The sequence below is a fragment of the Hypanus sabinus genome (genome assembly GCF_030144855.1).
Source record: "Hypanus sabinus isolate sHypSab1 chromosome X2 unlocalized genomic scaffold, sHypSab1.hap1 SUPER_X2_unloc_22, whole genome shotgun sequence".
Classification (NCBI taxonomy): Eukaryota; Metazoa; Chordata; class Chondrichthyes; order Myliobatiformes; family Dasyatidae; genus Hypanus; species Hypanus sabinus.
Genome location: NW_026778993.1, coordinates 34,198 through 106,286, shown reverse-complemented (window position 1 = coordinate 106,286; position 72,089 = coordinate 34,198). Strand labels below are relative to the sequence as shown.

Sequence of the window (72,089 nt, the reverse complement as noted above, 5' to 3'; positions counted from 1 at the left end):
ACGTTTTGTTGGGTGGGGTATCTGCATCCCAGTCTACTTGTCAACTTACATAATATGATTAAAATATTGCAATGAAATGCGAGAACTCTGATTTATAATGGTCAAGACTTAAAGATGTTCATTTCTGATTTTCTGTTTCTTCGGATGTTATATCTGTTCAGGAAACCTGCACATTTTAAGTTTTTATTCCTGTGCGGGATTATATTGTCGTTCGGCTTGACAGGTTAGTTGGTAGAGGGGTGGTGTTGCCAGTTTTATAAGGAAAGGGGGAGGGTTGATGAAACGACACAAGGTATTGGATTCGGCCCGGTACATCCCGGGTGGATCCCTCCCAAACATCGAACACATCGACATGAAACGCTGTTGGAGTAGAGCAGCGTCCATCATCAGAGATGCTCACCACCCAGGCCAGGCTCTGCAACCAGATAGAAAGAACAACAGCCTCAGGACTCGCACCAGATTCAGGAACAGTTACGAAACCTCAGCCACCAGGCTTTTGAACAATACAAGAGAAAAACACTCGCTTGCCCATCCATTGAGATGTTCCCGCAACCAATTATTGCATTGGGCCTGTCTCAGAATTAGAGAAATAAGAGGTGTTCTGACTGGGAAAGACTCATTCTCATAGGGTATTTACAGGGTAGGGGCAGGAATGATCACTCCCCTGGCTGGACTTATCTGTACTCTGATAATAAATTTTGAGTCTCGGGAAATTCTTCGCTTCTGATAACAAACTGTGACTGACATCTCCAGCTCCCCTGATTACTGCAGATTTTCTCTTGTTTACGACAGTCACTGTCCAGTCTACTACTGACTCGAGTCCTGCAGTACAGGCCCTTCTGCTCACTGTGTTGTTCTGAACCAACTGAACTTGTCATTCAATGCCTTACTATACCAAACCCTCCTGCCTGCACAAGGTCCACATCCCTCCATTCTCCTCACACTCACGTGGTATCTAGTTGCATCTATCGCGTCTGCTGCCTCCATCACTTCCCCAGGCATTCATTCCAGGCACCCACCACTATGAGTGTGAAAAATAACTTGCATCGCACATCTCCTTTAAACATTCCAAATCAGGTTAAATATTATCGTATTACTCGGTGGTTTGTAGTCCATTATTAAGTAGGTGGTTTCGGGGTTCCCGGAGGCACATGATAGAATAGGCCGTCGTCAGCGTGGTTTTGTCAGTGGAAATGTTGGAATTCTTAGAAGAAAGAACAATCAGGGTAGACGAAAGAGCAACAGAGGATGGTCCCAGATAGGGCAGGCCAGATGGACGGTGATAAAGGCGGCTGTGATCAGGCTCACCACACAGACAGGCTCTTTTCTCGCTGCTGTAATCAGGTAGAAGGTACAAGAGCCTCAGGTACCGCACACCAGGTTCAGGAACAGTTACTACCCCTCAACAATCAGGCTCGGTAACAACACAGGAAAGCTGTACTCACTATCGTCCATTGAGATGCTTCCACAAACTATCCTAGTACTGGACCTGTATCAAAACGTGAAATCGGGAGGTGGTTTGACTGAAATTGATCGCACTGGGCCTGTCTCAGAATTAGAGAGGTAAAAGGGACAGGCTCAATCTCACAGGATACTGACAGGGTTGGGCAGGAACAGCAGGTCATTTTCAAGTATAAAATGTATATAAGAAGACAGGTGAGAGTAGATATAGGACCGATAGAAAATCATGCTGGAAAAATTGTAATGGGAGGTAAGGAGATGGCGAAGGCATTAGCAATTTCCCTCTCCCCCAGTTAAGATTTGGCACGATGATCAAATTATTTCATCGCCCTCTTGATGAACAGACACAAGGTACTGGTTTCGTCCCGGTACATCCCGGGTGGATCCCTCCCAACCACTGAGCACGTCTACATCGAAAATACTGAAGGAGTATTTTGCTTCAGTCTCCATTTGAGAAAGACATCAGCAGTACACACAAGGGTGTCAGGGAAGAGAAGTGTGCGCAGTCACAATTACGACAGAGAAAGTACTCAGGAAGCTGAATAATCTAAGGATAGATAAATCTCCATGACCAGATGGAATGCACCCTTGTGTTTTGAAGTAAGTAGCTGTGGAGATCGCGGAGGCATTAGCAATGATCTTTCAAAAGTCAATAGATTCTGGCATGGTTCCGGAGGAGTGGAAGATTGCAAATGCCACTCTGGTATTTAAGAAAGGGGCAAGGAAACGAAAAGGAAATAATAGACCTATTAGTTTGACATCGGTGGTTCGGAAGTTGTTGGAGTCGATTGTCAAGGATGAGGTTACGGAGTACCTGGAGGCATATGACAAGATAGGAAGAACATAGCATGGTTTCCTTAAAGGAAAATCCTGCCTGACAACCCTAGTGCAATTTCCTGGATATTCAGAAGGCCTTTGATAAGGTGCCGCATATGACGCTGCTAAACAAGATAAGAGACCATGGAATTAAAGGAAAGTTACAGACGTGGATAGAGCGTTGGCTGATTGGCAGGAAACAGAGAGTGGGAATAAAGGGATCCCATTCTGGTTGGCTGCCATTTACCAGTGGTGTTCCACAGGGGTCCGTGTTGGGGCTGCTTCTTTTTACGTTGTATATCAAAGATTTGGATTATGGAATAGATGGCTTTGTGGCTAAGTTTGCTGATCATACAAAGATTGGTGGAGGGGCTGATAGTGCTGACGAAACAGAGTATGCAGAGAGACTTGGATAGATTGGGAGAATGGGCAAAGAAGTGGCAAATGAATTACAATGTCGGAAAGTATACGGTCATGCACTTTGGTTGAAGAAATAAACGGGCAGACTATTATTTAATGGGGAGAGAATTCGCAGTTCTGGGATGCAACGGGATTTGGGAGTCTTCGTGCAGGATGCCCTTAAGGTTAACTTTCAGGTTGAGTCGGTGGTGAAGAAGGCGAATGCAATGTTGGCATTCATTTCTACAGGAATAGAGTATAGAAGCAGGGATGTGATGTTGAGACTCTATAAGGCACTGGTAAGACCTCACTTGGAGTAATGTGTTCAGTTTTGGGCTGACGTTGGAGAAGGTTCAGAGAAGATTCACTAGAATGATTCCGGTAATGATAGGGTTAAAATATGAGGAACGTTTTACCGCTCTTGGACTGTACTCCTTGGAGTTTAGAGGAATGAGGGGGGACCTCACGTAATAACTTCGAATGTTGAAAGGCATGGACAGAGTGGATGTGGCAAAGTTGTTTCCCATGGTGGGGGATTCTAGTACGAGAGGAAATGACTTGAGGATTGAAGGGCGCCCATTCAGAACAGAGATGCGAAGAATTTCTCTTTGTAGCCAGAGGTTGGTGAATCTGTGGAATTTGTTGTCACGGGCAGCAGTGGAGGCCAAGTCATTGGGTTTATTTAACGCAGAGATTGATGGGCATCTGAGTAGCCAGGGCATCAAAGGATATGGCGAGAGGGCTGGGGAATGGGACCAAAGGGGAGATTGGATGAGTTCATGATAAAGTGGCGGAGCAGACACGATGGGCCGAATGGCCGACTTCAGCTACTTTGTCTTATGTCTTGTCTTATGGACTGAGATGAGCAGAGATTTCCTCACCAGTGCAGCGAATATTTGGAATTTCCTCCACAGGGTTTCTAAATTTAATAGACATATTCTGGGGTTCAGATCTGATGGGGACATTGCGGTAAAGTGGTGCTGAGGTCAAAGGTCAGACATGGAGAGGGTTCAGATGAATTTCACAAGGATGATTCCAGGTATAACCACATAACCATATGAAAGGGTTATTATACGAGGAACGTTTGATGGCTCTGGGTCTGTACTCGGTTGCATTGAAAAGGGTGAAGGGAATCTGATTGAAACGTTTTGAATATTAAAAGTAGACAGATAGATGAGGAAGGGACATCTCCCATGGAATGAGAGTCTCGTATTAAAACTGTGGTGCGGAGAAACGTCTTCAGACAAAGTGTGGTGAATTTGTGGAATTTGTAACCACATGCAGCTGTGGAGGCCAGGTCGTTGGGTGTCATTAAGGCGGAGATGATAGGTTCTTGATTGGACATGACAGCAAAGGCTACGGGGAGAAGCCGGGAACTGGGGTTGAGGAGGGAAAAAGGATCATCCCTGATCGAATGGCGGAGCAGACTCGATGGCCCAGGCGGCTTAATTCTGCTCCTGTGTCTTATGGTTTTATGTTCTGAGTGAAGGGCAGAACAGGCAAAGGGGGCCGAATAGCCACGCCTCCTGTTTCTTATTTTAGAAAACACGAGATCCTCTTTGGACCTTGTTCTCACTTCAGCCTGTCAGAATGCACAGGGGAGCGGTGAGAGCTCCGGAGATCCGTCGGCAGCCGCTCCAGTTATTTCATGTTCCTGTTATTTATTACTATTTATCTATATTTCCATTTGCACATTTTGTTGTCGTCCGCACTCTGGCTGATCTTTCACTGATCCAGTTATAGTTACTATTCTGTAGATCTTCACTGTGTCCGCAGCAAAATGTTTCTCGGGGTTGTATGTGGTGACTTATAAAATTTACATTGAAGTTTGAGTTTCGGGAAATTCCTTCGATTCCGTGGACAAACTGTGACTGACATCTCCAGCTCCCGGAAGCAGCCATCCTCAGTCACACCTACAGCCAATCAGCGGCACTACTGGGAGAGTCTTGCTCCTGTTGGCTGAGGAGTGCCAGTGGGCGGGATGCTGAATGTTCGGAGTGGTCCGGGGTTTGGAGCTGAGAGCAAGTAGACCCGGGGAGAGGTCGGAGATTGGGAGCTACACTTTGGGTAAAGGTTGCAACACCAGCCAGGTGAATCCTTCCCATGGCGGAGGTGAAGAGACTGGCGGAGATTCCGTGAGATGTTTCAGCTGCACGGAGGGTGCCCGGTCTTTCCCTGCCATGGATCGGGGCCCGTTGTCGGGAGTTATCTCTCAGACCTGTCTCCTGATACTGGAAGCCATGTTTTGACCCGCAGCGGCTACTTCACCGCTCCGCTTGGGCTGAAGGCCAAGGGAGAACAAAACGCAAAGGTAAATTCGTGCTTTGGAACATATGAAACAGCAGCAGGCGTGGTCATTCAGCCCTTTGCGCCAGTTCGACATTTCACACCGATCATGGCTGATGTTTGACCTCAGCCCCACTTTCCTGCAACGTTCCCATCTGCGCTCAGCCCTTCAATATTCCTTGTGAATTTAGAAAACTTGTGGAATAAAAATCCAAAGGTTCTCCCCGCTCCTCATCTGAGTCCTGTCAGCTGACATCGGATTCTGAGTCTGTGACCCCTTATTCAACACCAAGTGAGGAAAAACGTCATTCCAGTCCCCCACCCTGTCAAAACCCTGTGAGATTGTGTCTGTCTTGGTCTCAGTCAGACCACTTGTTATTTCTCCAATTGTGAGACAGGCCCAGTCAGTGTAATCTCCCTGAGGACACCAGATCACCTTTCATTCCCTTCATTCCACAGGCTGACACTGGGAGGGAGACCAGACCTGTGCACAGTGTTCCATGTACGCTCTCACCAGGACCACATATACCTTCAGAGGAGATCTTTATTCTTCTATTCAAACCTTCCTTCCCATTCAATGCTCATCATTTAATATCGAACTCAAACAGTGAACAGACACAACACAGCCTCAGCCATGAATTTAAAGGGCAGGTGTTGCAACAGTTTGAGCTTCATACCGGGGGCCGCGGAGCAAGCAGGGTGTCACAAAGGGAGGAATGTGGGAGTGTTGTATGTCTGAGCCCAGCTGTATGTGTTTGTGTATCAGAATCAAGTTTAATAACACCCGCATATATGGTGAAATTTGTTCCTTTATGACAGCAAAACATAGTAATAAAATGTAGACGTTACAATAAGTACTTATAAAATAAAATTTGAAATGTAGTGCAAAATGAGAGCGAAAATACTGTGGAAATGTTCATGGGTTCTTTGTCCATTCAGAAATCTGACAGTGGGGAAGAAGCTGTTCCTGAACCGGTGAGTGTGTCTCCAGGGTCCTGTACATCCTCCTTGATGGTAGCAATCAGACGAAGGCATCTCCTGGGTGATGGGGGTCCTTAATGATGGATGTCACCTTTTTGTGCCATCATCTTTTGAATGTGTCCTGGATGCTGTGGAGTCCAGTGTCCATGAAGGAGCTGGCTGAGTTTACAACTTTCTGCAGCGTTTTCCGATCCTGTGCAGTGGCTTCTCCACACCAGGCAGTGATGCAACCAGTTAGAATGCTCTCCACGGTGCATCTGTAGAAATTTGCAAGTGTCTTTAGTGACAGACCGATTCCCCTCAGTCTCCGAATGAAATATAGCCGATGTTGTGCCTTCATTGTAACTGCATCAATATGTTGGGCCCAGGATTGTTCCTCAGAGATGTTGACAGGCAAGAAATGGAAACTGCTTACCCTTTTCACTTCTTATCCCACGGTGAGGTTTGATATGTGTTCCCTCGACTTCCCCTTCCTGAAACCACAATCAATTCCTTTGTCTTCATGATGTTGAGTGCACGTTTGTTGCTGTGACACCACTCAACTTGCTGTTCTATCTCACTCTGTACTCCTCATCACCATCTGAAATTCCACCAACAATAGCTGTGTCATTGGCAAGTTTATAGAAGAGCCTAGACACACAGACATGGGTGTAGAGAAAGTAGAGCAGTGAGCTGAGCACGCATCGTTGAGGTGTGCCAGTGTTGATTGTCAGCAAGGAGGAGATGTTATTTCTGATCCACACAGACTGTGGTCTCCTGGTGAGGATCCAGTTGCAGAAGGAGGTCCAGAGGCCCAGGTTTTGGAGCTTGTTGGTTACAATTGACGGTCTGATTGTGTTGAACGCTGAGCTGTAATCAGCAGCCTGATTTGTGTATTGCTATTGTCCAGGTGATCTAAGACTGAGTGGAGAGTCAGGGAGATTGCATCTGCTGTAGACATATTGTGGCGATCGGCAAATTGCAGTGGGTCCAGGTCCATGGACAGACAGGAGTTGATTCTAGTCGTGACAACCCGTCAAAGCCCTTCATCACAGCAGAGGTGAACACCACTGGGTGATAGTCATTGAGGAGGCATTTCACTGTGTTGATATTTTGGGCACTGGTATGATTGTTGCCCTTTTGAAGCGTGTGTGTGTGTGTGTGTGTGTGTGTGTGTGTGTGTGTGTGTGTGTGTGTGTGTGTGTGTGTGTGTGTGTGTGTGTGTGTTTGCTTGAAACAGGGAGCCAGAGAATCCAAGGCTCAGTTTAATTCAAGAATATTTATTTTAACTGGGTTGATTCAATCTCACATCTCCACTGATGAAGTGCTTTGAGGGGTTGGTCATGTCTGGAATTAACTCCTGCCTGTACATGGACCTGGACCAACTGCAATTTGCCGATCGCCACAATATGTCTACAACAGATGCAATCTCACTGGCTCTCCACTCAGTCTTAGATCACCAGGAGACCACAGTCTGTGTGGAACAGAAATAACATCTCCTCCTTGCTGACAATCAACACCGGCACACCTCAACGATGCGTGTTCAGCCCACTGCTCTACTTTCTCTACACCTACGTCTGTATGTCTAGGCTCATCTATAAACTTGCTGATAACACAACTATTGTTGGTGGAATTTCAGACGGTGACGAGTAGGAGCACAGGAGTGAGATAGAACAGCAAGTTGAGTGGTGTCACAGCCACAACCTTGAACTCAGCATCATGAAGACAAAGGAATTGATTGTGGATTCAGGAAAAGGGAATTCGAGGGAACACACACCAGTACTCAGGGAGCCAGAGAATCCGGGGCTCATTTCTATTCAGGAATATTTCGTTTAACTCGAAAGAGGGGTCACAGTGATGGATGACCATTCAGGTCAGAACAAAGTCATTTACTCAGCTGATGGCGAACATTTGAAGCTCACAACTCCCTCTTGTGTTTGCGAGAGAGATTTACAAATTTGAATGTAGAATTGAGAATGAACACAGTAAATTCATTATTTTTATAGTTTTAGTTTTTTTCGTGAGCATGCTCGGTAAATCCAATAATGTAAAGAACGAAGGACCAATAGAACGGACCGAAAAAAGACAACAATGTGCAAAGGACAACGAACTGTGCGAATTGAAATGAAAATATATCATAAATAAACAAGAAATAAATATCAAGAACGTGAGATGAGTCCTTGTATGTGTCCATTGGTTGTGGGAATAGTTCAGTCTTGGCGTGAGAGAATTTGTGTAAAATTATCCCCTTTGGTTCAGGACACGAATTTAATGTCATTCCAGCCTTCCAAAATCCACTCTAATAAAACGCTATATCACTTCTCTTTTCCAAAGTATAACTCAAACGCTCAATTACCTGACATTCCATCACTTTACATGAATGAAACATTAATGGTATAAGCCCACAACTGGAAGAATCAATAGACAATAGAGGCAGAAGTAGACCATTCGGCCCTTCGAGCATGCACCGCCATTTTGAGATCATGGCTGATCAATTACTATCAATACCAGTATCCTTCTTAGTCCCCATATCCCTTGATTCCCCTATCCATAAGATACCTATCTAGCTCCTTCTTGAAAGCATGCAGAGAATTGGCCTCAACTACCTTCGGAGGTAGTGCATTCCAGACCCCCACAACTCTCTGGGAGAAGACATTTTTCTTTAACTCTTGTCCTAAATGACCTACACCTTATTCTCAAACCATGCTCTCTGGTACTGGACTCTCTCAGCATCTGGAACATATTTCCTGCCCCTATCTTGTCCAATCCCTTAGTAATCTTATATGTTTCAATCAGATCCCTCTCAATCTCCTTAATTCCAGCGTGTACAAGCCCAGTCTCTGTAATCTTTCTGCGTAAGACAGTCCAGACATCCCAGGAATTAACCTTGTGATTCTACGCTGCACTTCCTCAGCAGCCACGATCTCCTAGATTTTCTAATAGACACTACTGCTGCCATTTCCCATGGGGAAGGAAGATGATCTAACCTCCAAATACGATTCAAAAATGACAATGATTTCTCAAGAGAGCTGACAGTCATACGATCATCCTTTCATGGGGGTGCCTTAGCTGCATTAATAATATTCTTAAATATACACAAAAAATATTTGACATCAGTGATACAATCATTGCTACTTCTAACTTCCATCACATCAGGGTATTCACTGAAAACATATCCCTATATTGTTTAACTTCTTCACTTAAATTATCGTGTTTACGAATCGCAGCAAATGACCCAGCCAGTAACACAACCTTCCCCATTTCTGTAGTAATCATCTTCACACATTAGTCAGTACTGGATTATTATGATCCCTTCGAATTCCCCAAGTTTCTCAATCATTCTTCAAACATCTCCAAGTTTATTAACCCTTCTTGTATTATCTCAATATGATCCCAGTAAATCTCCTCCTTCCCCACCATGGTCTGTGCCGTTCTATTCTAGATGACGTCACTCGGAGACTGAGATACCATCACAGAAAACACTGGATTTCTCACAATTTGTTTTACCAAAAATTCCACCTCCTGCAGGTGGTTTCCTATCCCCGATATAAATCCAAACTCAAGCTAAAGCCTTGCAAACAGATAAAGGGAATGTTGACTCAATGTTCCCAAACTAAAAGGCAAACTAAAGACAGGAAAATGATCAATCCCCAATGTTTCATCGCCCATAACATCCCACATACAGACTTCAGCAAGTATGTTCGAAACGAATGTTAAATCATTGCCGTTTCAGGATTATTATGGGCATTAAATCTAGTGGTAACAACCAGGATACCTGTAGCCATATAACATCCGGAGGTCTGACAAATCAGAAATAAACTTCTTAAAGTATTAACCTTTTGAAATTAGGGTTCTCATACTCCATTGCAATATTTTTAATCCCATTATGTACCTTCACAAGTAGACTGGCAGCTTCACTTACAGCTTCCCATCTAACACCAATTACACCAAAATATCTTCCTGCAGCTTTCACAATAATTTTAATTCCCTCAGTATGACGAGATGTTTGATCCGGACGATTCACCACATCGGTTACAAACATCACAAAATTAATTTTATCCACAAGTGAAGTTTCTTTATTGAGTAAACGATGATGACAACGTTTAATCACCGACGTCAGTCAGTTTGCTGGTTGGGAACACTAAATTAACATTCCCTTTATCTGCTTGCAAGGCTGACTGACGTTCATCTTCAAAAATTATGTGTGAGCTCTCATTTGATCGACAGTCATCTCAGCCACTAAAAGCAGGGAACAGAAGTAAGTCTGAGCTACGATAGGCCGGGTTGAAATCTGCACCTAACCATAACCCTCCTCTTCCGCTTCGTGCCCATGGCAGAGTTTACCGAGTTGTGATGTCCGACGGGAATTGTGGTTCATATCCAAGAGCGTGTTTATGCAACATGTACAAGAATTTTGTCACACTGCATTACCCGACAATTGCACCGTAACAGTGGTGGCGAAGAGGAGAATCAGTGTAGCATCGCACTCAGATTTGGGATCAGTGCACAGTCACTATCCAATCAACACACACAAAATGCCGGAGGAACCCAGCAGGCCAGGCCAGGCAGCATCTATGGGAAATGCACTGTCGACGTTTGGGGCCGAAACCCTTAGGAAGGACTGGAGAAAAAAATAGCTGAGGAGTAGATTTAAAAAGTGAGGGGAATGGAGAGCGAAACACTAGGTGATAGGTAAAAGTGGGAGGGGGAGGTTCATCAAGAAGTTGGTTTGTGAAAGAGAGAGAAGGCCACGAAAGAAAGAAAAAGAGGCAGATAGAGGCGATGGAGACGTGCGTGAAGTGGAAGAGATGCGTTTGAGGGCAGCGTTTATGGTAGAAAGGTAGCCCCTTTCTTTGTAAAACGAGGATACATCCTTAATTACTGCAGATTTTCTCTTGTTTGCGACAGTCACTGTCCAGTCTCTTTCTGACTCGAGTCCTGCAGTCCCGGCGACAAAAGCCGTGAATCCCTACTCCGCCGTTCCAGGTTAATCACGTCCTTCCAGAGGTGACCAACCAGAGGTGCACACGGTCCTCCAGCTGTGGTCTCACCAACATGGAGCAGTACGGGCCATTCTGCTCACTGTGTTGTTCTGAACCAATTGAACTGGTCATTCAATGCCTTACTATACCAAACCCTCCAGCCCGCACAAGGTCCACATCCCTCCATTCGCTTCACACTCACGTGGTACCTAATAGCCTCTATCGCGTCTGCTGCCTCCTCCACCTCCCCCGGCATTCATTCCAGGCACCCACCACTATGAGTGTGGAAAATAACTTGTACGCACATCTCCTTTCTATATTCCGAGTCAGGTTAAATATTATCGCATTACTCGGTGGTTTGTAGTCGATTATTAAGTAGGTGGTTTCGGGGTTCCTGGAGGCACATGATAGAATAGGCCGTCGTCAGCGTGGTTTTGTCAGTGGAAATGTTGGAATTCTTAGAAGAAATAACAATCAGGGTAGACGAAAGAGAAACAGAGGATGTTGTCTGCTTGGATTTTCAAAAGGCCTTTGACAAGGTGCCACACATGACGCTGCAAAACAAATGAAGAGCCCATGGTATTACACCGAAGCTGCTGGTATGTAAAAAGTATTGGCTGTTTGGCGGGTTGCGAAGCGTAGGAATAAAGGGAACCTTTTCTGGTTGGCTACCGGTAACTAGTGGTGTTCCACAGCGGGCTGTGTTGGGGCCTCGTCTTGTTACATTATATGTCAATGGCTTGGATGGCAGAATTGAGTGATTTGTGGCCAAGTTTGCGGATGACACAAAGACAGGTGAAAGCGCAGATAGATTTGAGGAAGTAGAGAGTCTACAGATGTTGTTCGGCAGATTAGGAGAAAGGGCAGACTGTAGCAGATGGAATACATTGTCAAGAAGTGTATGGTCATGTACTTTGGTAGAATAAAAAAAGTTAGACTTTTTATTAGGTGATAGTTTTTTTTATATAAATGAGGCGCAAAGGGTCTTGGGAGTTTGTGCAGGATGACATGAAGGCTAATTTGCAGATTGAGTCGGTGGTGAGGAAGACAAGTGCGGTGTTGGCATTCACCTCGAGAAGACGAGAATATAAAAGCGAGGAGGGAATGTTGAGACTTTGTAAACAACTGGTGAAGCCTCACTTGGAGTATTGTGAGCTGTTTTGTGCCCCTTATCTTAGGCAGGATAGGCTGACGTTGGAGAGGGTTCACAGGCTATTCACATGAATGATTCCTGGATCGATCCCCTTGTAGTATTAAGAGCCAATGTGGATCTTCATTTGGTTTTATCGCGTGTAGAATCATCTGCTGTTATGATGGTCAATGTGACAGAAGCACAATTTATGACCCAATCTATGACCTGCCTAGGAAATATGGACCTGTATTCCCAGTTTCCTCCATTCTCCCGCACTCCTCAATTGCCTACCATTCACTGCGCATGTCCTCTCTGCTTGGTCTTCCCAAAGTTCAACACCTCACACTAATCCGCATTAAATTGCATCTGTTATTTTTAGAAATTCTTTCCAGCTGCTTAATTCAGGCTGAAAGTTTTGATCACCTACTTCGCTGCCCACTCACGCTCTGAATTTAGGTGTCATCTGCAAAACCAGTTTACCAGAATACTATTGATATTCAGAAGTTTCTATATCCTGTCCCTTAAAACGTCTTCCAATAAGTTACCCACGACTGATGTCAGACGCAACTGTCTCTAATTTCCAGGCTTATTCTTCCAACTTTCCTTGATCATCGGAAGCTCATCTCCAGCACCTCACCCGTGGCTGAGGACATTTTAAATCCCTCTGCCAAGGTCCCTGCAGTTTCCGCATTAGCCACCGACATGAGCCGGGGAGGACACTCTATCTGGACCTGGGCAGTCATCCATCATAATTTGTCGCGTCGGCAAACACCCCTTTCCCCATAATCCGTATATGGTCCATGACCTCAGTGCTGTTCTGCCCCATTTCCTTTGTCCATGTGCCTGTTGCTGAAGCACATAAAGATACAAAAAAACATTTAAAATACATTCACCATCTCTTGGAAGACTATTCTGATTGCCAATGGACACCATGTTTGTCCCTTGCAATCCTCGTGCTCTGCGTACATCTCCAGAGACCCTTTGGATTCTCCTTCAGCTTGCCTGCTCGAGAAAACTCATGCCTTTTTTGATTCCTGCTGAACTCTCTGTGAAGTATTTCATGTATTCTTATACTTCACGAGTGACTCATTTCATCCGAGCTGTCTATGCCTCTTCCGTCGTCTTAATCAGACTCTCAGTATGCCTCTAAAATCAAGATCCCTGAAGCTTTGGCATTTGTTCCAACAGGAACATATAAACTCTGCACTACTGAATGTTTTCAACTTAGGAAGTATTGTAACCCAGTCCACACCGGCCTGAACTCTGCTGATGACATCGAAATTGTAGTGTTTCCAAACTACAATCAGATTCCGAGGACCAGTTATATCAATCTTCACAATTATCTTGAAACTGATAGAATTATGGTCACTAGATACAGAGTTTTCCCGGGCACACATTTCTGTCACTTGTAAACTACGACCTCCAGCATCTCATCCACTTACTGAGGAACACTACTTCCTCGATAAGAGGTGTTTCTCACCCTGGCATGTGAGATTCAACATACCTTTCCGGAGTCTCATTCTCCCCAACAGAACACACAGTCTGTCCCCCTAACTGGAGAATCCCCGCTTAGTACTGCTGAAAGGATGTGTAACCATTTGTAATGATTTTGAAACGTGTGGCCTAATTAGGGATAAAAAGTAGAATTAGAATCACAGAACAGTACAGCAAAGAATCAGGTCATTTGCAAAGTGCAGGCCACCACGTTAAATAGACATTAAATAGTTAAGTAGTTAAAATAGTTAAAAACCATTAAATAGTCCTCTAAACCCCTGCGATTTTTGTCCCTGTCCACACTTCGCTTAAACCTTGTAATCGAGCTCACAATGACCCGCTGCTGGCAACTATTTCAACTATTGAGCGAAGAGGCTCCCTGCCATGTTCCGCATAGGCTTTTCACCTTTCACCATTAGCCCATGACGTTTGGTTGTAGTCCCACACAACATCAGCAGAAAAATCTTGCCTATCTATATCCCCATAATTCTGTACACTTCTATCAAATTTACTCTCAATCTTACACTTTGCAAGGATAAAGTTTTAAGCTATTCAGTCTTTAACTCAGATAATCCAGACCTGGCAACATCCTTGTAAATTTCCCCTGTACCCCGTCAACCTTATTTACAGCTTTACTGTAGCTCGGTGACGATAACTGAACACACATCTCGTAGCAAGGCCTCATCACTATCTCTCACGTTACATCCCAGCTCCGATAATCGATACATTGATTTATGAAGACCAATGTACCAAACAATCTGCATCCTTTTCAAGCCACTTTGACTGAATTATAGACCTGTACTGCCAGATCCGTTTTATCTTCTACACGCCTCAGTGCCCTTCCGTTCACTTGGAAAGACCGGCCCTGTTTGGTTCTATGCAGAGCAACACCTCTCTCTCGTCTGCATTGAATTCGATCTGATATTTTTCAGCCCATTTTTCCAGCTGGATCAGATCATGCTGAAAAATCATGAAAACCTTCTTCACTGTCCACTACACCCCCAATCCTGGTGGCATTCAGAAATTTTCTGATGTACTGTATCATATTATCGTCCAGATCGTTGATATAGATGGTAAACAACAACGGACCCAGCACCGATCGCTGCGGCACTCCACTGGTCACAGGCCTTTATTCAGAGAGGAGACCATCTAATACCGCACTCTGGCTTCTCACACAAAGCAAATTTGGCAGCGTCGGCGGATCAGGAGGCGTGAGGAATCTCAGGTTGTTTCATTTATAGATACCTAAATAATGAATACTCTTCGAAGTTTGAACTTTGTTCTTGCTATTTTTAAGGGTGGGGCAGCTACTTGTGAACTGTTTGAAATCATTCTTGCTCTGGGATAATCTAATGAGCATGTGGAGAGTGTCAGCGGGTTTGGGGTGCGCACGGATTTGGCAGTGCACATAGATTTGGAGGTGCACACTGATATGTGGGTGCACACGGATTTGTCGTGTCTGCGGAATTGGTACTTTGACAAAACACAAGATTGTTCCATTTTTGAATAATTTAATGATAAATGCACCTTGAACTTTGTTCTTGCTGTTAGTTTAAGGTGGAGGCCTCTATTAACTGAACAGTTTGACATGATTATTGCTCTTAGATAATATTCCATGTATGAGGGGTGTTACTGGGTTGAGGAGTGCGCTCAGATTTGGGGATAAGCGCAGATTCGGGGTGTGTCAGCAAATATGGGGAGGTAGGGGTGTAGGTCGATTCGGGGTGTGACGAATCTCAAGGTTGTTTCATTCAAAGTTACTTTACTGATAAATACAGTCTGAATTCTGAACTTTGTTCTTGCTGTTTTTGTAAGGTGGAGGCAGGTATTTTGTAAACGGTTTGTAATTGTTCTTGCTGGGGGTGTAATCTAATGTGCAGGTGGGGTGTCAGCGTGTTGGGGCTGCACACTGATTTGGGGATGCAGTTATCTTTTGTGCACACAGGTTTAGGGGTGTCCCTAAACAGGGGCTGCACACTGTTTTGGGGGTGTCGGTGGATTTCGCTCTGCACAGTGACGTGTGGGGTGCATATGGATTTTTGGATGCACACAGATCTAGGAGTGTTTCGGCCGGTTTGTGGGCACACACTGATATGGGGTTTGTTCTCAAATATGAGGTAGGACACGAATGTGGGAGAGCGCACAGTTCTGTGTGCCTCGTTATATTTGCAGTGTACACACGGATTTGAGGGTGTAGGTCGATTTCGGATGTGATGACTCTCAAGGTACTTTATGAATAAATAAATCTTGAAGTTGGACTTTGTTCTTTTTTTTGATATTTTTGTGAGGCGGAGGCAACTATTTTGTGAACTGTGTGAAATGATACCTGCTCTGGGATAATCTGATGTGCATTCGGGGCGTCACACTTCGCTATCAGGTGCGGGGAGAGAACCCGACGAGGTCACCTGTTGAAAGACAAACCGACGGACGGCAAGCCGCAACAGCAAAGAGTTTTATTTAGTGCCAGAGGGAAAAGTACAAAAGCTGCCGGAAACGTGTGTAGAGAAAAAAATATTTATAAAGAAACAAATGAAAACAAATGCTCATGCACAAGAAGTACAAATATACAGACGCTTTCTCAACGACAAACTTCGTCTTTCAACTTTCCCTTATAAATATTTACCAACCGTCAAATCCAACCTCGCCACCTCCCAGCAACGAAAGACTGGGGGTTTAAATCTGCTTCCGCCTGGCTGAGATTCTAACATGCTCGAGTTTTATTTCACAATATATGCGACAATTAAATCCATAGATTAGTGTACATATGCACAGATGAATATAAAGTAATAATGCCCTCCCCACCAGTGGAGTTAACAGTGCAGGGTGTGGGGCACGTGACACCACAAACCCAGGTGTTATTTCAGGACCCCGCAAACGGTTCTTCTGGTCTTTTGGAGTCGTTCTGCTGTCTACAAACCCCTGTAACGGTATGAGTGAAAATAAATGAAAGTGTTTGGAATTACTGTTTCTAGAATTCTTATTTTTATGAGTTTTAGACCAGCAGTGCAAGTTAAATGAAAGGATCGTTTTGATTGGCCAAGCCAGCCATTGTTTCACTGCGGGGTGTGCAAACGGTGAACTCTTAAGAGCTGTGGAACTTGAGAGGAAAGGGGCTGAAACACTGTGGAAAGTAGAACATGGACAGAACGAGGGGAAGATACTAACCGGGCAAAGGGTCAAAGTTAGTGGAGAATTAGCATTATCAACCTGTTCAGTCACAGTCTGTTTCGTTGCTGTACTGTGTCTGTGACTGACTCTACCGTGAAAGGAACAACAGGAAGATGGGCCGGAGAGTTTGTTTCCATGCCGTAGTGTCCGTGACTGACTCGAATGGGGAAAGATGCGGCAGGAGGAAGGGCCGAAATGGTTCTCTCTCTGCTATACTGTCTACTGATAATGGGATAGGATGGGTATCTTGATGGGCTGAAGCGTCTATGCCAGTGCTGAAGTATTTGTGGACAATGGGATAGAGCGAACAGGAAGATGGGCTGAAAGAGTGTTTCTGTGCTGTCGTGTCTGTGATTCACTGTAATGGGACAGAATCAGCAGGATGATGGGCCGAATGGCCTTTCACCCTCTCTCTCTCTCTCTCTCTCTCTCTCTCTCTCTCTCTCTCTCTCTCTCTCTCTCTCTCTCTCTCTCTCTCTCTCTCTCTCTCTCCCCCTCCCCCTCCCTCCCTCCCTCCCATGTCTATATGGGCCTAACGGTCTATGTGGTGTTGCGTCTGTAATTCACTCTCACAGCCAGGATGATGTACGAAGGGTCTGTTTCTGAGTACAGAGTCCGTAGCTGTTAAAAATATTCCTTATCACACACACACTCTGATAAGGGACACTGTGCAGTTTCTCATGTAACAAACACTTCTTTGTTCATACTTTATTCTCACAGCACGACTTGTCAGTTAGGTTTTAACCCTTTTAATTGTGCATATAATTTCCCAACGTTACGGTCAGTCACAAACACGACAGCACAAGACTACTCTTCGGCCCGTCACACTGTTGTTCCTCTCACGCGAGAGACAGTCAAAGAAACCGCAGTGCAGAAAATAACGCTTTGACCCATCAGCGTGTCGATCTTGTCCTGTGAGAATAAGGTTGTTACATTTATAGATACTTTAATAATAAATGCATTTTGAAGTTTGAACTTTGTTCTTGACACTTTTTTAAAGTCGGGAAGGTATTTGGGAAATGTTTGAAATGATTCTTGCTCTGGTATAATCTAATGTGCATTTGGAAGGTGTCGGTGGATTTGGGGTGCGCACGGATTTGGGAATGTACACCGATTTGGGGGATGCGCATAGTTAAGTAGGTGCACACTGATTTGGGGGTGCTCACAGATTTGGGGTCGTGATTAAAAAGAACGCTTTTCATTTTTCATTCCTTAATAACAAATGAACTTTGAACTTTGTTCTTGATGTTAGTTTAAGGCGGAGGCAGCTATTCACTGAGCAGTTTGAAATGATTCTTGCTGTGGGATAATCTAATGTGTATGTGTGGTGTCAGTGGGTTTAGGAGTGCGCACAGGTTTGGGGAAGTCTACAGACTTAGGGGTGTGGCAGCGCATGTGGGGGATTACGGGGAGCAGGTCGATTTGAGGTGTGATGAATCTCAGCGTTGTTTCATTCATAGATTCTTTACTGATAAATACATTTTGAACATTGAACTTTGTTCTTGCTACTTTTGTAAGGTGGAGCCAGTTATTTTGTGAACTGTTTGATACTGTTCTTGCTCTGCATAATCTAATTTTCACGTGGGGGTGTCAGCGGGGTTGGGCTGCACACGGATTTGAGGGTGCAGGTAGATTTGTGTTTGCACACAGATTTAGGGATGTCGGTGGATTTGACGGTGCGCACTGATTTATGGGATGCATTGGGATTTCAAGCTGCACATGGATTTTGTGATGGGCATAGATCTAGGGATGTGTCGGCTGATATGGGGATATACACTGATATGGGGATGTGTGTAAATTTATGAGTGTATTATCGAATAAGCGCGTACACTCGAATTTAATTGTCCGGACAGATATGGTGTGTGGGTAGATTTGGTGGTGTGCCTGTAGATTTGGGTGAGTGGGTAGATTTGGGTTGTGTCTGTAGATTTGGGGTACACACGGATTGGAGTGTGATGAATCTCACGGTACTTTTCTAATAAATACAGTTTGAATTTTGAACTTTGGTTTTGCTATTCTGTAAGGTGGAGACAGCTAATTGTCAAACTGTTTGAAATGGTTTTTGCTCTAGGAAAATCTAATGTGTATTTGGGGGTGTCACACGTCGCTATCAGGTGTGGGGAAGTGTACACGACGAGGGTCACCAGTTGAAAATCAAACGGATATCAGTTCGCAACAGCACGTTAGTGCAAGGGGTTTTATTTAATGCAAGATGGAAAAAGTACAAAAGCTGCCAAAAGGTTGTACTGAAGAAAAGTATTTACAAAGTAACAAATGAAAACATTCTTATGTGGGAAAAAATACAGATATACAGTGGCTTGACCACAACAAAAACTTTGTTTTTAACTTTCCGATATAACTTCTGTCGGCTCCAAAGGTGGTCACAGCCGCAGGGTGGTAGTGGGGACGAGATCCCACTTAGTGTGCGTTTCAATCAGCTTCTGACAACCAAATCCGACTGCTGGCCTTCACGTGGCGGAGCTGTTCTCACCGACAGGAGAAGAGGCAAAGGAGGGCCACTGGCGCCTTGAAACCAGTTGCCCCGGGGGGATGGTTGCTCATCTGGGAGAGGGAAAACTCCGATTTCAAACCTCCGCTTCCACTAGCGGTGTTACCTGTGCAAAGTGTGGGTAACCTGACCCCACTAACCCAGGTATAATTTCAGGACCCCAAAACGGTCCCTCTGATCTTTGGGGGCCATTCTGCTGTCTACAAACTGCGGTAACCGTGTGAGTGAAAATAAATGAAAGCATTAGAAATGGCAGTGTATGGAATCATATTTTTATCATTTATAGACCAGTAGAGCAGATTAACTGAAGGTCTGTGTCTCTCATGTCTCTGCTGCGGTGTTAATACCGGGTCATGCCGCCTTCGGACCAGCCTTGGCCTTCTCAGCCGATTCAGCCTGAGAAGTATCGGAGGACAGTGTTGAAGTCACTTCCTGATGACTCTGGCCATTTGATGGCTGAAAAGGCCAATCGGTTGCTCAGAGATTGGTTCTACTGGCCGCTAATGAAGCTGGGGGTCGAAGAACACAGCAAGTCATGCATTCGATGCATACGGCGGAAGAGACTGTCTACGCGAGCAGCTCCCTTGTCACATTTGTAGAGTGCAGGACCTCTGGACCTGGTGTGTATGTATTTCCTGTTGATAGACCCCGATGCAGCAACGTGGCCAATGTATTAGTCATCACGGACCACTACACCAGATATGCACAGGCTTTCGCTACCAAGGATCAGAGGGCGTCCACGGTGGCCAGATTTTCACGGGAGCTGTATTTCATTTATTTTGGCCTCCACAGGCTGATCCACAGTGATCAGGTTGGAAGTTTGAGAGTAGGCTAATGGGCATACACTGCTACAACTGTACATTAAAGAAGCTACCGGGACACGCCATGTTATCTGATATCGGGCATGATCAGGAACAGTCAACTTGGATTTGTGCGTGGAAGGTCATGTTTGACAAACCTTATTGAACTTTTTGAAGAGTGTACGAGGAAACTTGACGATGGTAAAGCAGTGGATGTTGGCTCTCTGGACTTCAGTAGGGTCTTTGACAAAGTTCCACATGGAAAGCTAGTTAGGAAGATTCAATCTTTAGGTGTTAATATTGAAGTAGTAAAATGGATTCAGCAGTGGCTGGATAGGAGGTGCCAGAGAGTAGTGGTGGATAACTGTTTGTCAGGTTGGAGGCCGGTGACTAGTGGTGTGTCTTAGGGATCTGTACTGGGTCCAATGTTGTTTGTCAGATACGTTAATGATCTGGATGATGGGGTGGTAAATTGGATTAGTAAGCATGCAGATGATACCAAGATAGGCGGCGTTGTGGATAATGAAGTAGGTTTTCAAAGCTTGCAGAGAGATTTAGGCCAGTTGGCACTGTGATCTGAAAGATGGCTGGTCATCTTTCTGAAATCTGCAATGTCATCTGAAAGATGTCATTGGAGAGAGTCCAGAGGAGGTTCACAAGGATGATTTTGGGAATGAAGGGGTTAAAATATGAGGAGCACTTGGCAGCTTTGACCCTGTGCTCACTGGAACTCAGGAAAATGCGGGGGAATCTCATTGAAACCTACCGAATGTTAAAAGGACTGGATAAGGTGGATGTGGAGAAGGTATTTCCTGTGGTGGGGCACAGCCACAAAGTTGAGGGGCCACCATTTCAAACAGATGTAAGCAGGGTATATATTGTTTTATTATTAGCCAGGATGTATTGAATCTGTAGAATGCTCTGCCACAGACTGTGGTGGAGGCCGAGTGCGTGGGCATATTCAAAGCGGGACTTACTCGTTTCCTGATTGTTCAGGACATCAAAGAATATGGCGAGAGGTCAGGTGTATGGGGTTGAGTGCGATCCGGGATCAGCCATCATGGAAAGGCGGCAGACTCGATGGGCTGAATGGCCTACGTCCGTTCCTATCACTGAACGTCTCTGGACACAAGCCCCCTCATTCATGATGAATCCCCTCTGCTTTGTCTTCCAGCACAAAACATCCGTCGTACAGAATGCTCAGCAGAACTGAATGCACTTTTCAAGAACGTTGGCAAGTCAGGCAACATCTGTTGAGGGGAATAGAGTCGATGTTTGGGACAGACCCCCTCCCTTACGGCTATGACTAAGGCTCTTCGACCCAACCTTTCCAACCTGTCCTGGTGTCTATTTAAACTAATCCCTCTGCATGCCCTTGATATAGAACATAGAAATCTACAGCACAATACAGGCTCTTCAGCCCACAAAGTTGTACCGACCATGTAACCTACTCCAGAAACTGCATAAGATCAAGTATAACCCTCTATGTTTCTAAGCTCCATGTACCTATCGAAGAATCTCCACCTCCACTACCATTTCCTCGGTACCGAATTCCAAGCAGCTTAAAACTAGGTCCTCTCGTGTTAGTCACTTCAAGCCTGGGAAAATGCCTCTGGCTATCCACATGGTCAAAGCCTCTCATCATCTTATACATCTCTATCAGGTCACCTCTCATCCTCCGTCGCTCCAAGAAGGAAAGGCCAAGTTCACTCAATCTATTCTCATAAGGCATGCTCTCCAATCCAATAGCAACATCCTTGTAAATCTACTCTACACTCTCTATATTATCCACATCCTTCCTGTAGTGAGGTCACCAGAACTGAACACAGGACTCCCAAATGGGGTCCAACTAAGCCCACAGCCCTGCCGTGTTGGGGTACAATTACTTTTGTACAGGTTAGGAGAAATATAGCTTCAACATCACCTCACAGCTCTTGAACTCAATCCCACGGTTGATGAAGGGCATCACACCAGACCCCTTCCTAACAACACTGCCAACCTCCACAGCAGCGTTGATGGTCGTATGGACATGGACCCCAAGATCTCTTTGACCTTCCACACTGCCTAGAGTCTTACCATTAATATTATATTCTGTGTTCAAATCTGACCTGCAGAAATGAATCTCTTCATCTGTGTTAAACTCCATCTGCCACTTCCCAGTTCTGCATCCGAGGCGAGGAGATAGATTGCTGAGCCTCTGGCTAGGATCATTATGTCCTCATTGTCCACGGGAATGGTCCCGGAGGATTGGAGGGAGGCGGATGTTCTCCCCTTGTTCAAAAAGGGTAGTAGGGATAGGCCGGATAATTTTAGACCACTGAGCCTTACATCTGTGATGGGAAAGCTGTTGGAAAAGATTCAGAAAGATAGGATCTATTGGCATTTAGAGAATCATGGTCTGATCAGTGACAGTCAGCATGGCTTTCTGAAGGGCAGATCATGTCTAACAAGGGTGATGGATTTCTTTTAGGAGGTGACTAGGAGATGAGGGTCGTGCAGTGGATGTGATCTATATGGATTTTAGTAATGCATTTGATAAGGTTCCACACGGTAGGCTTCTTCAGAAAGTCAGAAGGCATGGGATCCAGGGATGTTTGACCAGCTGGATTCAGAATTGGCTTGCCTGCAGAAAAAAGAGAGTTGTGGTGGAGGGTGAACATTCGGATTGGAGGGTTGTGTCTAGTGGTGTCCCACAAGGATCAGTTCTGGGACCCCTACTTTTCGTGATTTTTATTAACGACCTGGATGTGGGGGTAGAAGGATGGGTTGGCAAGTTTGCAGAAGACACAAAGGTTGGTGGTGTTGCGGATAGTGCAGAGGATTGTCAAAGATTGCAGAGAGACATTGATAGGATGCAGGAGTGGGCTGAGAAGTGGCAGATAGAGTTCAACCTGGAGAAGTGTGAGGTGCTACACTTTGGAAGGACAAACTCCAATGCAGTGTACAAAGTAAATGGCAGGATACTTCGCAGTGCAGCAGAGCAGAGGGATCTGGGGCTACATGTACACAGATCCCTGAAAGTTGCCTCACAGGTAGACAAAGTAGTTAAGAAATCTTATGGGGTGTTAGCTTTCATAAGTCGAGGAATAGAGTTTAAGAGTCGCGATGTAATGACACAGCTCTATAAAACTCTGGTTGGGCCAGACTTGGAGTACTCTGTCCAGTTCTGGTCACCTCACTATAAGAAGGAAGTGGAAGCATTGGAAAGGATACAGAGGAGATTTACCAGAATGCTGCCTGGTTTAGAGAGTATGGATTGTGATCTGAGATTAAGCGAGCTAGAACTTTACTCTCTGGAGAGAAGGAGAATGAGAGGAGAAATGATAGAGGTTTAGTTGATATTAAGGGGAACAGACAGAGTGGACAGCCCGCGCCTCTTCCCCAGGGCATCACTGCTCAATACAAGAGGACATAGCTTTAAGGAAAGGGGAGGGAGGTTCAAGAGGGATATTAGAGGAAGATTTTATACTCAGAGAGTGGTTGGTGCGTGGAATGCACTGCTGGAGTCACTGGTGGAGGCAGATACACTAGTGAAGTTTAAGACACTACTAGATAGGTATCTGGAGGAATGTAAGCTTAGGGAGGCAGAGTTTAAGGGTTGGCGCAACATTGTTGGCCGAAGGGCCTGTACTGCGCTGGATTGTTCTATGTTCTATCTATTTCTCGCTGGAATCTCTCTTTTAATTTATTTTTTTATTGAAGGCACGACGCAGCACATTTTGCTTTTATACCTTACCCCGAAACAACACCACAATGTCATCAGTGGGGCCTTCTGGGAGTTGTAGTCATAAGTCCTCGCTGGCTCACTGTCAAAGCATGTTTCGTCAGCCACCACAGACGTCACCGAAACAGACCCTCCGAGGCGGGAAGGGGAATCACACCCGTCCTTGTGGGCGCCGAGGCCGGCGACACCGACAGAAGCGACTCGCTGATCTCCGCCATGGCGATGGAGCGGAAGAGGAGGGGCTGATCTTGGGCCGATTTCCTCCAACCTATCGTAGGCAACCCTGCTGTCATTGGCTGTACTGCCTGTGGCTCGAATGGGAACTCAGAGGGTGATTAGTTTACATGAACGTCAGTCAGTATTCCTATCTTTATGAGTTTGGAATTGGAATTATAACGGAACAGGAAGCAAATTGGGAGAAATGTGAGTTTTTATGTGATGGTGCATCAGTCTCGAAGTGACATTATTAACAATAAAAGGGCAAAGGTGAGGAAGGAGCTGATTTACCGGAGGTAAAGCAGGGAAGGTTGTGTTATTAGCTGGGCCATTTGTTGAGATTCATAATCAGGATAATTTAAGTAAAGAAGTTAAACAATGTAGGGATATGTTTTTCAGTGCTGGAATGATGTGCTGCAAGTCAGCTGTAGCAATGATAGTATCACTGATGGAGAGATTTCTTTGTATGAATTTAAGACGTCTATTAATAATGCAGGTCAGGTGTTCCCTGGAAAGAGTGATATTTGAAATTGTAATTGTATATAATTCGCTTTTGTGAAAATATTAAATGATTGAATTGTGCATCTACTTTCCTCATGGAAAATGGAAATATTCTAAAACCTATTCTAAAACCTGGCAGATCCCCGTTTGATCCTTCTAGTTAAGGGCCTATATCGTGAAAGTCTCATTTATGTAAACTTATAGAATGTATGGTAATGAAGCGCTTGAGTTATATTTTGGAAAGGGTGGTGATAAAGTGTTTTCTTAGAGTGGATATTGGAAGGGTTAAATGACATTAGATTCAGTTTGAGGTTTGGAAGATGATATTCGAAAAGCACAATTAAATAAAGATGTTTTAATAGCAGTATTTCTTGATACTGAAAAGGGAAATGATATGGAAGAAAGGACTTTTGATTAAATTAAGAGTGAGGGGGACATTGTATAATTTTTCTGAGTTTTTTTTGGATTGTCTGTCGAAGTCCCGGTTGGCATGTTATGTTTGTGTTTCTATGAGATAGAGAATGGGATCCCACAAGGCAGTATTTGTAGCCCTTCATTATTTAATATTATGATTAATGATATTTTCTCTAAGATGGGAAAATGGGATACCCTGTGTAAATCACAATATACAGATGACGTAGCTTTATAGATTAGAGGTATTAATTGCAATTTACAAATAATAGGTCAAACAGTGGGCAGATTGATGAGGATTTTAAGGTTTCAGTCGTTAAAACACATTACGTGGTTTACAAACAGCATTAATAGACTTGCACATGATTTTAAATTATGTCATTAATATCTTGAGGAAGTGTCAGTGGTAAGATTTCTCAGTATGTGGATGGATATTAAGCTGACATGGAAGCACCTATCAGTGAAATATTTGATAAATGTAAAGGAGCTTCAAATCTCCTCAGGCATCTATGTGGGTATTCTTGGGTGCAACATGAAAATCTTTGTTCATCAATTATATTTGTTTGATTTGATCTGTTCTTGATTATGTCTGTGTGGCTTATGGATCAGTTTCAACTTCAAACTAAAAATGTTTGTATGTGATACAATTACAGGCTTTAAGATTGTTTTCTAGTGCAGTAATGTTGTCTCCTGTTTTGGCTTTACTGATTGCAATGGGTCAATTGCCCTGAAAGTAACAGAGGTTCAAGTTGATGTCAACATACTGGATTAATTTGCGGGGGCAAGGAAATGATCATGCTGTTAAAGGTGTGCTGGAGAACGGTTGGGGACATCACAAGAAGAGTGTTTTTTTTGGGTGGCTGTGTTCTTTCCACGCTGGGAAAATGGGTGTATTTGATGATCCAATATGTCCCACTGTAGATTTCTCCGTAACCCCACCATGTTTTTTCCAATGACTTCAGTTGATTTTAGGTTACCCGATCGGATTCGGTTCTGCCTGAGAGTCTGTTGATTCATCAGTATGTTAATGAAAGTTATTATCATACAGTAACCATTTTTACCGATGAATCAAAAGATAAGTGAACTGGAGATAATGGTGTGGCTGTTTTTGTGTGCCTGAATTGCAGGTAATGATAAAGAAATGACATAGCCATTTATCAGCATAGAAAGCAAAATTCTTTGCCAACAGTTTAGGCTTTTACTGAGTGGATGAAATTGGTCCTTATAATTTGCTCAGAATACATTTCGGTTTTGATGAGTCTTAAACACGTCATTCTGGCAGTAGGTCAGATTGACTGTTGGAAACTTGTCAAACGGTATTTCATATATAAAGTTTGATTTATATGTCTGCACATTATGGGCCCTGCAAATCACACTGCTGAGGGAAATGATGATGTTGACTGTTTAGCACCAAAAGCTGTTAAATGTTAAGCTGTGGATATAGTCCTTCCACTTAGTAAATTAGAAGCTAAAGGGTTGGTAGTGCTAAGAATTAGGGGCTTTTGGCACGACGTAGGATAATGGACATAAGGACAGACACCTTTACAGAATACATAAACCTGTTGTTTTTATAGAAGAAGGGCTGAAAACAAAGGAAGCAATGATATTGACATGACATAGAAATGTCCACACTATGCTTAATTATGCCTTGTAACGAATTGGAAAACTTCATTCTGTGTCGTGTACATTTTGTCATTATGAAACTGTCGAAACGCATGCCATTTTAATGTGAAGCGTACTGTCTTCAGTACAATCTTTGCGAGGGAAGATAGTTTTCAGATAAAAACTATTAAATTATGGGACTGACTTTAAATCAATTCACAGGTTGAGCTGGAAAAGGCATGTAATAATTGTGTTAAACCCAAGGAAATGACATATAGGGTAGCAAAGGTGAGTGGGATGTTGGATTATTGGGATGCTCTTGAAATCCAACTAAAGGCAACGAAAAAAAAAACATAAGAATGGTCAGGACGAAATATGAGGGCAAACTGGCCAATAATATAAATCAGGATACTAAAAGTTTAGTTTTCAGTTACATGAAGAGTGAAAGGGAGATGAGAGTTTATAGTGGACCACTTGAAAATGATGCTGGTGAAGTAGTGATGGGGGATAAAGAAATGGCAGATGAACTTAATGAACAATCACTCTCTTTTTCGGTCAGAACCTCCCCCACTTGTCCCATATCACCTGTCTCATTACGGGGGGGACTTTAGGACCCGGGGGAGCTCAGGACCCGCCGCCCATAGCTGCTGCTGAATCCCCGGTGTTTCTGTTCGGTTGACGGATGCAGTGAATGAGTTAAAATTAATCGATCAATAATTCTCATGTCGTATTTATTTCACTCCATAGAACCATAGAACACGACAGCACAGAAAACAGGCCATTTGGTGCTTCTAGTCTGTGCGGAAACTTTATTCCGCTCGTCCCATTGACCTGCACCCAGTCTGTAACCATCCAGACCTCTCCCATCCAGGTATCTATCCAATTTATTCTTAGAACTTAAAAGTGAGCCCGGATTTACCACGTCAGATGGCAGCTCGTTCCACACTCCCACCACTTTCTGAGTGAAGAAGTTCCTCCTCATGTTCCCCCTAAAATTTTCCCCTTTCACCCTAAAACCATGTCCTCTCGTATTTATCTGTCCTAATCTAAATGGAAAGAGCCTACTCGCATTTACTGTCTATATCCCCCATAATTTTCAAAACCTCTATCAAATCTCCCCTCATTCTTCTATGCTTCAAGGAATAAAGTCCTAACCTGTTCAATCTTTCCCTGTAATTGAACTCCTGAAGACCTGGCAAGATGCTAGTAAATCTCTGCACTCTTTAAATCTCTCCAACCTCTCCATGGATACCTCATGTCTGAACTTCCTGAACTAACCTCCCATGTGGGACCTTGTAAAAAGGCCTTTCTAAAGTTCATGGAGACAACATCTACAGCCTTTCCTTCACCTACTTTGCTGGTAACCTCCTCGAAAAACTCTTCAAGATTCATTTATCACGATCTACCATGCACAAAGCCATAGGGACTATCCTTAATCAGCCCTTGGCTGTCCAAATACTTGTAAATCTGATCTCTCTGAACATCTTCCGATAATTTACCTACCTCTGATGTCAGGCACACTGGCCTGTAATTACCTGATTTACTATTGGAGCCTTTTTAAAACAATGGAATAACAAGAGCCACCCTCCGGCACTGCACTCGTGGCTGAGGACATTTTAAATATTTCTGTCAGGGCCCCTGCAATTTCTACTCCAGTCTCTCTGAAGGTCCGAGGAAATATCAAGTCAGGACCGAGGGAATTATCTAACTTTATGCGCTGTAAGGCAGCAAGCAACTCCTCCTTTTTAATCTACAAATGTTCCATGACACCACTGCTTGTTTCCCTTCCTTCCATATACACTCTGCCAGTTACCTGAGTAAATACTGATGCAAAAAAGCTGTTTAAGATCTCCCCCATCTCGAAAGGCTCCACACATAGACGACCACACTGATTTTCTAGGGGACCAATTTTGGCACTTACTATCCTTTTACTCGTAATATACTTGTAGAAACCCTTCAGGTTTTCTTTCACATTATTTGCCAAAGCCACCCTCATGTCTTCTTTTTTTCCTTCGTGATTTTCTTCTTTAGTATTTTCTTACGTTTTCTATACTGTTTAAATAACTCATTTGCTCTTTGTTGCCTCTACCTGCTATACACTTCTCTCTTTTTCTTAACCAGATCGCCAATATCCCTTGAAAACCAAGGTTCTCTATGCCTGTTAACTTTGTCTTTAATCCTGGCAGGAAAATGCAAACTCTGCACCCTCAAAATTTCACATTTGGAGGCCTTCCACTTACTGAACACATCCTTGTCAGGAAAAAAAAAACTTATCCCAATCCACTCTTCCTAGATCCTTTTTAATTTAAACAAAATTAGCCCTTCCGCTATTTAGAACCTCAACTCGATGACCAGGCCTACCCTTATCCATAATTAACTTGAAACTGATGACATTATGGTCACTGGACCCAAAATGTTCGCCTACACATACTTCTGTCACCTGACCTGCCTGGTTTCCTAATAGGCGATCAAGTATTGCATCCTCTCTCGTAGGTACCTCTATATATTGATTTAGAAAACTTTCCTGAAAACATTTCACAAACTCTAAGCCATTCAGCGCTATTACATTTTGGGAGTCCCAGTCAATATGTGGAAAGTTAAAATCCCCTACTATTACAACTTCCTGTTTCTTACATCGGTCTACTATCTTTATACAGATTTGCTCCTCCAATTCTCTCTGACTATTCGGCCGTCGATAATACACCCCTATTAGTGTGGTCACACCTTTCCCGTTCCTCAGCTCCACCCATATGACCTCTGTAGACAAACCCTCCGTGCTGTCCTGTCTACGCACAGCTGTGATATTTTCCACGACTAGTAACGCCACTCCTCCCCCTTTCATCCCTCCCCCTCTATCATGTCTGAAACAACGAATATTTCTATCATGTAAAAACCTTAGGGGGGAGGTTATATTTTTGTATTAATATATTAAAACTAAATGATAAATTCTACCAATGGAACCTTTTACTAAAGGATTCAGATTCAAAATAGTATCCAACAAATCAGACTCTTGCATATATGGAAACTTAGATAATTATTTTTGTAAAAAATGTCTAACCTGAAGATATTGTAGTAAGTGTGTATGAGAGAGAGAATATTTGCTAATCAACTCTTCAAAAGTCATCAATCGACCATCACAAAATAAATGATAATAAAAATAAATAAATCTCCAAAAAAAAAAACAGATCCCCTTAATCACTAAGGATTAAACAAGTTTGGGAGAGAGAACATAATATGACCTTTGTTAATGAAGATGGTCAATTCTTTAATATGAACCAATCAGTGTTTAATTCAATTTAACATTTTTCACTGTTACTATTGAATAAAGGTGAGACTATCCAAAATTTTTCCCAACATAGACAATTATTGCGATAGGTATAAAACTGAATTAGCCAATATTTCACATATATTCTGGTCATGTTCTTCATCAAAATCTTTTTGGAAATCTTTACTTTCTACAATTTCTAAAGCTCTGAAAATTAATTTACAACTTAATGTACAAACCTTTGATTTCTGTCTATACATGCTTGACATTTATCCTCCTCCACCTCACTATCTGCTCTGACACTCTGGTTCCCCTCCCTCTCCAAGTCTTTTTACCCCCTTCCCCCCCCCCCCCCGAGCAGCACTGGCAAATCTATCCGCAGGGATGTTAGTCCCCCTCCAGTTCTGGGGCAAACCGTCCCGTCGGAACAGGCCCCACCTTCCCGGGAACAAAGCCCAATTGCCCAGAAACATGAAGCCCTCCCTTCTGCACCATCCCCTTAGCCACATATTTTGCTGCACTCTCCGCACATTTATATTTACAGGGACTTTACTCCTGACGCCGGTCCCGGGACCCGACCCGTTTACAGACCCGGAGCGGAACCGGAGCAGATTCTCAGCCACTGGTTTATATCCCAGGTCATGAAGAGAGGATAAAGTTTCCCCGTGAAGTTATTCCCAGTGAAGGTGTGGAGTTGGGACTTGGTCTCCGCGTTGTAAAATGAAACTGTCCCGGACTCGTAACCGAGATAAACTCCCACCCTCCCGGGGATGGGACCGGCAGCGAGACGGGACACGGGGGAGGGGCGAACGTCATAATCCCGATATAACACGTCACAATCCCGCCCGATGACCCACAATCCGGTCTCCGGACTCAGTCTGACCCATCCCTTCCTATCCACAGACTCTGCGACGACTCCCAGCCACCAGCTCCGAAACCCCGTCACCTCCACCTCCCAGTAATGTCTCCCCGATGTGAATCCCTCCGATCCCAGCACACAAGGCAGGTCTGTGAATCTCTTCCCGGTGTCAGGGAGATCCCTCCAGGTCCCGGTCCGTCTCACACTCTTCCGATCCTCAGACACCCAGAGACCCGGATTCGCCGTTTCCACATCCAGCGTGACAGAGTCTGTGGGGAGAAGCAGAGAATTAGAGAGTCACCGGGGATGGGGGGAGACTCGAGCAGCGCGGCCCCGGGGATCGAGGGGAGACTAGGGGCATCGTGGCCCCGGGAATCGGGGGGGGGGGGGTTTGGAGACTCGGGCGGCGCGGCCCCGGGGATCGTGGGGAGACTCGGGCGGCGAGGCCGCGGGGATCGGTGGGTGGAGACTCGGGCTGCGCGGCCCGGGGATCGGGGGGAGACTCGGACAGCGCGGCCCGGGAATCGATGGGGGGGGGGAGACACGGGCAGCGCGGCCCCGGAGATCGGGGGGGGGGACTCGGGCAGCGCGGCCCCGGGGATCGAGGGGAGACTAGGGGCATCGTGGCCCCGGGAATCGGGGGGGGGGGGGGGTTTGGAGACTCGGGCGGCGCGGCCCCGGGGATCGTGGGGAGACTCGGGCGGCGAGGCCCCGGGGATCGGTGGGTGGAGACTCGGGCTGCGCGGCCCGGGGATCGGGGGGAGACTCGGACAGCGCGGCCCGGGAATCGATGGGGGGGGGGGACTCGGGCGGCGCGGCCCCGGGGATCGGGGGGAGACTCGGGCGGCGAGGCCCCGGGGATCGGTGGGGGGAGACTCGGGCTGCGCGGCCCGGGGATCGGGGGGAGACCCGGGCGGCGCGGCCACGGGGATCGGCAGCGCGACCACGGGGATCGGGGGTGACTCAGGCAGCGCGGCCCCGGGGATCGGGGAGAGTTCCGCTGGACGGAGAGCAAAGAGACCCCTGGCCCTTGACTCCTCAGACAGGGGAAACATCCTCCCTCACTCCTGCCTGCTGACCCCTGAAAGAATTTGGTATTTCCATGAGACTTCCTCTCATTTTTCGAAACTGGGAACAGAGAACGTGGAGCAGTACAGCACAGGAACAGGCCCGTCATACAATGTTCACATTCATTTGTGAGTGGGAAGTGGGGCAGTGTGATGGTTTGAGACAGTAAAGGAGGTGATAATGGGAACCAGTAGGGGAGAGATGAATGGCAGATTGAATCAGGAGGGGGAGGGGTGGAAATCCTGTGGGTGAACTGTGTGTGTAGACGTAATGAGTAGCTGGAGGGGGCAAAGATGGCAGATGAGGATGACTTTGTCCCCTTTCCCACAACCCCATCCCCCGCAGCCCCTCATTATTACAGGGGATGAATTTGCAGGAACCCTTAAGCAACACAGGTCTTGATGAAGTGTCTCAGTCTGAACCGTGGACTGTTTACTCTTTTCATTAGAAATTTCCCGGCCTGCTGTTCCCCCAACATTTTTTTTAATTGAATTTTCAAATAGGTTACAGAAAGAAAAATCCCTTCCGCCTCTCCCCAACATCCCGATAGAAAAAAATAAAGAAAGAAAGAATATATATAACCAATACATTTATCTTCGGAGCACCTATATATTTAATCCTATTTTTTGTAATTAAGGGCGCCAAATTTTCAGAAATATTTTATATTTATCTCTTAAATTATAAGTAATTTTTTTCAAATGGAATGCAGCTAAAAATTTCATTCTTCTGACGATCTATACTTAAGTAAGAATCCGATTTCCAAGTAACTGCAATAGCCTTTTCTGCTACTGCAAATGCAATTTTTATGAATTTTTTCTGATGTTTATTCAATTTGGATTTTGATTTTATCCCTTCAATATCGCCTAGTAAAAACAATATTGGATTGTGTGGAAGTTGTATTCCAATAATTTGTTCCAGTAATACTCTTAAATTTGTCCAAAAAGGTTGAATTTTAGAACAAGTCCAAGTAGAGTATAAAAAATTACCAATCTCTTGATTACATCGAAAACATTGATCAGATAAATTTGAGTTTAATCTATTCATTTTTTGTGGTGTAATATATATTTGATATAAAAAGTTATATAGTACTAATCTTAGTCGAACATTTATTGTATTTGTCATACTGTCAAGACATAATCTTGACCAACATATTTCATCAATTTTAATGTTCAATTCAGTTTCCCATTTTTGTCTTGACTTATGAATTCCTTGTTTAATTGCCTGTTTTTGAATCAAATTATACATACCAGAAATAGTTCTTTAAATTTTTCCTTTATGAATTAAAGTTACTGTTTCATTAGGTTTCAGCAATAACATTGTTTGACCCGGTTTCCCTCTTAAATAAGTACTTAATTGGAAATGATAGAAAAGAGTGTTATTTGATATTTTATATTTGTTCTTTAATTGGACAAATGACATTAATATACCTCCTTCAAAACAGTCTCCTATATATCTAATCCCTTTGTGAAACCAGTTATATAAAAGTTGATTATCCATTGTAAAAGGGATAAGTTTATTTTGAATTAAAGATCTATTTGCTAATAAAGATTTCTTTATCTCATCATCAACATTTATCTTATTCCATCAATCAATCAACTGTTTTTGTATAGGAGATTCTTTCTTTTCCCGTATCCATTTAGATTCCCATTTATATATAAACTCTTCTGGTATATTTTCTCCTATTTTGTCACATTCTATTCTAATTCATGCTGGTTTATCTTCTTCAAGAAAAGATGCAATAAATGTAAGTTGATTTGCTTTGAAATAATTATTAAAATTTTGTAATTGTAACCCTCCTAGGTCAAATTTCCATGTCAATTTTTCCAACGATATTCTTGACACCTTACCTTTCCAATGGAATTTCCTCACACATTTATTTAACTCTTGAAAAAATTTCTGTGGTAATTGTATTGGTAATGTTTGGAATAAATATTGTAATCTAGGGAATATATTCATTTTTACAGCATTGACTCTACATATTAATGTTATTGGTAACATCATCCATTTATCAAGATCCTCTTGAATTTTTTTCAATAATGGCAAATAATTTAATTTATATAAATTCTTTTTATCATTATCAACACTTATACCTAAATATTTTATACCATTTATTGGCCATCTAAATAGTTATTAATCGACATTGACTATAATCTCCTTTAGTAAGTGGTAGAATTTCACTTTTATCCCAATTTATTTTGTACCCTGATATTTTCCCATATTCTTCCAATCTGGAATATAATTTACGCAATGAATGTAATGGGTTACTTAGATAAATCAGAATATCATCAACAAAAAAGCTAATCTTATATTCCTCCAGATTAACTGTGAAACCCATAATATCTGAGTCAGTTCTAATTAATTCAGCTAATGGTTCTATCGCCAACACATGGAAAGCAGGTGATAATGGACAACCTTGTCTAGTTGACCTTGTTAACTGAAATTATGTTGAAATTTGGCCATTTGTCGCCAATTTAACTTTGGGGTTAGCATTTAAGGTCTTAATCCATTTTATAAAAGATACTCCTAATCCATATTTTTCATATACCTTAGATAAAAAATCCCATTCCAATCTATCAAATGCTTTTTCTGCATCCAAAGCAACTGCTACACTCATTTCTTCCCTCTTTTGTGCCAAATGAATTATGCTAAGTAACCAAGTTACATTATCTGCCGATTGTCTATTTTTAACAAATCCTGTTTGGTCCATGTGTATTAATTTTGGTAAATAATTAGATAATCTGTTAGATAAAATCTTTGCTATTATTTTATAATCCGTGTTCAACAAAGTCAGTCAAATACAAAAAAGCCTCCTGTATAAATTTTACATCGTTTTCATTTGGTGCATAAATTTCTGAGTCCATAGTTCTGAAAAGATTTGACAATGTATAATTACATATCTTCCCGCAGAATCAATTAATACATTTTGTATTTTAATTGGTAAAGTTTTATTGTCCAAAATTGCAACTCCCCTCGCTTTTGAATTAAATGAAGCTGGTATAACATTTCGGACCCAATCTCTCTTTAATTTCTCATGTTCTATCTCTGTTAAAGATGTTTCTTGTATAAAAGCTATATCTATTTTAATTTTCTTAATGTATGTCAAAATTATTTTTCTTTTCACCGGTCCATTAAGCCCATTAACATTTAAACTTTAAAAAATCAGTAAATTCGTCATTATGTTTAACGTGACTACTCCAGTCTAAAATAATACAAAATATTTCAACTCTCATAGTACCTTGGGGAATTATTTTAAAATTCTCCATGTTGCTATGTGTCTCCCCTCCGATCATCCATGCAAAGAAAGAAAGATAAAAGAAAAATAAAACCCCATCTAATTTTGTGAATGAAAATAATCAAATTACCCCCCTTCGTTGTGCGGGTCATGGCAAACGCCATGATTACACACGTGAATCCCGTAGCATTCGATCCGAAGTTCCCCCAGCTCCCCCGTAACATGAAAAAGTATATATAAGAAAACATAATATCACTACTCTCGATTAATATTTCTCAATTTTTTACCTTTCTCCCCGTGTATCATATCATTAAAAGTATATTTAAATATTCTTCTGTCCTTAATGTCCATCAACTCACTTCAGTGTCCCTGTCTTCATCTTTAGTCTGTTTCACTTTTAAATCTTTACTGTGACTAGTAAATATTTGGGAGTTCTTGTGCAAACTCCTCTGCATCCCGATGATCAGTAAAAAAAAATATTTTCCGTCATCCAAATAAATTATCAGTGTTGCTGGGTGGCACAATATAAATTTATAACCCTTTTCCCATAAAACATTTTTCGCTGGCTTAAATTACTTCTTTCTCTTTAAAAGGTCATAACTTATATCAGGATAGAAAAGAACTGCTTTCCCTTCTATCATCAATTGCTCATTTTTCTTTCTGGCACATTGGGGAGCCGCCTTCAGGATCTTTTCTTTATCTTGATATCTTAAGCATTTTATCAAGATTGGTCGTGGGTTTTGATCTGAAAGCTCTGTGGACTCTTTCGATCTCAATCAACTGGGTTCCCTCTTCCATTTCCAAATTTTCCGGGATACATTTTTCAAACAAATTTTATTGGATCCTCTCCCTCTATCCCTTCTTTTAAGAACAACAATTTTAATATTATTTTGTCGACTAAAATTTTCAAGCACTCTATTTTTTCCAACAGACGTTTTTATCTGATGTCCAGGCAAGGGTATTGTCTTCCATTTTCTTCACTCTCTCAACAGTGTCTCCCGTTATTTCTTCCAGGTTTTTAACTTTCTTGTCCATTTTCTCCTGTTTTTTTCACCATTTTATCAAACATAGCCTTCATATTTTTAATATCTTCTTGTATTATTTTTAATTTCTTTAATTCATGCATTATTTGCACCAAAGAAGGAACTCTTACGTGTCCAAAACATCTTTCACCTCCAATCTCTTCCTGTTGTTCTTCTTTTACCTCCTCATCTTCATCTGTATGTTCCAGAGAATCCGAATCCACCGCGGGTTCATTTTCACTTCCGCTTCAAATGGTAGCTGGGATTTGTAGTTCAATATGCTCATGTTTGCGCACGACCTTTCCTGCGCGGACGCGCAGTTCCTGTTGTTCCTTCTTGGAGACGATAGATGCTGCGGGCGAATTCTGTTCTGTATCGCGGGTTGAGATGCACTTGAGTCCGATGTTTCTTCATGGTGGCTGGCTCAACTTGTATTATATTCAAAGTAATAGTATTCTTCCTTGTCTGTTTAGGAGGCATGTCTAAGGAAAATCCTGAGTAGTTTGGACGTAGGTTTTAGGAAATATTTACTAACTTTTCTTCACTTAAACTTTAAATTATTAGTTTTTTTACGGGAGAGCTGGATATCCGCGTCTCGATCCCACGTCATCACGTGCAGTTCCCCCCCTCCCCCAAACAATTTGTGTGTGTTACTCCGCTTTAAATATACTCAATTATTTGGCCTCCACAGCTGCCTGTGGCAGATTCACTAACCTGTGGATAAAGGAATTCCTCCTCATCTCTGTCCTGAATGGACATCCCTATAGTCGGAGGCTGTGCTTACCGTTCTCGACCCACCCACATCCTCCCAACATCAACTCTCTCCAGACAGGTGTCAGAGAGATCTGGCGAGACCCTTCATCAGGACCTGTGTAGCTTGGATTACCAGCATCTGCAGATTTTCTCCTGTTTGATTTTTAAAGCGAAGTTCAGAAGTAAACTTCTTGATTAGTCAGAGTCTCAAAGGTTATGGGGAGGAAGTGGGAGAATAGGGTTGAGAGGGATAATAAATCAGCCATTCTGCTAAACTCCGGTGAATACAGGCCCAGAACCATCAAACACTCCTCATATGTTAACTCTTACATTCCCGGAATCATTCTTGTGAATCTTCTGGACCCCCTCCAATGCCAGTACATGTTTTCCCATAAAAGGGACCCAAAACTGCTCACAATACTCCAAGTGTGGTTTGATCAATGCCTTATAAAACCTCAGCATTACATCCTTGCTCTTGTACTCTAATCCTCTGGAAATGAAAGCAAACATTGAGTTTACCAATCTTCCCACTGACACAAACTGCAAGTTAACCTTCAGGGAATCCTGCACAAGGACACCCATGTCCCTTTGCACCTCTGATTTTTTGAATTTCGCCCTGTTTACAGAATTGTCTATGTCTTTATTCCTTTGACCAAAGTAGTACCTGCCTAAGTTTGTACCTGCCAAACTCTACCTGTGCGACAAGATCCTTATTCCGTATACTGGTGCATTCAAATAAGACCATAAGACAAAGCAGCAGAAGCCGTCCATTCGGTCGTTTGAATCTGCTCCGCCATTTTATCATGAGCTGATCCATTTTCCCATTTATTCCCACTCCCCCACCTTCTCACCATGACCTCTGATGCCCTGGCTGCTCACATACCTATCAATTTCCGTCTTAAATACACCCAATGACTTGGCTTCCACTGCCGCAAGAAATTCACAGATTCACCATCCTCTAGCTAAAAAAAATTCTTTTCATCTCCGTTCTGAATGGGCGCCCTTCAATCCTTAATTCATGCTCTCTCGTATTAGACTCCCCCACCATGGGAAAGAACTTTGCCTTTTAACATTCGACATGTTTCTGTGAGGTTCTCCCTCATTCTTCTAAACTCCACGGAGTACAGTCCAAGAGCGGTCAAATGTTCCACATACGTTAACCCTCTCATTCCAGGAATCATTCTAGTGAATCTTCTCTGAACCCTCTCCATTGTCAGAAAATCCTTTCATAAATAAGGAGCCCAAGACTGCACACAGTATTCCAAGTGAGGTTTTACCAGTGCCTTATAGAGCCTCAACATCACATCCCTGCTCTTATAATCTATTCCTCTAGAAATGAATGCCAACATTGCATTCTCCTTCTTCACCACCGACTCAACCTGGAGGTTAACCTTAAGGGTATCCTGCCCGAGCACTCCCAAGTCGCATTACATCTCAGAACTTTGAATTCTCTCTCCAGTTAAATAATAGTCTGCCCGTTTATTTCTTCTACCAACGTGCATGACCATACACTTTTCGACATTGTATTTCATTTGCCACTTCTTTGACCATTCTCCCAACCTATCCAAGTCTCTCTGCAGACTGTCTGTTTCCTCAGCACTACCGGCCCCTCCACCGATCTTGGTATCATCAGCAAACTTAGCCACAAAGCCATCTATTCCATAATCCAAATCGTTGATATACAACGTAAAAGGATGTGGCCCCAACACGGATCACTGCGGAACACCACTGGTAACTGGCAGCCAACCAGAATGGGAACCTTTGTTCCCACTCTCTGTTTCCTGCCTATCAGCCAGCGCTCATCCACATATGTAAACTTCCCGTAATTCCATGGGCTCTTATCTTGCTTAGCGGCCTCATGTGCGGCAACTTGTCAAAGGCCTTCTGAAAATCCAAATACACAACATCCACTGCATCTCCCTTGTCTAGCCTACTTGTAATCTCCTCAAAAAATTTCAATGGGTTTGTCAGGCAGGATTTTCCTTTAAGGAAACCATGCTGAGTTTGGCCTATCTTGTCATCTGCCTCCAGGTACTCCGTAACCTCATCCTTGACAATTGACTCCAGAAACTTCCCAACCATTTCTCAAGCTAACAGGTCTATAATTCACTTTTTGCTTCCTTGCCGCCTTCTTAAATACCAGAGTGGCATTTACAATCTTCCAATCCTCCGGAACCATGCCAGGGTCTATTGACTTTTGAAAGATTATTGCTATTGCCTCCGCAATCTCCACAGCTACTTCATTCAAAACACAAGGGTGCATTCCATCTGGTCCTGGAGATTGATCTACCCTTAGACTATTCAGCTTCCTGAGTACTTTCTCTGTTGTAATTGTGACAGCGCACACTTCTCTTCCCTGACACCCTTGAGTGTCCGGTGTACTGCTGATATTTTCCTCAGTGAGGACTGATGCAAATACTCGTTCAGTTTCTCAGCCATCTCCTTATCTCCCACTACAATTTCTCCATAATGAATTTCTATCGGTCCTATATCCACTCTCACCTGCTTTTTTACTCTTTATATACTTGAAAAAGCTTTTAGTATCTTCTTTGATATTATTTGCCAGCTTCCTTTCATAGTTCATCTTTTCCCTCTTAATCGCCTTCTTAGTTTCCTTTTGTAAGCTTTTAAAAACTTCCCAATCCTCTGTCTTCCCACTAATTTTTGCTTCCTTGAATGCCCTCTCCGTTGCTTTAACTTTGGCTTTGACTTCTCTTGTCAGCTACGGGAGCAACTTTTTTCCTTTCGAAAATTTCTTTTTTGGAATATATCTGTGTTGCAACTTCCTCACTTCTTGCATAAACTCCAGCCACTGCTGCTCTGCCATCCTCCCGCTAGTGTCCCTTTCCAGTCAAATTTGGCCAGTTCCGCTCTCATGCCACTGTAATTTCCTTTACTCCACTGCAATATCGACACATCGGATTTCGGCTTCTCTTTCGCAAATTTCACAGTAAACGCAATTATGTTACGATCACTGCCTCCCAACGGTCCCTTCACCTCAATCTCTCTAACCACCTCTGGTTCATTACACAATATCCAATCCAGTACCTCTGATCCCCTAGTGGGCTCAACAACAAGCTGTTCTGAAAAGCCATCTCGTAGACATTCTACAAATTCTCTCTCTTGAGATCCAGTGTTAACCTGATTTTCCCAATCCACTCGCATGTTAAAATCCCCCACAATTATCATAACACTGGCCTTCTGGCAAACCTTTTCTATTTCCTGTTGTATTTTTCCTTTTTGGTTTGATTGCACTGCAACTCATCCCAGTGGCTGCAAATTTGCCCCATCACCTGCCTGTCCTTCCTGAAATCTTTACTGCTCACTATCTTAGATTTATTTCTGTTTTCACCCTCCTCCACTCTAACATTCCGGTTTCCCATCGCCCTGCCAAATTAGTTTAAACCCTCTCTAACAGCTCTATTAAACATTCCCGCTATATTTCAGGTGTAACCCGTCCTTTTTGACAGGTAATACCTCCCCCTAAAGAGATCCCAATGATCCAAGAATCTGAAGCCCTGCCCCCTGCACCAGTCTCTCAGCCACGCATTCATCAGCCTGATCCTACAATTCTTGCCCTCGCTAGCACGTGGCACAGGTAGCAATCCTGAGATTACTACCCTGGAGGTCCTGCTTCTCAGCTTCATTCCTAACTCCCGGAAATCTCTCTTCAGGACCTCCTCCCTTTCCCTCTCTATGTCATTGGTACCAACATGTACCAAGACAGCTGGCTGCTCGCCCTCTCCCTTCAGGATATTCTGGACCCAATCCGAGACATCCCGTACCCTGGCACCTGGGAGGCAGCCCACCATGCGGGTATCTCTATCAGGCTCACAGAATCTCCTGTCTGTTCCCCTGACTATGGAATCCCCTATGACTACCGCATTCCTCTTCTCCCTCCTTCCCTCCTGTACAACAGCGCCAGGCTCAGTGCCAGAGACCCGGTCACCGTGGCAGTCCCCTGTCAGGGCAACCCCCTCAACAGCATCCGAAACGATATACCTGTTGCTTGGGGGGCAGCCACAGGGGTGCTCTCCACTATCCGGGCATTTCCCTTCCCTCTCCTGACAGTCACCCAGTTTTCTGACCCCTGTAGCCTAGGGATGACTACCTCCCTGTAGCTCCTGTCTATCACCTCTTCATTTTCTCTAATAAGCTGCAGCTCCAGATCCCTAACACGGTCTCCGAGAAGCTGAATCTCGGTTCACCTGGTGCAGATGTGGCTATCAGGGAGGCTGGAGGTCTCCCTGGATTCCCTCATCTGACACCCTGAACAAAGCACAAACCCTGCAGTCATGCTACCTAATTCTACAGGAATGAAACAAAGAAAAATAGGTCTACTCACCCACTTACTTCGCTAAGCAGATGAACTTTTTAAACCATTAGCTAATGTGCCCTGCTGCTCCCCCGTCCGTCCGGGCCGATTTGCCAAGGGGAGAAAAAGAGTCGGTGCCTCGCTCTCGCCTCTTCCCGTCACCGCCTAAGCCCGTTGAGCCAAAGCCCTACACTCTGCTGCCACCCCCTCCGCTGCCCGCTGTATAGGGTGGTCATCTTTTTAAACTCTCCGCGCTGTCCTGCGCAGTCTCGCCGTTCTTGTACGCAAAGTTGTTTTTTAAATCTGCCTTCCTTCAGAATTTAGCTCCCACGCCGTCCTTCTTGTCCCAATCTAAAAAAACAGCTTCAGTCGTGTATTCATCAGCCTATTCCACACTGTCCACATGAAATTCAGCAAGGCCTTTGATGTCGATGACAGACCACACTTGGAGCATTGTCTGCATTTCCGGTTCCGGAATATGGCGAGGATGTCATTACACTGGACAGGAGGCTTCAGGAGGGGCCTTGGATCCAGGACTGGGGCCTTGGATTAAAACCAGAGAGTGGATAGGCTTGGGCTATTCAGCTGTAATGTAGGATGTTCATGTATGACTGCTTATCAAGGTAAATAATTCATTAGGAGCTTAAATAACGATTCTTTTTCCAAGAAATGGGAGTACAGAACCAGAGGCATCAGACTGAAAGTGAGACGGGATTTTTTTCTGAGTGGTCTATCGGGTAACGTTCTCATAGATAGGGAGGTTGGTAAATGGAATTTGCCCTCAGACGGTGTAGAAACAGGTAAAAATAAAATATTTAAAATAAATTTGGGCAGGTACATAGATGGGAAATGGTTAGAGGGATGGAGGGGGTGGTGGCAAACACACACAAATGGGCCATGCTGAAGAAGACATCTTAGTCTTGCAGATTGATGAAGTGGGCCGTGAGTTCAACATCCATCAAACACTCCCAGATCATTCTCCTGAGGAATCTCACCCCGGAGTCTGTCTGTGAAGTGTTGATGTGACGTCACGTCAGAGGACAGCTCAGTGCCACAGAACAGACAGACTGGGTAAGGACGGCAGATTTCAATCCTAAATGGGAATTTGTGCCTTCTTCTGTGGCCGTGTGTCACACACTGATAGTATATCTTTGTGTGTGTGTGTGTGTGTGTGTGTGTGTGTGTGTGTGTGTGTGTGTGTGTGTGTGTGTGTGTGTGTGTGTGTGTTGATTGTGGTAAATATCCGTGTGGTGTGTATACACATTGAAGGAGAGTGTGCACATTGAGGAATTTGTATGTTACAGTGTGTCATCACATGTCTGGTGTGTGTTGACAATGTGTCACACGTGACCGAGTTGTTTAAATGAATAAATGACTGTTTCTGAAGAGATTGGTTTCCAGGTTACTGAGGGAAATAACAACGTACATTGCTGAGGCTCTGACTACAATCTGCCAGTCCTTCCTGTGTATCTGTGTGTGGGAGCTTTGCCAGGCCGGTTATGCTGTGTGTGCTTCTCCCGAGATGAAATCTTGACCCATGTCAATGCTTGTTGGTGTGTCCGAGCTCATTCTCACAATGCATCAATGTAGTGGTCTGATCACCATAAGACATAGGAGCAGAATTAGGCCATTTGCCCAACGAGTCTGCTCCGCCATTCAATCATGGCTGATCCTTTTTTTCCATCCTCAGCCCCACTACCTGGCCTTCTCCCCGTAACCTTTGATGCCATTGAATCTAGAACCTATCAAGCTGTGCCTTCAATACACACAACAATTTACACAAATTCACCAGCTGCTGGCACAAATTTCTACGCATCTGTTTTAAATAGACCCCCCTGTATCTTGAGGCTGTGTCCTCTTGTCCTAAACTCCACCACCATGGGAAACATCCTTTCCACATCTACTCTGTCTAGGACTTTCAACATTCGAAAGGTTTCAATGAGATTCCCCCTCATCTTTCTAAATTCCAGCGAGTACAGACACAGAACTATCAGACGTTCCTCGTATGATAACCCTTTCATTCCTGGAATCCTCCTTATGAAATGAACCTTCTGCAATACCAGCACACCTTTTCTTAGATGAGGAGCCCAAAACTGTTCACAATACTCAAGGTGAGGCTTCACCGGTGCCTTATAAAGCCTCAACATCACATCCCTGCTCTTGGATTGAATGCTATTCTAAACCACAGATTAAAAGCCAGGAGCAACAGGCTCCGGGACAGCTTCTTCAACCAGGCCATCAGACTGATTAACTCGTGAGGACACAGCTGTATTTCTCTGTTATATTAACCAGCCTGTTGTGCATATTATTTACCATAAATTACAATAAATTGCACATTGCACATTTAGACGGAGATGTAACGTAAAGATTTTTAATCCTCATGTATATGAATGATGAAAGTAATTATGTCAATTCAATTCAAGTCAACTTCTTGTTTATTTTTTCATCCCAATCATTCTTTCAGTTCCTCTCTGTAGATATTTAAAAGATTCCCAGTCCTCTGTCTTCCTACTAATTTTTGTTTAGTTGTATCCCCTCTCTTTTGCCTTGACATTAATTTGTCTTTCCTTGTCAGCCGCGGTTTTACTATTTTGCCATTTGAGTATTTATTTATTTTTGGAATACATCTATCCTTCACCTTCCTCATTTTCCCAGAAACTGACCCCATTTCTGCTTTGCTCTCATCCCTGCAAGCATCTCCTTCCAATTTGCTTTGTCGAACTCCTCTCTCAGAGCACTGTAATTTCTTTTACTTCTCTGAAATACTACAATGTCAGACTTTACTGTCTCCTTATCAGATTTCAAGTTGAACTCGGTCACGTTGTGAGCACTGCTTCCTAAGGTTTCTTTTAACTACTCACCTCTGGTTCAATACATAGCACCCAATCCAGCAGAGCTGTTCCCCGAGTAGGCTCAACGACAAACTGCTCTAGAAAGCCATCACATTGCATTCAACAAACTCACTCTCTTGAGATCCTTTACCAACCTGATTTTCCCAATTGACCTGCATGTTGAAATCTCCCATGATTATCATAACATTGTCCTTTTCATCAGCCTTTTCTATTTCCAGTTGTCATCTGTCGGCCTCAACCCACTGACTGTTGGGAGGCCTGTATATGACTGGGGTCAGTGTCATTTTTACTTTTGCAGTTCCTTACCTCAACCCACAAGGATTCAACATCTTCTAATCCTATGTCACATCTTGCTACTGATTTACCAGCAGAGCCACACCAACCCATCGGCCTTCCTTCCTTCCTCCGATACATTGTGTAATCTTGAACATTCAGCTCCCAACTACAACCATCCTTCAGCCACGATTCCGTGATGGCCACAACATCATACCTGACAATCTGTATTAGTGCAACAAGATCATCCACCTTATTTCTCATACTCCATGAATTGAGATATAGCACTTTGTGTACTGTATCTGCTACCCTTTTTAATTCTGCATCCCTAATGCACTGATACTCACCCTGCTGGCTGTAATTTTCTCCTCGCATCTGTCCGCCCTATCTAACAGTCTGACTGCATGCTATCGTTGCATTTTACCATCAGTTCTATCGCTTCACTCCACTTCCAATCCCCCACCCTGCCAAATTAGTTTAAACCCTCCCCGACAGCTCTATCAAACCTCTCTGTGAGAATATTGTCCTCTCTTCGGTCCAGGTGCGACCAATCCCTTTTGAAAAGGTCATTCCTCCACCAGATGAGATCCCAATGATCCAAGAACCTAAAGCCCTGTCCCCAGCACCATCTTCTCAGCCATGTTTATTTGCCAAATTGTCCTGTTTCTGCCCTCACCAGCACGTGGCACAGGCAGCAATCCAGAACTTACAACCCTGGGGGTGCTGCTTCTGAGCTTTCACCAAGCTCTCCAAACTCTATTTTCAGGACCTCTTTGCTTTTACTCCCAATGTCATTGTCACAAACTTACCAAGATACCTGGCTCTTTTCCCTCCCTCTCTAAAATGCTGCGGACACGATTCGAGGCATCCCTGACCCTGGTACCCAGGAGGCAACATACCATTCGGGTGTCCCGTTCACATTAATAGATTCTCCTGTCTGTTCTCCTGGCGATTCAGTCCCCGATCACGACCACTCCCCTCTTCTGCTTCTAACAGCAGTGAGAGATGCTGATCCGGAAGGGGGAAGACCTGTGTCAGTCAGAGTCTGCACTCACAGGGCACATGAAGGACTTGTGTATTTTCCTGACAATCCCTGTCACCACACTGATACCTGCTTTTATTCCCTACAATATTATCATCAGTATTAAATTCCCATCTCCTCTGGTAGATCCTAACTCATGTCTTGTTGTGTTGGTGCATTTGTCTGGGATCGGAACACAGTGGTTCATCTGTCAGTCCCATGTATTGGTTGTATTGTGACCCTGTGCTGGTGTGTCCAGGGGTCTGACATCTCCAGCTGACCATGTGAGAGTGATGCCTCCCAGTCGGTTCAGTTCCCCTTCAGCCCAGTATTACAGACCATCTTTGCCTCAAATTGGAACTAAATTGAGCTTCATAAACAAGGGGAAATGAATCGTTGTAAGTTTTACCTCGATTAATAGCATCAAGCGTTTCTCTCAGCACTGTGTTGAACAAATAGGGGTGATCGAATTTTTCAACCGGTAGGGTCTCATCTGTCACTGAAAATTCCTGGACATCGTCATTAATCCTGTAAATATTAAACTGCTGGTTATAAATTGCTATTTTGAACTATTTTACAAATCCATTCAGGGTTTCAGTAAAGAGCCTACCTTCTGTTCCGACGAGCTTCCTCCTGAAATAAATAAAACACAATTCGGATTAGACTTGGACTTACTGTCCACATCCTGAATTTCATACAAATCATTACAAGGTGTTGAAAATTCCCACTCCCACAGTCACTCACACACACGGACAATTCGGAACCGCAGGGTAACTTACAAGGAAAGATTCTGAATGTCAGACCATTACTGAGAGGATGAAACTTACAGGGAAGACAGGACAGGTTGTACATTATCATCTGGATATGACGTCAGTGTGATAGGATGGAGGAATTTATGATCAGTGATGTATGTGCTTGTGTGGGGAGATGTAATTCCAGATGGATTTTAACAAGATCCACAAGAATTTTAGTGAAGAGGATGTGGAACTCAGTGCCACAGGAGTGGGTGAAATGGAACAGCAGAGATTGAATGTAATGGGGAGGCTGGATGAACACATGAGGGACCAGAGATTTCGGGGCACTGTTGCTGGTTGTGATGAGCAAGTGGCAGGAGGATTGTGAAGCAGGGAATTGAGAGGAGGAAATGGGCCGAATGGCCTGGTTATGTTTTGAACAATTGAACGTTCATTTGAATGTTATCTGTAAAAGCAAAGAGACAGAAATAGTTTCCCTAATCTGATGGAAACCGGATACAGAAAATAAGTCTGATGTGTGGGACAAATTCTTTGTTCTCACTGATTGACAAAGAGACCCTCACACCCACCGCACCAGACACACTCACAATCTGTGACTGGAAATGGGAGTTAATGTGAGTTTTAGAGGATATTTAATGCTGAATTAAGGACACAGTCAGCAGCTCTGTATTATGATCAGAGTAAATAATTTCAGAGAAATTTGCATTCTGTCCTGGGATGTACAGAAGTTGTGGAAGTCCAGTTTTGGGAGAACAACAGCCCTGAATAGATGCATCAATTGTCTGGTGAGAAACAGTTTACTGCTATTTGTAAATGCGGTGTGTATGAGCAATGCATCTGTTTTCTGTCTGCATTGTATTCTGCGTTACGTGTTTATTACGATAACCAGTCTGGTGAGTGGGGACTTGGTAAAAACGAAGGGAATAAGTTACGTACCTGTACTTTGTTCTGGGCAGTTTTGAGCTGGGGATGAGCAGATATTATTCTCTTCTTGACCACTGTGGTGCAGCTTACTTTATAATGAATTACCCTGAAGTTTCATCGCTTCAAAATTTGTTTTGCTAATGAATGATCGAACGCGTATCTTGGACATTTTGAAATGTCATTATTGGAGTGATGGGAGGGCGCATCATGCAAGTATAACAACTTGTGTGAGGTCGCCAGCAGCGGCAATTGATTTGTTAGAATTGGTCTCTGTGCTGTGTTTATTTCAAATATACAACTGTTCATTTAGTTCCCTTTGACAGAAACAAATTGAAATATAATCCCTCACCGTGAGAAATATCACACTGTCTTTTTGATCCATCTGTTCCTTTAATTTAGGGATTTCCTCATGAATAACCCTTATATTCTCTTGAAGAGCTAGAAGGTTTTTCTCCATTGCGTTGAGAATCCTCTTCTCTTCTTCCCTGAGATCCCTGAGTAAGCTCTGCTCTTTCTCAGTGATAATCTGGCGCAGTTCATCAAACTGGGATGTGATGTGGGACTGAAGGCTGTGTGACTGTTCCTGTTGAATGAAAGGTGAAGATTAATATACTGCATTGCTGTGCTCTGTTTCCTTTTGTCGTTAAGTTCGGTCTATTAGAGTCCATGCTACTTCTGGGAGCATTCCCGTCAACACCATTCCCTCACGTTTTCCTGAAACCTATTCTCACTTATTGACCCATAAAGTCCCATCGGATTCACACACACCCTCCCCACCTTTACAGGGTTAACGGTAATTAGCCATTCATCCGTCATGTCCTTGGGTCGTGTCGGAGTCCCTCGTGGCCACAGGGGGTGCATGCAAACTCCACACAGACAGCAGCAGAGGTCAGGATTGAACCCAGGTCACTGGAGCTGCGATACTCTGCTATTCTGCATTAAATGGAGCAAAACTCGACAGTATTATCAGAAATTCCGCTCAGGAAGCCTCACCCGAACTCCGGAAATCTTCTCTTTCTGTTGCTGCTCCTTTTCCTGGAAGTCTGATTTCTGTTTTGTGAGAGAGTCTAAGGAAGATTTTAGCTGATCCTGGAAGTCCGAGAGTGAAGGAAATAGAGACAAAGATGCATCAAAAGAAACAGGTGATCAAACCCGATTATCGCACAAAATGCCGGAGGAACTCAGTGAGTCAGGCAGCATCTCTTCAGGGGAAATAAACAGTCGGTGTTTCGGGATGAGACCCTTCATTAGGACTGGGAAGGAATGGGACAGAAGCCAGAATAAAAAGGTTGGGATGAGAACCAGCTGACAGGTGACGGCTGAGACAACGTGAGGGGGAGCGTGGGGGAGGGTGATGAAATGAGAAGCTGGGAGGGGACAGGTAGAAGAGGTAAAAGGCTGGAGAAGAAGGAATCTAATGCGAGAGGACAATCGACCATGGAAGAAACGGGAGGAACTGGGCTGTTTGCGGCCCTGAATGGTGAGAGGGAGGAGGTTAGGAGTCAGGTGTAGCACTTGTCCCGCTTGCAGGTGTCGGTGCCGGGAGGGAGATCAGTGGGGAGGAGCGAGTGGGTCAGGGCGATACAGTACGGGGAGCGATCCGTAAACAGAGCGGAGAGTTGTGGGGTGCGGAGGTGGGCTGTGGGACGGAGAGATGCCAGAATCCCGTTGGAGAAGGCGGAAGTTGCAGAGAACGATGTGTTAATTATAGAGGCTCGTGTGATGATATGTAGGACAAAGGAAATATTTTAAGTATTGGACTAACGTTAGTTTTACCTTGTAGATTTTAATAGCTTCTTTAATTGGCTTGAAGCGGTGCTCTTGGTGTTCCTGCGCATCTCTACAGATCAGGCAGATCAGTGTGTTGTCCGTTTCACAAAACAGCTTCAGTTCTTCCTCATGTTCCTCGCAGTGATGTTTACTTTCCTTCCCTTTCGGATTCAGGTTTAGATTTCGAGCTTTTTCAGCCAGATTTGCTAAGGCTGGATTCACCCTGAGGGTGCGGTCAGCAAACACCTCTCTGCATTCCGGGCAGGAGTTTCTTTCCTCCCTTTCCCAACACCGTGTGAGACAAGGGCGACAGAAGTTGTGTCCACACTCCAGTGACACCGGATCCGTGAAGAAATCCAGGCAGACGGGACAAATTACCTCCTCGGTCCAACTCTCGGACGGTCCTTTCGAAGCCATGTTAACTCCCGGCACTTCCTGATTCAGAATGCTTTCGCTTTCGGGGAGCTGCTGATCCCCTGCAGTACCGCGATTGGCCACTACGCGCGCTGCAGACTCAGGGAATGAGCATTCTGCTGCTGGATTTGTTCAGTGGAAATTCAGGCTATTTTCATGTTATTGTGGGATCAAAAACAAATTAAGCAGGGAAAAGATAAGAAAATGCCTAATGCCAAACGCCAAAATCCCGGCGACGAGCGTAGGTGAGTTGGCCATATGCCCAGCAAACCCATCTCGTAAACACCTAGAGCGACAAAAATGTTAGCTGAATGTCCAAAGGCCCCATCGCTCCGATCGGAAGGCCCTTTCCGGGTCGAGATCCTTCATCTGAACTGTCTCAACCCGAAATGTCGATTGCCCATTTCCCTCCACAGATGCTGCCCGACCCGCCGAGTTCCTCCAGCAGCTCGTTTTTTTATCTTTCTCCAGGTCTAAGAGAGTCAGAATGGAGTGTAAAACGGTGGATAAGTAAACAGTGAAAACATGCCATTAAACTGGGGATGTGGAGAGAATATTGTGCTGTGAGGGGAGAGATGCAGTGGTGATGACCGACCTGTGGTTGCAGGAAAAAGCACAGGACTGGGCATTCTACGTCATCGGGTGGAAAATGTTAATTTTTCGGTGAGGTCCAGATTTCAACAGCTCTTCGTGAGAAAAACTTCGTGACTTGACCCATGTCCGTCCCGTCTCCAATAGAAGGCCTGGTCTCCTTCACTCTGGACACAGATCAGATGTTGATACTTTATTTGTGTTAAAATAAGCTTTATAAGCTTTATTCAGAATGATAAAACGTGCGAATAACTTTACCCAATGAATTTACATTCGTTCTCTATGGGGTATTCGGTTGTCTGTTGTCGCTCAGGTGCCCCCTGGGGTGGTGAACAATAATTGAGAGGCTTCCTCAGCCAACCCGCCTGTCCCAGTCGAGCAGTAGAGCGACCCGATAGTTCCAATGGTGTCCCTGTAGTCTGGACTGTGCCAGTCGGTAGCATTCCTGAACGTCAGGGGTTCCCAAAAATGTTTGTGCCAAAGACCAATACCATTAAGCGTGGACCCCAGGTTGGGAACCGCTGCTCTCCGGACATCTCGATCTGATGGCAGGCCAACAAGTTTCGAGCGTCTTTCCCCAAGTTGATGATCTTCCAGCAGCACTCTCTGTCCGTTTTGCTGCGCGTCCTGGGAACAGCCCGAGGATCAGTGAGCCTTCAGTCACGCAGCTGCTGTGGCACAGGCCCTTGCATCTTTCTCCATAGATCTTCGCCAGCCCACAGTCCGCAAATAGGTGAGTGACCGTCTCGTCTCCACGGCAGTAATCTCGGGGCAGCGCGCTGTGGGAGTGATCTCCGGGTATGCTGCAAGGTTCAGACTGGGAGGGGCCCTCTCGTCTCCACTGCAGTAATCTCGGGGCAGCGCGCTGTGGGAGTGATCTCCGGGCACGCAGCAAGGATCAGACTGGGAGGGGCCCTCTCGCCGCCAGACAGCTGAGGTCTTGGTGCCTGTTGGTGAGATCTGGTGATGAGGCATTCTGCCAGATGGTCTGGACTGTCTGCTCAGGGAACCACTCCACTGTGTCCATACAGTCCTTCTCCTGCGGTAACTGCAGGACATTCCGTGCTGACCACTGCCTGGTGTTCTTGTGGTCAAAGATGCTGGTCTGAAAGAACTGTCACCAATTTCATTAACACAGGGTTCACATGGAGAAGCTTCCAGACTGAAACAGACACAGTCTTACAGGGTATTTAGAGGATTGGGGCAGGAATGATGTTTCTCCTGGCTGGGCAGTGGAACCAGGGATCACAGAATCAAAATCCGAGGTCACATCAGCCAGACTGAGATAAGGAGAAATTACCCCAACACAGTGCAGAGAATATTTGGAGTTTTCTCCATACATTTCCTAAATTAAACGGACATATTTAGGGGCTCGGCGATGTTGGGAACGTTTCAGGAAAGTGGCGCTGAGGTCAAAGAACAGCCATGTTATGATTGAGGGGCAGAATAGTGCAACGGGCCGAATGACAACGCCTGCTCCTGTTTCTTATTTTCTAAATCACGAGTTTACCTTTGCGCCTGTTCTCCCTTGGCCTTCAGCCTGTCGGATTGCACAGGGGAGCGGTGAGAGCTCCGGAGATCCATCAGCAGCCGCTGCGGTTATTTCATGCTCTTCTTATTTTATCGCTGTTTCTGTATTTGCATTTGCACAGTTTGTTACCTTCAGCACTCTGGCTGATCTTTCACTGCCTGCTTCTGTTATGGTTACTATTCTATATTTTTTCCAAGTATGTCCGCAGGAAAATGCTTCTTGGGGTTGTATGTGGTGATTTATCTGTACTCTGATAATAAAATTTATTTTTGAAATTTGAGTTTCGGGGATTTCCCTTTAATTCTGAGAACAAACTGTGACTGACATCTCCAGCTCCCAGTAGCTGCCCGTCCTCACACACACACACAGCCAGTCAGCGATCACCGCTGGGATAGGGGTGCTTCCATTGGCTGAGGGTTGTCAGTGGGCGGGACGATGTTCGGAACCGGGACCGAGTGACCGGAGACCAGGAGCTGCGCCTCGGGTTTCGGCTGCACCACCGGCGGGTCGTGAATCCTTTCGAAGGCAGAGCTGAAGAGACTGGCGGAGATTCCGTGAGATGTTTCAGCTACATGGAGGGCGCCCAGCCTCTCCCCGCCGAGGATCGGGGCATGTTGTCTGGAGTTGTCTCCCAGTCCCGTCCCTTCCTGCTGGGAGAACGGAGCTGCCCGCAGCGGCTGCCGATGGGTCTCCGGAGCTCTCACCGCTCCCCTGTGCAATCCGAACGGCTGAAAACCAAGGGAGAACAAGGCGCAAAGGTAAACTCGTGCTTCGGAAAATAAGTAACAGGAGCGTGTCTGGCCACTCGGCCCGTTGCGCCTATTCCACCCTTTCCTCAGAATAGCCCTTTTTAAATCTTTTTATTGATTTTAAACAAACATAAATTAAACATAAATACGAAGAGCTTGAGAGTACATAATTAATAGGTTAAGGTATAAATACAAATAGATGATATTAACCTCCCAAACTCATGGTGGTTACAAAAAATGGAGAAAATAAGAAACCCCACACCAAAAAAAAAGAAAAAATTCCGAACCGACATGGGCCATTGCATTATATCAATTATACACAGTAGCGTCAATAACTCCGCACCTCCATCCAAATAATTAAGGATATTAAAAGTAAGGTTTTTGAAAAGTAAATTTAGTTCATATGAAAATGTTGAATAAATGGTCTCCAAATTTCTTCAAATTTAACTGAAGGGTCAAAGACAACACTTCTAATTTTTTCTAAACTCAAACAATAAATAGTTTGAGAAAACCGCTGAAATATAGTTGGAGGATTAATTTCTTTCCAGTTAAATAGGATAGATCTTCTAGCCATTAATGTAACAAATGCAATCATCCGCCGGGCTGAGGGGGGAATAAATGACTATTATCCACCATTGGTAAACTGAAAGTTGCAGTAATAGGATGAAGTTGCAATTTGATATTCAGAACTGTTGAAATAATACCAAAAACAGCTTTCCAATAATTTTGCAAACAGCGGCAAGACCAGAACATGTGAGTCAATAAAGCGACTTCAGAATGACATCTGTCACAGGCTGGATTAACATAAGAATAAAATCAAGCGAGTTTATCCTTAGACATGTGAGCCCTATGAACATCCTTAAATTGTATTAGGCATGTTTAGCACAAATAGAAGAAGAATTGATTAATTGTAAAATGTTCTCCCACTGCCCTGTGGGTATAAGACAATGAAGTTCTTTTTCCCATTCCTTCTTAATTTTTTCTGATACTCCTAGCTGTATTTTCATGATCATATTATAAATGATGGCTACTAAACCCTTCTGGCAAGGATTCAGAGCCAAAAAATTTTCTGTAATGTCCATTGGACATAATTTCAGAAAAGACTAACATTCAAGAAATTTCTAACTTGCAAGTATCTAAAAAAATGAGTTTTAGTCTGGATAGTGGTTCAAAGGACATAAAACTGTTATCTGAAAATAGATCATGAAAACATGTTATACCTTTTGTTTTCCATAACACAAAGGCTTGGTCCAGAAAAGAGGGCTGGAAAAAAAAGTTAGATATAAGAGGGCTTGATAAGATAAACTTATTCACGCCGAAGAATTTACGAAATTGAAACCATATTCTTAATGTATCTTTAACTATAGGATTAGTTATTTGTTTATTTGGTTTAGATAAAGCAAAAGGAGGCAAAGATCCTAAAATAGAAAACAATGAGAAGTCTTGTACAGATTTACACTCTAAATTTACCCATTGTGGGCAAGGTACTACGACCGATTCTCGTGTCCAAAATATTAACTATCGGATGTTAACTGCCCAGTAGTAAAATCTTAGGTTTTGCAAAGCCAAACCACCTTCCTACTTAAGCTTCTGTAAATATTTCTTACTTAATCTAGGATTTTTATTCTGCCACATGTATGAAGATATTTTGCAATCAATAATATCAAAAAAAGTTAGGAATAAAAATTGGTAATGCTTGGATTAAATATAAAAATTTGGGTAATACTATTATCTTGATAGTATTAATTTGACCAACCAATGACAGAGATAATGGGGAACACCTGGTAACAAGTTGCTTGATTTGGTCAATTAAAGGTAAAAAATTAACTTTAAATAAACCCGTATGTTTCTTGGTAATTTTAATACCCAAATAAGTAAAATGATCTGTGTCAACTTTAAACGGTAAGTGTTTATAAATTGGAACTTGCATATTTAATGGCAATAATTCACTCTATTTAAAATTCAGTTTGTAGCCAGAAAAGCTACTAAACAGAGCAAGCAAGGATTAATTAGCAGGAATAGATCTCTCGGGGTCAGATATGTATAGTAACAAATCATCAGCATAGAATGATAACTTACAAGTCCCTTACCCACAGATAATACCAAAAATATTAGGTGATTCACGAATGGCAACGGCTAAAGTTTCCAAACCAATGTCAAATGATAGAGGACTTAAAGGGCAGCCTTGCCTCGTACCACGGGACTACTGAAAAAAAGGAGATCTTTGATTATTGGTAAGAACCGAAGCCAAAGGTTTATAATACATTAATTTAATCCATGATATAAATTTCAAGCTAAAAATAAAATTCTGCAACGTATAACTAAATATAGCCATTCAACTCTATCAAATGCTTTTTCATTCTGGTATTTTAGATGAAGAAGTATAAATTATATTAATAAATTTTCTAATGTTAAAAGATGAATAACAGTTTTTAATAAATCCGGTCTGATATTCAGAGATAATTTGAGGTAATACATTTTCTAATCTAGTGGAAAGAATTTTGGTAAAAATCTGAGAATCCGTATTCAGCATGGATATTGGCCGATAGGATGCACATTCAGTGGGGTCTTTATCTTTTTTAAGAATTGGAGAAATAGAGGCATCATAAAAAGATTGTGGTTATTTACCTATGGTTAACGCATCTTTAAAAATTTTACAAAGCCAAGGAGCGAGTATAGAAGAAAATAATTTTAAAAATTCAGCAGTATAACCGTCCGGACCAGGGGCTTTACCTGAATTCTTTGAAAAATGGAGTGGGTTCCCGATTCCAGACCCTGCCCGGGGACTTGTGCCACTCCTCAGGGTTATATATGGAACCTCTCGGACAGGGACAGGGAGTGGGTTCCCCTTTCCCAGGCAGACGCCCGAAGGTGACCGGGAGCCACCAGAGGGGCTGATGTAATACGGTGGGTCACTGAGGTAAGGGAACCCATTTGAATGACAGCCCAACTGCATGCGGAGTTTGGTGAATTTACCCGATAGTTACAGAAAAAAGGAGAATCCCTTGCGTACTTTATAGCTCGTTTTCAGGATACGTGAGAGTCCAATGCAAACCCCTGGACCGATCAGTGTGTCCAGCTAGCTAGCAGTGCAGACTTTCCTAAACTGTCTCAGGCACAATCCTCCTCACTCCTTTAAGTTAACTAATCTCAATTCGGTGTCAGACCTGGCCCCAGGTGACATAAATTCTGATGAATAGGGAGCACATTTGACTCTTTAAAGGGACGGGAAAAGCGAGAGTATGCACAGAGAACCGGTAGTGAGGAGATGGAGTTCGGGTCCCGACGAAGAACCCAGAAAGGGTGGCAGGATCGTGCGGACGGAGCGGATGAAGAGGACACTTGGCTAACGACAGAAACGGGGTTTGTAGAAAGAGGGGACAGTGGGATAGAGATTGTCGTACTGCAATCACAGACAAGAATAATAAGAGGCAGGATGAGAGCCTGGATGACAGTGATACTCGACAGAGTACCAGATTAACTCTCCACAATCCCTTTGGTCCCGGATAGGGCAGGCCAGAGGGGACGGTGATACGGGCGGCTGTGATCAGGCTCACCACACAGGCAGGCTCTTTTCTCACTGCTGTAATCAGGTAGAAGGTACAAGAGCCTCAGGACTCGCCCCGCCAGGGTCAGGAACAGTTACTACCCCTCAACCATCAGGCTGTGGAACAACACAGGATAACTGTACTCACTTGTCCATAGAGATGCTCCCACAACAAATCATCGTACTGGGACTGTCTCAAAATGAGTGAAATACGAGGTGGTTAGACAGAGACAGATCGCATTCCTGTCGCAGAATTAGAGAAATGCAATGTCACAGGATATTTACAGCGGAAGGGCTGGAATGCTGTTTTCCATAAGGTGTGGAACTTGCGCTCACAGACTTAAAATCCGAGGAGAACTCAGCAGGACTGAGATGAGGGGAAATTTCCTCACCCAGCGTGCAGTGAATCATTGCAATTATCTCCACAAGATTTCTAAATAGAATGGACATATGCTGAGGCTCAGGGGTGATGGGTAGTTGCAGGAAAGTGGTGCTGAGGTCAAAAGTCTAGCATGTTCTGAGTGAAGGGCAGAAGTGGCGCAAGGGGCCGAATGGCCACGCCTTCTCTATTTCTTATTTTCTGAAACACGAGTTTACCTTTGCGCCTCACTGTTTCTTGTCCTGTCAGAGCAGGGAGCGCTGAGAGCACCGGACATCTATCGGCAGCCGCTGCGGTTATTTCATGTTCTCGTTGTTTATTTGCATTGGCGAAGTTTGTTGTCTTCTGCACTCTGGTTGATCTTTCAGTGATCCAGATATAGTTACCGTTCTGTAGCTTTGCTCTGTATGTCTGTAGGAGTTGTATGTGGCGACTTATTTGTACTCTGTTAGTTTTTGGAATAGACGCTTGGGGAATCTGAGGTGGAGGAGTATTTGGGGCTTATTTAAAATTATACATAGATATTATCCAAAAAGTGTTTATTTGACAAGGGTTAATTCTTATATTAAAACTAACTGTTATTTTTGTGGTTTATATCCAGAGAATTTGTTTCATCTGTTTTGGGATTGTGAATATGTTAATACATTTAGGGTTGATGTTTGTCAATTTATTAATGTGGATTTTACTTTTTGTTTTCAAAATGTCTTATTTGGGTTTACTAATAACACCAAATCTCATGGGGATCATTTCTCTAACATAAATCTTTTGTTAATTTACAGCAAATTATATATCCATAAATGCAATCACAGCAAAAAAAACCTTCATTTATATTTGTTACGTCAGATTTCAAACTATACGTTTATAGTCTGAGAATTTCCCAGTACCAGAAAGCTGTAAAGATTGTACAAATCTGTGAATGTTTTGGGTTATCTCTGTAAATGTACCTGTTTTGTGACTCCTCTTAGATACAGTTCCTTCTGTCCAACAGTATTTAGAGCGATTTCCTTGTTTATTTGTATATTTAAAGTTAATAGTTATATTTTTGCTGCTTTTTTGTGATTCCCTGGCTTTGTAAGCATATGTTTATTGTTTCTGTTTTTGTTTGTGTTCAATAAAAATTAAAAATAAGAATAAAATTTACTTTGAACTTTGAGCCTCGGGGAACTTGCTTTAATTCTGAGAACAAACTGTGTCTGACATCCCCAGCTCCCGGCAGCAGTCCGCCCTCGGATGCACTCACAGCCAATCAGCGACCACCGCTGGGAGACAATCGCCTCCATTGGCTGAGGGGTGTCAATGGGCGGGACGCTGAGCGGACCGAAGTTTGGAATCGTGAACGAGTGGACCCGGTGAGAGACCCGAGATTGGGAGCACCTCCCCGGGTAAAGGCTACAATAGCGGCCGGATTTTTGAATCCTTCCGATGGCGGAGGTGAAGATTCGGGCGGAGATTCCGTGAGATGTTTCAGCCACACAGGGGGTGCCCGGTCTTTCCCCGCCGGGGATCGGGGCCTGTTGTCCGGAGTTTCCTCCCGGTCCTGTCTCCTGCTGCTGGGATACGGGAGCTGGCCCGCAGCAGCTGCCGATGGAGCTCCGGTGCTGTGAGCGCCCCCCTGTGCAAAAGGACAGGCTGAAGGCCCAGGGAGAACCAGGCACAAAGGTAAACTCGGACTTTAGAAAAAGGAAACTGGAGCAGGCCATTCGGCCCTTTGTGTCAGTTCTACCTTTCACTCAGAACATGCCTGATCTTTGACCTCAGCTCCACTTCCGCGCAACGTTTCCAGCATCGCAGAGCCCCAAAACTTGTCCTTTGAATGTAGAAACCTTGTGGAGAAAATTCCAAAGATTCGCTGGTGAGGAAATTTCTCCTCATCTCAGTCGTGCTGAGGTGAACTCAGATTCTGTGACCCCCATTCCTCACCACAGCCAAAGGAAACATCATTCCTGCCTCTACCCTGTCAATACCCTGTGAGACACTGTCTGTCTCAGCCAGACGGCCTTTTATTTCTCTAATTTTGAGACAGGCCCGGTCAGTATAATCCCTCCGAGGACACTACCTCACCTCCTAAATCAATCTGGGAAATCTCTTCATTCCCTTCATCTCACAGGCTGACTCCGGGAGGGAGACCAGACCTGTGCACAGTGTTCCATGTACGCTCTCACCAGGACCCCATATACCGTCAGAGGAGATCTTTATTCTTGTATTCCAACCTTCCTTCCCATTCAACGCTCTTCATTAAATACCGAACTCAAACAGTGAACAGACACAACACAGCCCCAGCCATGAATTTCAAGGGCAGGTGTTGCAACGGTTTGAGCTTCATACCGGGGGGCACGGAGCAAGCAGGGTGTCACAAAGGGAGGAATGTTGGAGCGTTGTATGTCTGAGCCCAGCTGTGTGTGTTTGTGGATCAGAATCAGGTTTAATATCACCGGCAAATGCGGTGTCATTTGTTAGCAGTACATTGCAATATCTAGAAATAAAAAACACAAATTACAGTAAGTAATCATAAAATTATACTTAAACAGAAGGCAAATCCTGAGGAAGTGTTTATCGGCTGAAATGTGGTGAAATTTGTTCCTTTGTGTCTGCAGTACATTGCAATATTTAGTAATAAAAACTACAGAATACAATTAGCATGTGTAAAATTATATTTAGAATGTAGTGCAAAAAGAGAAGGAAAATACTGAGGGGGTGTTCATGGGTTCTTTGTCCATTCAGAAATCTGACAGTCGGGAAGAAGCTGTTCCTGAACCGGTGAGTGTGTCTCCAGGGTCCTGGACATCCTCCTTGATGGTGGAAATGAGAAGAGGTCACGTCCTAGGTGTTGGGGGTCCTTAATGATGGATGTCACCTTTTTGTGGCATCATCTTTTGAATGTGTCCTGGATGCTGTGCAGTCCAGTGCCCATGAAGCAGCTGGCTGAGTTTACAACTTTCTGCAGCATTTTCCGATCCTGTGCACTGGCCTCTCCACACCAGGCAGTGATGCAACCAGTTAGAATGTTCTCCACAGTACATCTGTAGAAATTTGCAAGTGTCTTTAGTGACAGACCGATTCCCCTCAGTCTCCGAATGAAATATAGCCGATGTTGTTCCTTCATTGTAACTGCATCAATATGTTGGGCCCAGGATAGTTCCTCAGAGATGTTGAGAGGCAGGAAATGGAAACTGCTCACCCTTTTCACTTCTGATCCCACGATGAGGACTGGTGTGTGTTCCCTCGACTTCCCCTTCCTGAATCCACAATCAATTCCTTTGTCTTCATGATACTGAGTGCAAGGTTGTTACTGAGACACCACTCAACTTGCTGATTTATCTCACTCCTGTACTCCTCATCATCACCGTCTGAAATTCCAGCAACAATAGTTGTGTCATCAGCAAGTTTATAGATGAGCCGAGACACACAGACGTGGTGTAGAGAGAGTAGAGCAGTGGGCTGAACACGCATCGTTGACGTGTGCCTGTGTTGATTGTCAGCAAGGAGGAGATGTTATTTCTGATCCACACAGACTGGGGTCTCCTGGTGAGGATCCAGTTGCAGAAGGAGGTACAGAGGCCCAGGTTTTGGAGCTTGTTGATTACAATTGAGGGTCTGATTGTGTTGAACGCGGAGCTGTAATCAGCAGCCTGACTTGTGTATTGCAGAAGTGGATCCTATGCAGTGGCTAGTCCATACCGATATATCACCTTTCTCACTTTTCTATGCTTAAGGATGAGCACATTACACATGTGCTGCATTTACGAAAATTATGCACCGTGTTAATTGAAAATAAAGGATCTCATGCTTTCCCGGCGTAACTGATGTTTTCACTCTTCTCGGGCTTCCAACCGGCTACAGGTATCTATTTTAATCAACATGTCATTAACAAACTCTGCATCTTCGTCAGTGCCAATGTCCGCATTGAACTCCATCTGCCATTTTTCTGCCCATTCCTCCAACTGGTCCAAATCCCTCTGCAAGCTTTGAAAACCTTCCTCACTGTCTACTACACCTCCAATCTTTGTATCATCAACAAATTTGTTAATCCAATTTGCCACATTGTCATCCAGATCACTGATATAGAGGACAAATAACAATGGACCCTGCACTGACCCCTGTGGCACAGCACTAGTCATAGGCCTCCATTACCACTCTCTGGCTTCTCCCATTGAGCCAATGTCTAATCCAAATTAATACCTCACCATGTATACCTAGTGACTGAATCTTCCTAGCTAACCTCCCATGCGGGACCTTGACAAAGGCCTCCCTGAAGTCCATGTAGACAATATTCACTGCCTTCCCTTCATCCACTTTCCTGGTAACCTCCTTGCAAAAGTCACATATATTGCTTAAACATGACCTACCACGGACAAAGCCAGGTTGACTCTTCCTAATAAGTCTCTGTCTATCCAAATACTTGTAGATCCTATCTCTTAGTACTCTTTCCAATAATTTACCTATGACTTATGTCAAACTTACTGGCCTATAATTTCCCGGATTACTTTTAGAGCCTTTTTGTAAACAACGGAGCAACAATGAGCTATCCTCCAATCCTCCGGCACTTCACCCGTGTATACCAGACATTTGAAATATATCTGCCATTTCAAGTCTCCTTCAAGGCTCGAGGGAATGACCTGTCAGGTCCTGGTAGTTTATCTACTCTGATTTACCTCAAGACAGCAAGCACCTATTCCTCTTTAATCTGTATAGGTTCCATAACCTCACTACTTGTTTGCCTTGTTTCTATAAATTCCTTGCAAGTTTCCTTAGTAAATACGGGTGCATAAAAAAACATTTAAGATCTCCCCCATTTCTTTTGGCTCCATACATAGCCGACCACTCTGATCTTCAAGGGGACCAATTTTATCCCTTACTATCATTTTACTCTTAATATACCTGTCGAAGGTCTTTGGATTATCCTTTACTTTGACTGCCAAAGCAACCTCGTGTCTTCTTTTATACCTCCTGATATGCATTTCTTTATACTCCTCAAGCAACTTATTTGTTCCTTGTTGCCTATGTCTCTCATACATGTCTCTCTTCTTCTTTATCAGATTTAAAATATCCCTCGAAAACCAAGTTTCCTTATTCTTATTCACTTTGCCTTTAATCCTGAATGGAACATACAAACTCTGCACTCTTAAAATTTCTCCTTTGAAGGCCTGCCACTTACAAATCTCATCCTTGCCAGTGTACACCCTGTCACAATCCACGTTTTTAAAATCCTTTCTCATTTCTTTAAATTTGCCCTTTTTCCAGTTTAGTACCTCAACTCGCCGACCAGAGCTATCGTGGTCCATAACCAGGTTGAAACTAATGGCGTTATGTTCACTAGACCCGAAATGTTACCCTACACAAACATTCGTCACTTGTCCTAACTCGTTTCCTAACAGGAGATTTAATATTGCATCCTCTCCAGTTGGTGCCTCCATATATTGATTTAGAAAACTTTCCTGAACACATTTTACAAACTCTAACCCCTCTCGACCTTTAACAGTATGGGAGCCCCAATCAATATGTGGAAAATTAAAATCCCCTACAATCACAATTTTCCATAGAAACTTCCTGGCTGTTCAGAACCATTTTTCTGCTTAGTCTCACTGACATGCAGCTGACCCATATCCCTCCATACATCTCTCAGCCATGTACCTGCCCAAGTTTATCTTAAATATTAAAAGTGAGTCTGCATTTACAACTTCATCTGGCAGCTCATTCCACACACCCACCATTCTCTCCCACCACACTCAATTCTTAATGTTCTCTTTAAACTTTTGCCCTTTCATCTTTAACCCATGTCCTCTGTTTATTTTTCTCCCCTAGCATCAGTAGAAAAAGCCTGCTTGGATTCACTCTATCTATGCCCATCTTAATTTTATATACCTCTATCAATTCTCCCCTCATTCTTCTATGCTCCGAGTAATAAATTCCTAACCTATTCAACCTTTCTCTGTTACTCTGTTTCTCAAGTTCCGGCAACATCCTTGTAAATCTTCTCTGCACTCTTTCAACCTTATTAATATCCTTCCTGTAATTTGTTGACCAAAACTGCACACGATACTCCAAATTCGGCCTCACCAATGTCTTATACAACCTCACCATAACATTCCAACTCTTATACTCAATACTTTGATTTATAAATGCCAATGACCCACAAGCTCTCTTGACTACCCTATCAACCTGTGACGCCACTTGTGGGGAATTTTGTACCTGTATTCCTAGATCTCTCTATTCTACTGTACTCCTCAGTGCCCTACCATTTACTTTGTATGCTCTACCCTGTTTTTTTTTACCTTCCAAAGTGCAATACCTCACACTTGTCTGTATTCAACTCCATCGGTCATTTTTCAGCCCATTTTCCAGCTGGTCCAGATCCCCTTGCAAGCTTTCAAAACCTTCTTGACTGCCCACTATACCTTCAATCTTTGTATCGTCAGCAAATTTGCTGATCCAATTTACCACATTATCATCCAGATCATTGATATAGATGACAAATAACAATGGACCAAGCATTGATCCCTGTAGTTTCCTGCAGTTGTCTGCTATCTCTCTGTAGATTTTCTCCTCCAATTCTCGCTGACTATTTGGTGGTCTGTAATACAATCTCATTAATATGGTCATACCTTTCCCATTTCTCAGCTCCACCCATATGATCTCGGTAGACAAGTCCTCTAATCTGCCCTGCCGAAGCACTGCTGTAACATTTTCCATGCCTAACAATCCCTCTGCCGCCTACCCCCCGGCCCCCCCTCGGCCCACCAACCCTTCATCCGTCTGCCTCTATCATGTCTGAAATATCGGAATCCTGGACCATTAAGCTGCCAGTCCTGTCCCTCCTGTTGCTAATGGCTATAATGTCATAATTCCATGTGTCAATCCACGCCCTCAGTTCGTCTGCCTTCCTCACAATAACCATCGTATTGAAATAGACATTCCAACATCCTGCCTGACATTCTCTCTAAACCTACTAGATAAAAAAACAAATCGAATAAGAAAAAAAAACCGCAATTATAACTTACCTCTGCCTGTTGAGTCAAAGCTGTCCCACTCTGACTCAGTGCACTCCGACGATGGCTGCTTCGCCTGGCGGAGCTTCTTTTACAGTGCACCAGCCGACCGGCGGTCTTCAGCTCCTCTGCTCCCAATTGGTTGGCCGTTTAAAAAACTGAAAACATCCCGCGAATCCTCTACTTCTCAAGCTCATGCAGGGGTTACCGGATGTTAGATAAGTGGACAGTCACCGAATCTATCTCTCTATGTCTTTCGATCAATTAAAACCTGATCCCGTGTTAATTCTTGGAAAACGTGTCGAGTAATGCCCACTTTCTGTTATGTCCTGTTCTGTACATATCTGTCCATTACTCTCACCTTCACTAGCCCTCTATCTCTCCACATCTCTAGCTCTGACTCTATCTCTATCCCTCTACCTGTCAATGTCTGTCTAATCTAACTGGAACTCTAAATGGAACTCTAACTCTATCTCTGTCTCTCCCATTATCTCTCCCTCTACCGCTATCTCTCCATCTATGTCTCCCCCACTCTCCCTTCCTATCCCTTTATCTCCCTCACTTTCCCTGTATTTCAATCTCTCCCTCATCCCTCTCTCCATCTCTTTCTATCACTCCATCTATCTCTCCACATCTCTGTCCCTCCCTCTTTCTCTCTCTCTATCTTTCTCTCTCTACCTCTCCCCGTCTCTCTCTCCCTCTCTCACACGCTCCCTCCCTCTCTGCCTCCTCCCCGCTCTCGTTCCCTCACTTTTTTCCTCCCTCTCTTTCTTTCGCCCTCCAGTGTATTTACTGGCGATTGTGATCCTGTCCCGGGGAAAGTGCGGCCTCTCTACCTGCACCACTCGTTACCTGGTTGCCATGGCAGCGGCGGATCTACTGACCATTGTCATCCAGTTCACTCTGCGTCATGTTGCTTACTATTACTTCCGGTGGAGTTTTCTGGGCATCATCCCTGTGTGCGGTGTTATCGATGTACTGAGCTACAGAGCCACACACTGTTCGGTCTGGTTCACCGTCACTTTCACCTTTGACCGGTTTGTCGCCATTTTCTGCAAGAAACTGAAAACAAAATATTGCACCGGGAAAACTCCGGCTGTAGTTCTAACAACAACCGGTGTACTGTTCCGTCTGAAAAACATTCCACGATACTTCACACTGGCAACCCAGCGTGATAATCGACAAAGTACTGTTGTTCTGTGTGGTCAAGGATAATTATTTCATTGACCCTGGGTGGGTAACATATAATTGGCTCGATACAGTTTTAACTCCGTTCCTCACGTTTGCTGGGATCCTGCTTGTCAACGCCCTGACATTTCAGTGGCCAGTCGGGTCCGTAAGGGGCTGAAGGGTCAGAGCAAGGGGGAGAACCGCAGTGACCCGGAGATGGAGAGCAGGAGGAGGTCTGTGGTTTTACTCTTCACCCTCTCCGGCAGCTTCATCCTCCTGTGGATAACAATGGTTGTAAATTTCATACATTGTCAGGTCTCAGGAATAGGATACGATTTCAACAATTCTGAAATCATTATTCACCACGTCGGGAAATTTCTTAAGGATTTCAGCTGATGCACCAACACATTTATTTACCCTGTAACTCATTCAAAATTCAGGGAGCAGCTGATCAGTGCGGTGAAATATCCAGTCACTTCGGTACTTCAATGCATTAATATTGCATTCCGCGTCCTGAGCACATCCAGAGGCGACAGCAGTGTCTCCAGTCCATAAGGCCATAAGATATTTGGCCATTTGGCCCATCGAGTCGGCTCCACCATTTAAACGTGGCTTTCCCTCCCATATCCCTTCATGTCCTGACCAATCAAGAATCTATCAACGTCTGCTTTAATACATACATAAAGACTTGACGTTTACTAACATCGATGGCAAATGTGCATCATTCACACAATTAAGCACTAAGTTCAACCTTCCAAATTCACAAGTTTTTTTGCCTATCTCCAAGTTAGACGCTACGTTAAGGAAATGTGCCCACACTTGGAGCCGATTTCCACCACCCATCCCTTTCTTGAAGACATCTTGCTCCCTCCAGACTCCAAACAGTTAATATAAAAAATTGTGAATTGCTTGACTCCTTTGGTTTCTACAGATTTTATTAGGGAAGCCTGGACTGGGGACTTGAACTCAGAGATACCAGCTGAACTTTGGGAGAAGGCAATGTCCCGGGTTCACTGTTGTTCTATTAATTCACGCTCCAGGTTAATCCAGTACAAGGTGATGCATTGTTCAAAAACAAAACTGAATCGCATCTTCCCTTCTGTATCTCCTGAGTAGAAGTGCCGCTTTGCTGAGGGCTCACTAGCACGTCTTTTCTGCTTTTGCCCTACATTATACAACGTTCGGACTGCAATTTCGGAGTGGCTCTCAAAAGCCTGTTCCAGAGACATTCAGCCCAATCACGACCTCGCCATCTTTGGATGCTCTGCACTGAGTCTTGAGTTGCCGCACGACATACAGATTGCTCTGCATCTAGGAATGGTGGTGGCTAAGAAATTTATTCTTCTGCCCTGGAAGTCCACTACTCCACCTACCTTTGCACACTGGCTCAGGGAGATGTTGTCTGTTGTACAAATAGAAAGACTGCGCCTGCACAAACCCAATATACAGAATACATTTGAGAGAATATGGGGACCTTTCTGGGCTCAGTGTCATATTACCTCACATACATAATGATCTTGACCTGTCTAGCCTCATGAGTGGGTGTGGTGCCTAACCGGATTCCTTTGTTCATTTTATTTTCCTTTGCTTCCGTGATGGTGTCAGACTTTTTTGAAAGTCTATTTATGTAATCTTGTAAATTGTCTGGCAGCCTTTTTGTTCTTGTTTTTGATTTGTTTTGTCTGTGCTCCACCTGGAGCTGCATCTCCTTTGCATTGTCTTGTACGTCTTCAATATAATCTTTCTTTGTAATAACTGAAAATTGTAAATAAAGTATTAAAAAAAGAACCACTCCAGAATGACTCTCACTAGAGGTGATTTAGCTTTCATTAGAAAGAAAAAAGAACCCATGTTCCAGTGATAAGAACCCAGGCACCCAAACGAAAAATTACTCTTCTTGTCAAGTTCCTAACAGTCTTCGACCACATCTTTAACAGGAAGATAGTTTCTTCGTCTCCCTAAATTAATCCAGTATGCTAACATCAATTTCAAATTCAGAAATTTTTAGGCTATTTGTTCCATTTTAACCAGTAAAGCCGACAATGGGCCTCGGTATTGCAACACAACACAATCTTAATGTCTGTGTTTGTATCACATCCGAACAATTTAAAGTTTCAGATGGAGCTGATTCATCAGCCTCAGAACCACAATCAAGATCAGACCTAACATTTAGCACCGCAAGTGTACACACATAGGCATCTGTGTATATTTAATGCTCCTCTACATTTATAAATTATTTTACTGATATGGTGCTTCCATGCCAGCTTATTATCTGTGGACTTGCCTGGAAATTTTACCATCAACACGTCAATATTTTGACCATATCATCTTCAATCAACAGTGTCTATTAATTCTCCTTGAACAAAACACTAGCCTTGTGTTGTAGCTACAGAAATATTAAATCCTCATGTAGTTTCCTGTTGTTCAACCTTTAAATACCTAATTGCATCCTATTTTCAGTAAAATTGAAATGACTCTCTTTAGTCCATAAAGCTCCATCATAGTGATTTACCCACTGCAGTAGCAATCCAGAGAACGTATGATTAATCATAATAATAAATGATGAAGGGCTACAAATAATGCCTTGTGTGGTCCCATTCTCTATCTCACTGAAAGTCAAATGTAACTTGCCCTGTTTACCCGCATAGGTCATCTAAATGAAAGATAAAAATAAAACAAATGCAATCTCCCCCTCACTTTTATTTTCCATAAGGTAATCAAATATTCTTCCTTCCATAACTGTCGCATGCATTTTCAACATAGAATGAATGATATACATACATATTTACTTACATGTGCTTTCGTATCATCATCTTCCAAATAGAAAACTGAAAAGAAAGCTATTCTACCCTTCCGATAAACGAATAGAATGCAAAATATTTTCCAAAATATCTTCAAAATGCGATTAATATTTAATTATTATTTCAGCGAGGGCTGTCAGTCGCATTCTTAATCATACAACAGCCTACATCATCCTAACCTAATTAATAACAGCATTTTAGACACAGACAAATAAAGCTTAACATCAGTGATAGTACCATTGCCCCAGCTGATACCACCATTCCAACACATCACGGTGTTCAATTAGAACTTCATCCCTGCATTGTTTAACCCTTCACTGAAACCATCCTGATTATGAAACGCAGCACATGACTCAGCCAATAACATAACCTTCCCTATTTTGGTGTCAAGCATTTTACCCTCATCAATCAATACTGGAATATTATGATCATTGCGAAACCTCCAATATCTTAGTTATTCTCCAAACATCTCCAAGTTTAATATCCCTTCCAAATTCATCTGAATATGACCTCCAGTAAACCGGGGTGCTGAGAATGCACAAATATTTCTACACTGGAGGTCAGTTCTTCAACTCATTGATTGTGCAAGGGATTTACTACATCTGACATTTGACTTATGAATGGACAAAGAACTGCGGGAAGGGATTCATTCTTCACTCCCCCATCTGACCTGCATGCAGACCAGCGAGTTCACACTGGTGTGAAGCCGTTCACCTGCTCAGACTGTGGGAAGGGATTCACTCAGTCATTGCAACTGCAGAGACACCAGTCACTTCACACTGGGGAGAAGCCATTCGCCTGTTCAGAGTGTGGGAAAGGGATTCAGTTGGTCATCTGAACTCAAGATACATCAGCGAACTCACACTGGGTTGGGCGGACTGGGGGGAGGGGTGGGTGTTGGAGTGGGGGGGGGGGAGTGGGGTCTTTCTCCTGTTGAAATATTCCGGTGTAAAGCTCCCTGTCCGCACTGGGCAGAGTGAGGTCTGTGTTGGGTTGGAGACCACAATGTAGATTTCGTTTTCTATGTCTAAACTGCACAGCCGAGTGGTCGGTGCTGTGAACGCACTCTGTGGTGTATCGCTACAGAAATAAACAAACAATTCAGTGCTTCCGTCCACCATTATTCTGGCCCCGCTGCAATTCCGTTCCGCGTGACTCGATCGTCCCTTCACCGGCCACTAAATGGTATCTGCTGAGCTGCAGCATCGGTGTGAGACCTGGCCACACAACTGTAAAATACCAAGTATTGCCAGCGAGCCCACTGGTTAGGGCTGCTGCGCCCCTTCATCTGAGATGATGCCCCTCGTTATTGTAACGGACCCACCTGCCTTGGAAGAGAGCCCAATGGTCCCCAAAACAGAAAGTATCTCACTGAACCGACTACTCAGCCACACATTTAACTGCACTGCTTTCCCAGTTCTCAGCCCGCGTTCACGCAGAACAGGGGGTGATCCTGGGAACAACACAATAAAGGACATTCTCACTGTGTCTGCTCGGACTCAATCTTAGCACCGGCATCAGTGAAGTAACACTTCATTCTCAAGGATTACTCATGGCCGCAGTTAAAGCTGTGTGTGCCTTTGACTGACTCAGCAACTACACAGAACATCAATGCACACGAAGAGCCCCTCAGCTCACGATGTCTGTCCTGTGCCTAATGAAACTAAATCTCCTCTGCTTGTGTTTCAATATCTCCCAGGTTCCTACATATTGATGTGCCCATCTGAAAGCTCTTAATCACAGTATCGGAAATACGTCCACCAGCGCCTACCAGGCACCGTCTCATCTCAACGTAAAGAAATAATCTCGCACGCACACCTTTGAAATTATCCTCTCTCTCAGCTTAATGCTGTGACTTCTGGTAACGGACATATTCCTAATGCTGAATGTGTACCCCACTGAGGTCTCCAATATTTTATTAAATTCCGTGAAACCTGCTAACCCGCGAGGAGAACAGTCTCCGCCGGTCTCTCTGAAACCCTCTCGTCCAGACAATATCTAAAAGAAATATCTGCACCATGTTCAGCTAAGTTACATCCTTCCTACAGTGTGGTGACGGGAACTGCACACGGTGATCCAAATGCCACCGAATTAATAAGTTCGACAACGATAACACGATATTCCAACACCGCTGACGCCTCTGTATTTTGTTTTGGAAAATTTACTAGTTAATGCTGTCGCCAGGAGCATTAGCAGCACCGGGCTGACAAGACAGAGACTAAACTGTCCCCTCCAAGGAAGGCAAATCGCTCATTTTACCCACATTGAACTCAGTTCGTGATACAGGCAATGTTATATTGATCACAACTGAAGGAGATCATTTTTATTAAAAAGAAATGAAGAGGTATAATTCTAAAATGTATGTTTAACGATTCAGGCATTGGAAAACAGAGCTGCAGTAACCCTTTCCACGGAATATGTTTCGAAACAACATTAAATGAATGTCCTTCTAATTCTCTTTGAAGAGCTAAATATAAACGACAATGACACAATAAGTAGTTTCATTGCGTGTTTGTTCATTGGGTTGTGTCTAATCAGACGAATGGGAGCACTAAGTGACTTAAGCGCGGATCCGACTGCTGTATAAGAACTCATTGAATCAGTGTATGCGGGCAATTGGGACATTTTGTACAACCGATCGCTACTTCACGTAGAAAATGGGATACCCTGCAATTTTCAACATCGTCAGAATTTACTACCCGGTGGTCGCTGCACTCGGAATTCCGGGTAATGTCATGTGTTTGTGTTACTCTCGGGGTATCGTAGACTAAATGAATCTATATTCATTGTTGCATTTGCGGTCCAGTGCATTGGACGGTGAAAAGAAACCTCCACTCTAATTTATATTCTAGTTGTAATTCGCGTTAATTAATATGTTTAATCTCACGCTGATATATTATTTAAGTGTTTGATACAGTTTCATACTATCGTGGACATAACTGTTTGCCAGAAATGTTTAAGTGTGCTTACAAAACGCGCAGACCGAGACTACTGCACCCACAATGCCGGCGAAACCCTGTCCAACAAGCAGCATTTATGTAGAGGAAGAAATGTTCGAGGAGACCCTTCAGCAGGTCTTCATCAGAGCAGTTTGCAAATATATCACTTCGCGTAACATCCTGATAGCGACAGTACTGACTTAACAGATCCGGCCAACGCTGAGCCCGCCCTGTGCCGTAATATCTTTCGCTGCCGTCCGGCTTTCCCGGCACGATTCCTCTCATAAAATCCTCAAATTTCACTGTAGGGACGAGGAGACTTGAAACACCTCAGTTATTAAATCCCAAAGTATTATCAGCTGTTCCCGCATCTCCCAGTAATAAATTACTTCTTCCTCCCCTGTCATTAAAAGCTGAGAGAATTGAAAAAAACGTCTTTTTATCTTCCAGGTGGTTTAGTTTTAAAATCCAAATTGATACATTACCTCTGCAGTTTTATTCAGTGAAATAATTAAATGGTAGAACGGTCCCGCGCCCTTTTCTACTTGTTCTGAAATTACATTAAATGTGGCCAACCCTCCGAGGTCCCTCGATCCTGAATGTTTCAGTGGAGTTACCTTGGTATCTGCCATTGATGTTCAATCAGCGAACCTGACTCTTTCTCATGGTTCCTCCCCGACAGCGGAGAAAACGCAGCCATACAGATGAAATATGATTTTCAGAATAGTCTGTTGGACAATTATTTATCTGTTTCTCCAGACAAGAATAGGAATCTCTTCAAACCAGCGGCTGCGTCCATCACTCCATTACCTTGACTGTCTGCTGAAGTGAGGAGCATCATGTGTGTCCTGTTGTATTAACCTCCCGGTCAGTGGCTTCCCCCTTTCTCATTTTACTTTTTAACGATACCAACAATTATTATTCAATGTGCAGAATTTAATTTTCGGGCATTGCTTTCAAATTCATTTTGATTTTGATGAGCATGCGCATTTCCCACGATTAATTCACTGATCACAACTGTCTCAGCAAAGCTCTGTTCTGATCACCCGTGGTGCCCATTCGCAAGTTTGGCATCTCTCTTTTCGTGGGCATCTAGTATTCAGGACACCTCGCTGGTGCGTCCGTTGTTCTGACAGAGGGCGCAGCGTGTGAATCTGGATTTAAAATGCATTGACGATCTTTATTCGATGTAATTATGAAAAAAAAATTAAATGGAAGCCAGATAAATAATCGCTTTTATAGAATTGTAATTGCGACATACCGTCTGAAATTAAAATCAATCTGTCCACTATCCGTGCTGCTCTCCGCAAGACGCCGTCCTATCAGGGACAGCTCTTGAAAACCTCGCCTTCCCTGACTGGGATACGGCCCGTTACTGACTACATATCAGAGCCGCCTGAGGGTTAACTGCTGGATGTGAGACTGGCGAGATGTAAATCGTGTATTAAGTGGAATGATACCCTGACACGAAACTATGGCCCGTTCGACTATTACTCATAGAAGGTAAACAAAGTCACACGAATCATTCTGCGGTTACCGATGGTATGTTTTAATAATTTCTTTCAGTTAATTTAACGGCGATTGTGATCCTGTCCCGCGGGAACTGCGGTCTGTCCAAATGCATCACTCTCTACCTTGTGGCCATGGCGGTGGCCGATCTGATGGTGGTTATCATTGTTGTTATACTACAGAGGATAAATTATATCTATTTATTTGCTAATTTCTTGCTCGTAACTCCGACCTGTTCTCTGCTACTGATCCTGAGTCTCGCAAGCTTGGACTGTTCCGTTTGGTTGACGGTAGCTTTCACGTTTGATCGGTGCGTCGCCATTTGCTGTGAGAAGCTGCGGAACCGATATTGCACCGAGAGAACAGCGACTGTGGTGGTAGCAACAGTGAGTGCGGCGTGTTGTGCCCCAGCCATTCCATATTACTTTTCAATGGATCGATGGCGTTGTGTGCTACAGCTGAATATTTAACATCACCCCTGTGGAAAGCCTACGAGGTATTTGACATCATCATAACACCGTTACTACCAATATGTTTAATTGTGCTCTTTAATGTTTCAACCGTCAAACGTATCATAGCGACAAATAGAGTTCGCCAGCTACTTCGAAAAAACAGCGAAAATTGTCATGATCCGGAGATAGCAAATCGGAGAAAGTCAATGATACTGTTGTTCGCACTTTCAGCCAATTTCATACTATTTTGGATGCCCTATGCTGTGCATTCTGTGAACTGGCAATCCGAAAACTATGTCTACACAGACAGATATTTGAGCACATCGCCATTCATCCTTCAGGTATGTGGGTTGATGCTGTCTTCTCTCAGTTGCTGCACCAACACGTGTATCTATGGCCTGACACAGAGAAAATTCAGGGAGGAGCTGAAGAATGGCGTATTGTATCTGCT

The 72,089-nt window shown here is 43.7% G+C and overlaps 1 protein-coding gene across 1 annotated transcript; it reads right to left on the bottom strand.

The window, feature by feature from the left end:
* Positions 1-19,697: 19,697 nt before the first annotated feature.
* LOC132385797 (E3 ubiquitin-protein ligase TRIM35-like) lies at positions 19,698-48,987 on the bottom strand. Its single transcript, XM_059958019.1, has 6 exons — positions 48,874-48,987; positions 48,577-48,702; positions 47,842-47,889; positions 47,219-47,341; positions 30,350-30,462; positions 19,698-19,716 (listed from the first exon to the last, which is right to left on the bottom strand). Exons 1-6 carry the CDS (start codon positions 48,985-48,987, stop codon positions 19,698-19,700), a joined length of 543 nt encoding a protein of 180 aa, XP_059814002.1.
* Between the last annotated feature and the right edge of the window lie 23,102 nt (positions 48,988-72,089).

Excerpts from the sequence above, each read along its gene's own strand:
- LOC132385797 (XM_059958019.1), bottom strand. The coding sequence starts at position 48,987 with ATGGCTTCGAAAGGACCGTCCGAGAGTTGGACCGAGGAGGTAATTTGT. Across the intron at positions 47,890-48,576 it reads AAGCTATTAAAATCTACAAG|GATCAGCTAAAATCTTCCTT; the intron begins GTAAAACTAACG and ends TCGGACTTCCAG. Across the intron at positions 30,463-47,218 it reads CTCTTCAAGAGAATATAAGG|TCCGGGACAGTTTCATTTTA; the intron begins GTTATTCATGAG and ends CTCGGTTACGAG.